Here is a 69,520-nt window from a genome sequence, read left to right as displayed (position 1 = left end):
TAACGCTCCTTTATTGCATCACCGCAGTGTTGTTATGCAGGAAAGAGCATATAGTAATCATTGTACTGGATAATCTGTGCTTTTGGTAAGGTGGTTTTATGGTGCATACTTATTGGCAGAAGGGAAGTAATAAATGAAGATACCAACCGGGCAACACTGTGTTTTCTTGTCAACACTGCCCTATCTCTCTCTCTCTCTCTCTCTCTCTGTGTGTGTGTGTGTGTGTGTGTGTGTGTGTGTGTGTGTGTGCGTGTGTCATCTGACCGCTTTGATACTATTTTTCCAGTCAGGAAATGGAGAAGTATCATCATTGCTATCATCCACTCCTTCAGTGGAGCTGAAATCTTGACTGTAGCTGCTGTTTCTGCAGCACCACTATCCCATTGTTTTTCCCTCTCTGTTTCTGTGCATTCCTCTGATGTCTTTGTGTACATGTCATATGGATTAATGGGTGATCAGTGAGAGACAAGGAAACCCAATATGACAGGGTAAGAAGAAGAAAGGAGTATCACATGGCAAAAGCAGAGGAGGTGATAGCAGAGGGAGGTCAGCATTGGGACCAAAGGGAGCAGAAGACAATGGTGTTGAAATAGGAAAAGAGAAATATAGAAAACATTTGCAAGGAGTGAGAAGTGTGAAGAACACCAAGTAAAGATTTTTGATGAAAACGTTGATCGTAACTGCTCACCTATTTCCTCTACCTCCATATTCTAACATGAATCATTGTGCATCTAATAGTCTTCAAAGGCTGCTCGTGTATTTGTAATTTTATCCTTAACAGTTCTTTTAAATCTACTTCAAGATATCTACGTGTTCTTCTACAGGTTGGATTACAGGTTGCTTGGTAAAATGGCACATTTGTCAAGCAATACCACGGATTGGTATTTTACATTTTTCACTCTCAGTCCTGAAAATGACTTCTCAGGATCTACAGGGTGTTGCAATCTATTACATTTGATCAGATAATCAATCTACAGTCACTTGAACCTCATTTTAAAATTTAACATCTTAACAACTTGCAACTGAAGCAACAAGTGATTAAAAAAAAAGTGAGATAGGAGGAAAACATTGCCAATTTACATGGCCATTAAAGTATTTATATGTATTCAATATCTGTTTTAAAAAAACACAAAACAAACAGACGTTTAATTTTCTTTTCTTTCTTTTAAATGTTTGTTTTAATTTTTCAGAGCAAAAACAAAATTCAAAAACAAAAGCCAATGCTTATGATTGTGGTTTATCATCTTTTTTGGTCCCACGTTAATTTTCATGCACGTTATGGATAAAAACAGGTCCATTTTGTTCTCCTGATGAGGCCTATGTCTCTTTGGGCCCCCTCGTGGATGATTTTTCAATTGCATGGTCTGCATTAGCCAGAAATGGCTTTGCAAAGTTCCCAGTGTCAAAATGACAGAAATAATTAGATTTCTTTTTAACAAGAGGGTGGGGGTGCATGGTGTTTCAAATCTTCTTAGTTAAAACAACAACAACAAACTTAAATTACTTTGAGTGGGGAAAAATCATTGGTGTGGTTTATTTCCCTGTCTGAGCTTAAGTAAATAGTACATACAAAAACGACGTGTTCTGATATTGACTTTATTATTGTAGGGAGTGTCCCATTAAGCAGCACTGTCTGCTCCAGACACAGACTAAAGGGAAACAAGGTTTTTCTTTTTAAACAATGAATAGAAAAAAGGTATGCAAACAACAGACAATGACGTAATCAAATGATAACAAAGGATACTAAACAACTACAAAAACAATGCTGTGAATGTTTTTTTATTTTTTTATTTTTTTTTATTGCAATCAATAATATTTATACAGTCATTTAATGTCTTGTTGCAAAATTGGATGCATGAACACGCAAGATAACTAAGGCCATTATGTAGCTTTCTATTGTTTACAGCAGTCACTACTTGGTCTGTGTATGGTGTACATCATGTACAAGGTCATCAACAAAATGATATTATTTCAATACTAAAAACCTTTGAGATGTGAGCAAACAACAGAAAATTGATTAGACGTGGTTTGACAACAGCATTATCTTAATGGGCTAATGCAAACTGCTATGCTTGACCAAAGGGAATCCAAGAGGACTTACATGTGTGTTGTGACTGAGAAATGTGTGTTTAAGAAGAATCTATGACGCCAGTGAATGCCTGTAGATAAAAGCACATCGTCATTTGATTTGCACTTCATGTAAAATGTGAATTTATAATTTAAAGAGGTGGCATTATGAAAAAAAACACTTTATAATGGTTTTGCTACAATGATATACATCCCTTTAGCCTCATTCAGAGGGCCAAAGTTGAAAAAGTTATTTTTCCTCCGTCCCTCGTTATTCCACAATTTGTAAAAAGTCAGCTCCAAACGGGCGAGGTGAATTTTTCTCGCTAGGTGACGTCACCTAGCAAAAACTCCTCCTCCTGACAATCCTGGCTCCTCCTACTCTGTAACAATGTGAGCTCCTCCTTCTCCAACTACCTCACAGGTAAACAAACATAGAATATACATTATACTTTATTGTTATATATGTAAAGCTACATACACAAAATATGCATTTAACCCCTCCCTGAGGAGTAATGGGCAGCCACGGTGTAGCACCCAGGGAGCAGTTACAATCAGTTCCATTTTTAGTACCCGTTACAGAGCCTTGTATCTCCTTTGACATGATCTGATGTGTTTGTGACCCAATGCGATGCAGCGGTTGGACAAAACGGTGGACTATGACCTTGAATGAACTATTTCTGTAATAAGTAGTGGTGAGGAGGAGAAGAAAACTATGTAGCAGCTCTGGTGAGAGTTTGGAGCAGCCTATTTGAATCCACTGCAGCCGCACGGAGCACACACCCTGAAAGAGTGTTTGTCTGACTCGCAATCACAATAGTCGCTTAAATAGCTATGTGTTTTACTGTAATGTGCAGGGTTTTTTTTTGCCTGAAAACAATAACGAGCTAGTGTGTGGATAGCAAAAGAAAATTGCTAGTGATCAGCTGTTGCGTGGAGTCTGTGTCTACAGACACGCCTACTCATGAATATGCATAAGTAGGCCCCAAAACAGCCTGTTTTTAGAACTGCTCAGAAAGTGACTTTTCAGAGGGCTAAAACTCAAAAAATAAAATAAACCTCAAATACTACGTTGTTGGGGTTCTTAGAACAAATGGAGATGGGTGAAAAACAGCATAATACTGGACCTTTAAGCACTTTTAAATTTTATTGGAAATATTGAAATTCTTAAGAAAAAAACCAAAATTAAATAATGTACAAGTACATCCAAGTTGTTACGCAGTAATTTTGTCAGCGGTGTTGAAGCTGAGGAAGAAACAAAAAGCACAAGCATAGAATGAAAATCAAAAACACCCTCTTTGCTCAGCAAAAACAAAGCCTCATGCTGCCATGTGCTGACTTTGATTCCTCTACTGAGTCAGGGAGTTGAGATTGGAAAAGGAAAGCAGTCGAGTCATTCAGACACACACACACACACACACACGGAGAGGAGGGCGAAGGTAACGTGAACACTGGTAAACACAAGTGACTCTGAGATTCAGGAATAGAAAGAAGTCACAGGGACACACACACACTATAAATGCTTGAACAAAAACAGGGTGAGCAGAACAGAGGAGATATACATGTTTTGTAGATAATGATGCCCCTTGTTATTAAATGTGGTGGTGGTGGTGGTGGTGGTGGGGGTCCTTTTCAAAGATTTTAAAGGGGGAGGTATCTGTGGCATTCACCTCTCCAGACCTGATGGGCGGGTTCCGGGGCCATTAAAATTCCTCCTCTCTTCAGTTCTGCTTTTCAGTGTCTTCTCTAAGCAACAAGTTAGCTCACGTCCACCTGATCACATTTACCTCCTTTCTCCCTGACACACGCGCACACACACACACACACACACACACACACACACACACACACACACACACACACACACACACACACACACACACACACACACACACGCACGCACACACAGTTATCTCCATGCAACAGCCCACACTGCAGTTTGTGTGAGTCACAAGGACAAATTCCTGTATGAGTTTTTCTTTCTCTGACTACCTTGTGTTTTCACTTCTGTCATTCCTGGATGTCTTCTCTGCATACTGATGTGCTTACAGTCAATCCTCCATGACAGCAGCTTTCTCAAAGTCATTCCTCATTTGTGTCTTTTTCCACTAACTTCAAACTCACCTTCATTTGCTTTTCGGTGCCCCCCTTCATTCTCACCCTCTCTCTCTCTCTCTCTCTCCCTCCCCCTCTCTCCCTCTCTCACCCCCCCCCCGCCCTCCAATGAAGCATGTAAGGCGGTTTTCTCTGGTGTGTCACCTCTGCTTAAGTCAGAGTCGATGAAACAAACATAGTAAACGTCAGACCTGCCCAGACTCTTTATCCCTTGAATGAGGATGTCCTGCCAACAACAACAGCCTCCACAACAACAACAGTGATGACCTGGCTAAAATATGTCAGCCAGTCTGAGCTTTCAGACTTCTGGGAAAATCAGCCGCAGCAACAAACAACAACAGAAAAATGTTACCTCGCGAAAACCATTAAATATTCATTGTTAATTACAACTGGGGCAACTTTAGACTGACCATTTAGAACTCTGCAGACCCTTCTTCCACTAACAATTACTGCTATCCTACAGTATACTCTCATGTGGAATTTGACACTTCACTGTAGCTATATTCACTTTTAAAAAAAAACTCAACTACAACATTTTTTCAATCAAAAATGTTATGTTTAATTAACTTCTCATTGTAAATCTTTCTAAACTTATTGTTGAAGAAATACTACTATTTTCTTAATTATTGCGTGAGCAATTATTAAAATTATTATTTGTCCAAATCAGTGCATGCAGCCCCCTCATGGATGGATGGATCACAGCACAACATACCTCACTGCCTGTAGATTGGCAGATTGATATGTGTAGCAGTTAAATTATTTGCCGAGTGTGTTTTTAATGTTTTTAGTACAAACAAGTGTATCTTCCATGAAGATAAACTTGAGGTTGAGTCATCATTTGGCTAAAAGCTAGACTCAACACAGGATTTCCCCTGGATGCGTGACTATTCCGTACCGTCGCCGCTGCGTAACTGCTGCGTAATCCTCTGTCCATCAATCAATTGATCATTCGTTTTTGTGGAGATTATTGTGAGATAAGTGCAATTTTTATGTCTGAAATACAATCCACAGTCGCCCTGTCCAGGGTGTACCCCTTCCAAACGCTGAAAGAAAGCTGGAGATGCCCCAGCAGACCCCCGTGACCCTGAAAAAAAGCAAGGGGGTTGGAAAACGGATAGAAATACGTTCCACCTTGAACATAGATTATTTTGTTTTGAAAATAAACCAGACGTTTTATCATTCTGTGTCTGTGCACTACTTCCTGTCTCACACAAGCTTATCTTTGCTGAAATTCTGTGTCGTTGCTCCAGCGTTTGGCAAAAATAAAAGGGCTGCGTATCTGCTGTGGAGGGCTCCGGACTGACGGAGTAGTTACGCAGCTGTGACGGACCACGTACACATGCAGTGGTAATTATCACATTGACTTTAATGGAAACGTATCAGCTCGGCTGTTGTTACACTGCAGTTAGACAGACAGATTGTTTTTACCCCTAATGTTGATATATTAGGGGCTTCCTCTACCTCACCTTCTCTTGCTATATTGTCAGCAGGTAGAATACTATTTACTGGCCTGCCTTTCTCCACCTCCTGAATCTAATCTAGCAGGATTAGACATCATGTATTGCTGCATTCTGATTAAATTCATATTTTATAATTTGCAGAAGACAACTGATCTTGTCCTAATAGAGTCAAAACAACAGCAAATACTGTATGATTGAGTCCCTTTTAGTAAAAAATTTAAATAAAAATAATAATCCCTAGATATAATAACTCACACGTCTCTATGACAGCTTCATTGTGCACATTCGTTCACCAAACATGATGGATTCTGACGTTACCTAGCACTTTCAGACAAACTGTAGTCCAGACATGTTCTATTCATGCACCATTGGCCCAAAGACAAAAATTCCACTGCTGGAAAATAACCAAGCACATGCACAATAATCATGGTCCACTCCCCTATAATGCATTTTTAAAGGTTTGAATAGTCCACACAATAAGCAGTAATTTAAAAAAACATTTTTTGATGGGAAACATTTACAGCTTTTAAAAATGTATTATGTATGCTTAAAAATGTAACATTTGCTCATCCAAAATGTTAAAAAAAATGGACATTTGCCCATAAACCATATGTATTGTACAATGTAAACCATAAGATTAAACAAAGTAAAACCTGATTTTAGTAATATTTCAGCAGTGGGCGATCGTCCAAATTTTTGGGGTGAGCAACTGTCCTACAATCTGTGAATGCAGCGTTTACCAGTTGTTGCTATTCTGGATCAAAAATTGCAATTAGTTATTTTGTTAAATACTTTCATTTCTTCTTAGTCTTAGAGTTAGGGTAAAACATTATTTGTTCTCAATGGCCGGCCCTCCTGGCAAGTTACAAATAACTTATAAGTGTTCTAAAAGGGGAAACGGTTATGTACAGTTTTACATACTGTATATCCATATACACACATGTGGGTCCGGTTATACAAGTACATACATATTTACATACATGTATAAACGCTTACATATGTCTATATACATACATGTATGGGCAGACTATTTATACATAAATGTAGTGAGACTATAGGGTCTATGGGGGCTGTAGGTCATTAGACGTCCTTTTCTTGTCACAGCAGTCGATAGTTGTGTTTCCATTACAGATTTTTTCAAAATAAAAGCAATATTTCTAAATGTTGACAAAGAATAAATGTGCCTTTAACCTGTTTCCATTGATGGCTGTTTTGGGCAGGAGCCTCGTAACTCCCGCGAAATCTCATCTTGTGAGACTTTGCTGCAGAACCTCTTTATAACACTCATTCCTTTGTTGTTGCTGTCTAATGTGCCAGTAATATTTTTAAAGTATAATGCTGAGAAATGTCTCAGTCTCCTCATCTTCAATATAGAAACGTCTGAAATTCCTCCTCATGAAAGAGAGAGAAATATTTAAGTGTTTTTTGAAATTCAGGTGTTTCCATCCCCAGTTTTTATTGCGTTTATTTAGATTTTGCACATTTCCATGGGTAATGGAAACAAATTATTCTTGCTACTGGGTTTGTATATTACTGGACTTCCCCAAAAAGGTATACAAGGTTGTGGATGTCAGGCAGGTTCTGAAAGTCTTTGTGGCTGTGTGTGATCAGGGGGAAGTAAGTGTCTCTGAGGTTCTGGTACCGGGGTCAGGCAGTGCAGCTTGGTCTCCACCTGGCCCTGGGTGCAGTGGGTGCACAGTCTGTCCTCTCAGGGGAGCCAGGTCTGTCTGTCTCTGCCTTTCTCTTTGGCCAGGCTGTGCTCCATGAGTCTGTACCGGGTCATGGTTTTCCTGGTTCAGGTATTCCGTCATCGTGTAGTTCCTGTTAAGAGCCAAGTACACTTCCAGTTATCTCTGCGTTTGGGTCGATTCTTTCTCATGGTTCAGGTAGTTTCCCTTTTGTTTCCTTATAATGTGGTTCAGTCTGGTCTCTCTCTCGCTCTCTCTCGCTCTGAGCTAATCTTGTTTTTGCTCCCACACCCAAAGGGCTAAAGCTTGCCTTTCATGCACATACATTGTCAAGGTACACAGGCCTGCTGTGTTTGAGAGAGAGAGAGAGAGAGAGAGAGCGAGACTTAGGTTTGATGGGGGTGGTAGGTCCTAACCTGAAGTGCCGGATATTGTTCTGTTACTTCCTGCTCTCTAAGCCCTGACCCGGAGAACTGTTGGCCAAAAGGTCTTTTGTTTGGCTGACCCTCAACCTTTCCTCGGCTCCTCCCCTCCTCCCTTTGCCCCTGGTTCTTTCTTCTTGACCTATGCCTCTTCTCCAACCTCAAACACACACCAATGCCAAAGTGTTGGAAATGATCATCAAAGAGACCACACACACACACACACACACACACACACACACACATTCCTGCCATGTCGCCATAGTAGCAATAATTCCTGATACATGCTTTGAAATTGTGCACAGATAGGTCATTGCCACCTTTAGTGAGTGCACTCCCAGATACATCAATTGTGACCCTGCAACTGTTCCTTCTAACAGTAATGTAAAATTAGAAGAGGATGAGACATCAAGGCTGCAGTTTGTTAATGCTAACTTATCTTCATAGCCTCATGTACGTTGTGTAAAGTTCCTTACATACATTTACATGTACTCATCTATAAGGAGCAACAGCTAGCTACTGTTTGGATAGTAATGCCCAGGTTGCATTTTAGTTCCAGGGTAAAGGCTTAGACATACATACAGTATATAACGTTGGCCTCTGATTGGAGGCTTTTGCCACTTGGTACCAACAACAACTGGTGGTTTTGAGTAGTATTGCACAAGTTCCAAATTTCAAAAAGTTACAGATCGCATTCGCCAAATATGCGATCTGTAGTATGTCCGTTAGATGACACAAGCATACAGATGCCAATTTGACACACAGAACGGATTACGCACAGACTACTTTGTTAACAAATCCTAATTCTACACACACAGATGGAAACACACACACGGATCAAGGTACAAACACACAGATTGTAGTACACACACACACACACACACAAATAGTTTTGTTACAATAATGGCCCCATACGGAAAGTCAGCTTTGTTCAATCTTTGTATAAAAACATAAATCTCGGAGCAGTTGCATGCTGCGTGTGAGCATAGTAAAAAGGAAACCACCATAAAACATTAAAAACAGCTCATATATGTGAAACAGCAAGGAGGGGCAGGCATGTGGGAATGTTAGTGGAAACAGCAAAAGACTGCTTCTAAAATAAATAACAGGCAGAAGATGTAGCTCAGTTCTTGCTGAGTTCTACCATCTGCAAGGAGAACAGACACACCGCTCTGTGAGTTGGAGGAAAAGCTAGTGCGGAAGTAACTGACGTCTTTTACCTTTACTCCGTATTTCCTTCTGTTTTTTACTGCTGAAAATTATATCTACACCATAGGATTTGAGTTAGAGTGCATCTGAAACAAGCAGCACTTTAACCAAAAAAAAGCCTGGTGTATACAATCAAAGTGATAAAATTATCAGCTGATATCTGACCATTGCATTGCATGCAGTGAAAGGAGCCTCAATCGCAGAGCAGTTTTAATGTTCAATGGTATTAAACTACAGTTATGTACATGAACAATTTGAAATGAAATTGTGAAAGAAGGTCGATATAATCAAAAAAGAGAAAAGATGGCCGAGAAAAACCTAATACTATTGTTGTCTCATATACTACTTTATAGACTCCCTTCTCCAAAGAACCCTCGTATGAAATCATAGTGTCTATAATTAGAGTTTGAAATTGTACTGTTCGGATGCAGTCAAGGTACAGGCTGGAGCTATCAAAATAAATGGTAAAAGTCAAACCGAGTGCAACGGCTTACACCATATCATCTATAAATTGTGTCATTAGCTGCCCTGAGCAACATTAGGGGTGTACAAGAAAAATAAAAATCACTTGTTGACTCTCATGTCATACATGTCATGTGACATGTGAGCTCAAAGCATAGCTTTGCAGATCTTTAGCAGGATGTCAGACGCCGGTGCCTTTTTGCCCCATCACCTTGAACCAGCTTAGTTTAGCTCTCCATAGGCTTTCTTGGTTGTTGGGAGTGGGGGATGGGTTTTTTCATGTGGGACCTTCAGCAAGAAAAGATTGGATTGTGAAATGGCCCTCATTGAAGCTCCATTTAAGACTGAAGCGATAGCAATTCATAGTTATTGGTGAACAGCAAACAGAAAGTAGGGCACATTCAGACCTGCCACTTTAGTTTGGGCTAAACAAAATGTGAACAACTTGTTTTCTCTGGTAGTTCTCTCTGTTTGGTCAACTCATACGGTACACATTGGTCTCTGGTCTTCTTTAAGGGTACCTGTTGTGAGTTTTAAGTGCAAGCTCTTTCAAAAGAACATGTATAATACAAGGTTTAGTCACGTTGGATGTCACGTGGGCGTTGGACATCTGGTAGCCATAAAATGTCAACAGGATATCACATGGTTGACACCTTAAATCTCTTTTTGACATAAAGTAGGCCTATCTATTTACTTTTTTATCATCGCATCAATAAAAACATCAATATTGTCCAAAAAATAAATCAAAACAATCCACACAATTTGTATTCCATAGTAATTTTTCTAGCTGACTAGCTAACCAGGAGTTTCTTTATATATCAACCAACACATGATGGCGGATTTACTGATATATGTATTACAGACTAATTGGGATAATTTCATAAATGTAAATCGGAATATATGTATTAAAACACTACTTAGTAATTAGACTAGCAATGAATTCCTTGCTAGCCCTACTAACATTCCACAACTGGTTTGGTGCATACACACACAAGGCATTATTAGATAACCTGAAGCTGTTTATGATTTAAAGACATACCAAACATTGAAAAAGCAGTGTGCACTAGTACACACTGCTTTTTACGTACATATTTTTACATTATGAAGTTGATCACTCACCTTTAACATGTAGGCTACATTTACTGAAAGTAGGCTCATTTCTAATATGGCTTTCATAAATAAATGCTTGCTGTGATAGCCTCCTTGCAATTATAGAAATGTTCAAACTAAGATGATAATAAATGTTGAAAAAAAAAAAAAAAAACAAAGCTCTGAGGATTTCACACATTGCTGCATCACAAGAATGAATTCCACCTCCCCACAGCAAATGAAGCATTTGTTCTCATGCTACTGCATGTGACTGAGCTCTATAAACAAAGGCACGAAAGTTGATGTCGTCAGTCTTAAGCATGTGTGCAGACAACAAGTGATGGAATGTATATGCGAAACAAATTTTGCTATCTCGCGCTGACAGACATACTCACATTAGAACTTGCTGGTATTTTTTTAAAACTCCACAGTCTGCTTTAATTAGCATGCTTGTCATAACTGCACTAGTTATTTTAGGCAACAGAAGCCTGTCATATATATATATATATATATATATATATATTCTGACAGGCTTCTGTTGCCTAAAATAACTAGTGCAGTTATGACAAGCATGCTATATACAGTATATATATATATATATATATTTTTGCAGGTAGCCGGAATTGTTAGATCACAAGGAGAATGTGTGAGTTTTGTGTTTCAGATTGAGTGTAACGTAGTTAGAATGCAGACAGATCCTGAGAACCATTGCTAAAAGTATCAATAGTAAGTGCTCCTAAAGGTGCACAGACCTGGAAATAGGTGATCTTATCACAGCATTCCATTCAGAACTTTGGCCAAAAATTGCTCATTTCACAGGTCGAATTACCTTATTACATCACTTTGGCTATCATGCCAGTCCCTCTGTTCTTTAGTGCACACACTAATGGAACACCACTCCCATTCTCCATAGCATTGCCTGTCTTCTTAGCACCTGTGCAATTTTGACACAAAGGAAACTCAAAACCACTCAGTGTTACTTTGTAAAACATCATCACGTGTTTTCAGTCACAAGAGTAATGACAAACAACAGATGGCTTTTCCTTGGTACATCACACCTACAGGTATGTGGGTAGTTTATCAATGATCATGCCCTCATATCTTACAGGCTGCTTGCATTCAAAAGTCATTCATTTAAAATCATTTGACACATTGTTGACTATGTTACTGCAGATAGTCCAGTGGTGGGCCATCAGGGCCAGCAACTCCTTCTCTGCTGGCCTAAACATAATCAGAATATAAACTTAATTTTGATATATTTTTTCACAAATATGTAGTGAATTATTCCTCATAGTTATACTCTTGTTTTCATAGGTTACCTCTTGGTTGCTCGGCTTCCAGCCTCAGGTTGAGATTTGGAGGGCTGGCCTTTATGTTAGAGCTTTTAACCAATCATATTCAGCCATCATGTGTTGCCAGGCCCTTAGGCCTTCAGAATCAACAGTGCAGACACCTGTAGCTTAACTGTTAACTGTGGCGTTAACCAATCAGCTATTGAGTTGGCTATTGTACGCATGACACTGGAACCAGCTATCTGGTATAGTATGTGTACGTCTTTTGATTGGATAGCGTCAGCCTGTGAAATCAGATTTGTCTTTTTCCCTATTGTGACATCATAGGGTGGACTCTACTGTGGCTGCCTGTTTCTGACATGCAATAACTTCCCATTCAGAGGGGCCATGTTTGTTATCAGTGGATAGGTCTGGTCCTATATAGCTTTAGCGTTAGACAGTAACAAAATAATCTTGCAATAGTCTTTGAATATCTGCTGTATCTTTCAACCCTATCCATCTGTAGTGTAAAGTCAGCCACACGTCCTTAGCCAATTAACACGTGTCCACATTTTTCTAGTATTCAAATGTCTGTTCCACACAGACCACAAACTGCTTTTATTTTGTGTATTAATCAAGAACAGGATTAACTATACAACAGAGTCTTGGCAGAGCACATACATGGTTGGAAACACATACAGAACCAGTTTTGTTCTACAAGAATAGTGCAGGCTGATTTATTGACTTACAAAATAAGGCATCTGCTATGGGCGTTGGATGTGACGCATATCTGAAACTTTATATTAAACAAACAGTCCCAGCAGTTCTTTCTTTTATATCAACTGATCTTTTCTTCTCAGAAAGGAATGAATATGCCGGGACAGATGTTGCCTCAGTTAGAGAGCAACAAAACAGAGTTAACCTGTTGTACATGCTTAATTTTAATTACAACTCAATGGGTTTGGTTCCTTCTAGTAGGGAAATTTTCAAGGCTTGATCCTTCATGGGCCACATAAAAAAAGTACCAGTCATAATGAGATAATTATCTCATAAGACTATCATCGTTTACAGCAACCATTGGCTGCACTGCGAGTCCAAAACCAAATACCTCATTGATATATCAAAAATATGGAAAATTTTAGTGTGTTTGTGGGTCTCTGTCTGTGTACATCAGGTGTTTTCATTCTAAAAACTATTCGCCAGTATAACAGTTTTATCTTCAGATATTGTCCTGTGTGCAGATGGGAGTCCGAGGCTGCAGGCAGAAGCGCAGCATTTGTAACTTTAACCCCATAAGTTTGAAATCAGACCTGAGTGTGTGTTCCTGCACTTGACAGCATCGATCTTACCCACTCTGACCTTTTGCCTCCTTTTCTGGGTGAGGATTGAGTAGTTGTGTCGCAATGGGGAGTGGCTGAGGGAGCGAGGAATCTCAATTTATACTTCAAGATGGAGAACTACTCTATTTGTCTATGTATAAATGTGTAACAAAAACATAGTTCCAAAGTACTATTATTACTAGCCTAGGTAGATCTAAACTTGAATGTTATTTTGCTTTTAGAAAGTTTTTCCTCTCCAAAATTAAAGATTACCTTTGACCCATTATCAGTGAAACTCTTTCCCAGATGCATTAAAGGATCATCACCGAACTGGTTTTTTTGAGATTAATCCGACTTGTGAGACAACAAGTGTGATGCAGTTAACAGGCAGGTATCTCTCATACAGGGCGTCCTCTGAGACAAGTCAGAGCTTGAACAATGGGACTTCGTTATGCACGTCAGCCAACCAGGAATGCTGGAGATCCGTCGGTATGCAACCAAGCAATTACTCTCTTCTACGTCAGCAGTGTCTTCAGCAGCAAGCCTGTAATTTCCCAATTACTAACCCTTGGTGCAACTGCTTTGACAGCATCAGTGTTTATTGGTTGCAAACATTTCTTTTGATCTCTGACCTCTTGAACTGCAGTTTACTCAGGGAACTCCTCGATTAAAAATGAGAAACAATTCAAACTTAACTTCATCTCTCCATCAACAACTTATTAACTAAAAATAATTAAAAGGGTATCTAGTGATTTTTAACTGCAACATCTATCAATATATATATGTATACAAAACTACAGGTACAAGTGGGATTTTTTAATTCTTTGTACAGCAGCAGGCAGTTGAAAAAAACCTAGTCGTCGCATACATTATACTAACCTCAGATGCTTGTAGTGCCATGACCATACCTGTCGAGTTTTGGATTTGAAAATATGGGATATTTTCTGGTGCCTGCTACAAGCCATTCCAACACCCTAACCAAGCTCTAGTATCCCTTATATTTTAACACAGTTGTACAAGAAATCTAATCTAAATCTAAAATACCCACTTGTCAACCACTTACTAAACACAAATAGATGATTAGAATGTGGTAAGCCTACCTTTGTTGACATTGAAATGCTGTGAACATTCCTACATTATAATACAATCTAAATGAAAACATAAAAGGGTATATGAAGCATATTTTTTAAAATGTATTATACTTACAGTTTATATATAAATTAACACATTGTATATTTACTGTTAAATTTTACATGTTACAAACCTTACAGAACATGTAACTGTGCCCCATCTTGCTCCTCTTTAAGAAGGTAAACTCTTTGTCCCGTTTTTCAAGTTATTTACACGAGTTCTTTGTTTTTGTCGCCGGAACATCTCCTTCACGTCCATCCATCTCTCTTCTAATTGTTTCCGGGTTTGTTCGCGCTGTCGGCACTAATCTCGTGAGAACTCCTACCCAGGCCACCTCAGGTGGTAGTTATCGCGAGACTAGTGGCAGTATTCAGTTTGGAGAGGCAGAGGAATGTTGGGGTAAAATACGGTAGTTTCCTGCCCAAAACGGGAGACTTGACAAATATGGCCATGATGTTAAATTAGTGCTGCAGATTGCTCCGTCAACAGGCACTCCTCTAGCAGATTTTCTTTTGCTAATTCGCTTTTATGTCTAGAGACAGTTTATTTAATAAGAGCCTTAAAAGACATGGATATAATGAAAAGAGTGGATGGACGGAGGCATCAACTTGTGGACATTCACACGGACTTATGACACGCGCGGACCTCAGCAAAGAACGGTTTCATCAAGACATGCAGCAACAGACACACACAGCTTCACTAACGATGTGCGGATCATTATAAAGTTGTTTTTTTTACTCCACATCCTGTATAGTAGAGCTAGAGCAGCTGCTGCATTAACCGCTGGCTTTGATTGACCAAAGTTCGCCGCTGCTCTATCTCTCTTTTCCTGCTCCACGGAGCAAAAATAAAACAGTGTGTTATTGTCGAGCTGCTGCTTCAAAACTACAATCAAAATAAAAGTGAAAACAGTTCTCATGTGGTCTTATATGTTGGAGTTGAAAAGAAAAGGTTTGTTGTGTGTTTTTTTTGAGACAGACGTGATACGTCGCTTTCGCCCCCTGTCCAATCAGAAGCCTTCCCAACCCCCAGACAAAAAGGGGAATTGATTAAAGCTGAATAAAACAATTTTCCATGTAAACACAAAGCAGAACACTTTAATTCTGATTAATTTAATTTGAAATAACTAATTCAGAATTAAAAAAACATCATGTTACCGTGGCCATTGTCATGCCTGCTCCCCATGAATTGTATTTTGAGAATTAAATCAATCCAAAAAAGTGTTTTTTAATATAAATGTGCAGATATTTTGTTTATTGGCAAACACATTTTATATTATATGCATGATTAGTATAGCATAATGAAAAAAAAAATGTGCAAGAGCCAGACTTTGGTGCTGCCCATTAAACTACAAGGTCTGATGTAAGTTGTGCATAAAACATTGTTGCTTTGGTCAAATAAAATTCTGAGTTGAGATTAGATAACTAATCCCTCTGAGAAGTGGAACTTTGTCAAACTGTTTGCAAAAGGTGAAACCAATCTTGAAAGACAGCACAGTGCAGCAGGTTTCTAAAAACAACTTCTGGTAAAACAGGCAGGAGGGGGAAGCTGACTCAGTGCACAGTCAGTAAACATTACACTCCCTTATGGAAATGTGATTGAAGGTCTGCAGCAGGACAGAGTATGGTTTCCTAAGTACTTCATGTAACCATAGTTACGCTTGAAGTAACTGACTCATGTCTCCTTATCTGGCTTTATTTGAGTTGTCTCAATAGGTTTAAGGTTCGTGTGTATTTGGAAACTTCTTCTGAACAATAAAAAAAAATGTCATTGTTGCCTCATCTTTTCTCAAATATCACAAAGTGAGAACTGAAACTCATCTTCAGTGCAATGACCAGCTGATTACAACTGTTAAAATACAAGTAGTGTTTTCAGATATTTGCTTTAATGGCTGTTTTTTCTTCTTTGTTACAATTCATATACAAAAATGCTTTTACTCTATGTAAAGCTACAACTCTGCCGTCAGCATTACCATCAAGACAAAGTAGGCATCCTCTTACGGTAGTTGTTCATGCTGACCTTTTATTACGCTTTCAGCGAGGGGGTTGTGAATAGGCATTATGTCCCCATAGAGACTGGTTGAAGATGGGGGAAAACATATATACTATAGATGCTTTTTATATTACTCATTAATTCTATTTTATTTTGAAAGAATAAGATTTATCCTGTTTGTGTACTTGCAAACTGAAGGACAATAGGACAAAGTAGGCCCCTACTTGGCTCCAAATTGCAGAAAAACACCTTTCTTGAATAGATCTGTGTCTATTATAAAGCTGTCTGCATTTTTTCCACTATGCCAGTTCATTCATGTTTTAAAAAGTTCAATCTGAAATGCGTGGGGTGGATGGCCAATGTTCCTACCACCTCCGCAGTCTTGAAGAATTAGCTATTGATGCTAATTGCTCATGTGAACAAGGCAGCGTGGTGGGTGCTCATTGGGACATTTATCTTCTTACATTTAAGGATTTGTAAACCCACACACTAAGCTCCTTTATGTCACCTCTGCTTGTGGAAACTAGCCTAACTGTATTCTTCACCTACTTTATATGGATTATTGCTGCAGGACGCCACAGCCTGTCCCAGCCTAAAGGCATCAGAAAAGGTACAACCAGGACAATCTCTTTGGGGAATCCACCCAATCTGGCACACAGGTTTGGTCTGTTAAAAGAAAACTAGATTATCCAAAGAACGCAAGACAACCGCACACAGAAAGGAAGAGGTTTTACATAAAGCAACATGTTGGTTTGGAAAAAAGTGGAAACTTTTTTTGAAAAATTTAATTTGAGAGTTTGATAAACATGCTACTTGTTTTTTTTTTTATATTGGTGCTTGAATTACAGTCAGTTACTATTTATTTGTTTTCGCAAATGTTATAAAATAAAATAAATTGCATTTCATATCATTTTGAACATTTAAAGGTGAAATTCGGAATTATTACTATTGCAATGTATAGTGTATTGTTTAGTATTGGGATATATTGTATTTCTTTTTTTATCCCTATATAGTTAATGATCTTGCAATTTTTTTTTTTAGAATAGAATAAAATAGAATCATCTTTATTGTCATTGTACAAGTACATTGAAATTTCACATCCCCCTCAAAACATTCTAACTGTACAAACTGTAATGTTTGTATTATTTTAACATGTTCTGCACTGTGAAAAGGAGAAGCTCCCAAATATCGTTATACTTTGTATAATGACAATAAAGACTTTGAATTGTGACATGCAAATTGTGAATCGTATCGTCAGAATCATGGCAATGCACACCCCTAATAAAAAGGCAAGAAAATATATCAAACTATATCTTCTAAATAAGAAACGAAAATAAACAAATTGTTTGCTTTCGTTTTTTGTTTAAAACAATATTTGTGAGAGATACAGTATCTATGGACTGTACCGCCACCAGTAGACTCTCTCCCGGTGTTTAGAGAGAAGCCCCGCCCCTAGCAGGTTTCCTGGGCGGAGCCTGTGTGTGATGCCGGGAGGCAGGCGGAGCGTTTCCGCACAGCTGTGCTCCGCTCTTTGTCGGCCTGATCTCATCTAACCGGCACAGCGGACACAAAGGGGACAGACGGGGACGGCAGCATGAAAGTGGCGGGGCCAGCGGAAGGACACGAGCTGCGTAGCCGCGCTGTAGTTTAGTCCCCACACGGACCGTGTTGTCTGGATACGAAGCTTGCCCGATGTCCTCGTTAGATTTCACGCACCACCGAGTGTCTAGACCTGGCGTAGAGCGGAGGACTTATCGGAGCAGCAGGTAGGTTTTTTTTCTTCCTTCTATCCATTGGGGACGTCTCTTTGTTTCATTTGTCGGGTGGAAGACTACGCTTTGTATCGCTGTGTGATACTGCGGCAGCGCGTCTGTCTAACGAAAGTGTGAGTGAAGAGAAGCTGCTGTAGCGACGTGTTCTTTCCCCGTTTGTCTTTTGTCGTAGCTGCGCTGCAGTAGTGTGTGTGTGTGTGTGTGTGTGTGTGTGTGTGTGTGTGTGTGTGTGTGTGTGTGTGTGTGTGTGTGTGTGTGTGTGTGTGTGTGTGTGTGTGTGTGTGTGTGTGTGTGTGTGTGTGTGTGTGTGTGTGTGTGTGCGTGCGTGCGTGCGTGCGTGTGTGTGTGTGTCAGTCATGTGAGCCTACGTGCAAACTTGCTCGGGCAGTGAGTGTGAGCTGCACGTAGACTGCAGGGGCCGCGTATCGGACTCCCGTGATCAAAATATAGAGTCCCCGGAGAGGGAGCCAGGTTTTGTTACACTCTTGATTTTATCGCTGCGGCTCGGTTACGCAGCTGTAATTGCAGGCATGACGCTACCTAGAGACCAATGACAAAAGAGTTAAAGAAAAGGACACACGGTGGGGCACTTCTGATGTGTGTGTGTTTATTGTGGTGATCTCTACGGGTTCCTGTAACAGGATTAGGTAATGTGTTCACGCTCCAGTCGGTTGACTGAGAGCCCTCGTGCTTTCCAAATGAGGATCAGTGTGTTGCTGTGTGATGTTTCTATCATGTGTCTGTGCCACAGTGGCTCATGCGCACACAGGGTCATCCTGGGATCAGTCTATGTTTCACTGAAGGGCTTTCGTTTCAGTGCGCAGGGAGGGAAGCGTTTTCCTTTTCCAGGAAAGGAAAGATGAGTTCATTTCACAGCACAGTCACTCACTAATTCCCCCTCATGTGAATTGATGACTACACCTGACAAGGCTGAGATGATTTCATGATGCGTGTTATCTTTCTTAACTACCTATATCTTTCCTTTCTGGCAGGACTGTCAGGGTTTAGCAAGAGAACATGGATCAACCTTTGCACATTCTCCAGAAGTCAGGTGACGATGTTCCGGCTGGGATCTCCCTGGATGTGAGTTTGAACATGAATGAAGGGGATGATTTCTCGGAGCAGCAGATCATGGGGCTGCCGGACAAGATACCCCTTGTTAAACCTTATTTCAAGAAGAAACCGAGAAAGTTAGATGCCAAATGCCTCCACAGAGCCTTGGAGGATCCCATCCTGACCACGCTGCTGAGTACAGATGCGTTGGTTTCTGGGGATGGATTATTCGTTCCTCAGAACCAACCCGGCCGGACTCCGGGTAATTTGTGCACTGCAGTCGTGGCAAAGCAGGCCTGCATTAGCCAAGTGTGTCTCAAAGATCCAGGGGCAGCTGAAGGTGCCTCATCTGGGGCTGGAGTACCGGGGTTAATCACCCAGGACGTGGATGTGGAGATAGCCGATACTACTGCAGAACTGGAGGAGACTAGGCCCAAGATGATCGAGTCAAACCCTGACTGCTTTCAGCTGAAACCTGGCCTCAGACCCACAGGGAGCGTGGTGGCAATAACTCAGCCAGGCAGGGACATGCCTCCCATTGTTTCACCCCCTCAGGCTCCCCACCATGAGGGACCCATCAAAAGCAATGACCTCTTAACCTCTGGGCCCAAAAATCTTCCAACCAAAGACTGCACTGGAATCCCTGACCCCGACCATCTCCTGCTGCACTCTGACAAAGGTGGACTATTTCGGGATAAGAGCGAGGAAGTCTCCCTGGACTTGGTTTTTGAGCTGCTGACTCAGCTCCAGTATCACACGCACCAGACGGACTCCATAGACATTTGTGTGAATTTTTTGAAAGGACAGTGTTTTTACGGCCACGACTGCGCGTACCACCACACTGTCCTGCCTTACCACTGGCAGATCCGTAGGAGGATCGGTCAGAAGTGGCAGAGCTTAGCAGACGACTCCCAGGAACAGCTGGAGAGATTGTACTGTAACCCAGACAATGAACAAGTCACACTCAAGTTTCAGTAAGTGTCTTTTTTTATTGTAATCTGCAACCTGTTGAAGCTACAATCAATTTAATTCAACAGCATAATACTCAAATTAAATTTTCGAACATTTATTTTTCAAAATACACGACAGATGCTTAATCACAGCATCAAAGTAAGTTGATAGGCTGCTTGGGAATTATCTACCACTTCTTGTTTGGTTGGTTTTAAACAGTAGTGTGAGGCTGAGTTTCTTCTTTAGTTACTAACTCAGCGTTCTGTCTCTACAGCTGTGTAGAGCATGTGTGACTGATAAGCAAGTTATTGAACCCTGTGAGCAAATTATGGACATTTTAGTCTTTACCATCTGCCTGATCTACCTTTATTTGATCAGTTGTGTTTTACTCTGGTGTAGTGAAACTCCCATTTAGTATTGGTTATTGATTTTTCAAGCTCGGTTCGTATCTGACTTTACAGCACTCAAGGCATAAAACATTGAACTTCCGTGACCCTCTGTTGCCTTGTGCGGTCAGTGACACAGACGCAATTGGCAGCTTCTCCTCTTCCCTCTTTCATACACACACGCACATGTAGACACACACACACACACACACACAGGACTTGGCATGCGAACGCTCTCACGAATTGGCTGCACAGTGAAGCTAAGTGGCTTGCCGAGCTCACACGCACGCCTTTTAGCAGACAGAGATAAATACCTCTTTCACTCTCTCACACACCCAGTAAAGATGCATGCACACACACTAACGCTAACACTTGCCAAGCGCTGCTCTTGCAGGTTTGACATCAAAGTGCATGTACACAATCCTGTGAAGCTCATTTTGAAAGTACATTTAATGGAACAACAATAACAAAAACAAATTGGTGGACATATATTTCTATAAAGGAAAAGTATTCACTATATCGTAGTATTCCCCTGATCTTAATTAAATAATGACTTCATAGCTCCACACCTTACATTTTTAGCCTTTTAACCCTCTGGCACAATCAAAGGTAAATTGAAATCTAAAACTATTTTTACTTTGGCTTTGTTTAAGTGTGCTATCCATTCGAGCATAAACACACGCACACACTCAGGAGTTTGTATGCATCTTTTGTGTTAGTCTTCTTGACTAATAACTTCAACTGAAACTCTATGTGAAGCGCATATTGGTTCTTAAACTGGAAATGCACCTGGTGGTATCTACCCAGATTCTTCAGAGGCCTTTGAGGGTGTTACAGTCAGACAGGATCAGCTGGCTCTCTGAACTGAAACACCACGAGGACAGAAGAATTGATGGATTCTGCACTAATTCATGTCTCCGCTCAAGGGTTGATTCGATATACATCTCGATACACAGGTTACGATTCGATGAAAAAACAATATCCTTTTATTACTGGCCAATACGAATCGATTTGATACAAATCGATTTGATGTGTAGGAACTATACGATTTGTTTCTATGGTAAATATTTGTTGTAGATTTTTTATCAAATAAAGAAGCCAATTCTAAAGTGACAGTACAATATTTTCTTTTCAAATATGTAAAAGACCACATATCATATCTTTGTGAATAGCATAAGCAGTTGCGTCTTGAAGCAAAGCCGAGACGCCATTACATTTTTCCGTTCAGTTTTTTTGTCTTTTTTGAGCTACTTGTACTAGTACTAACCTATGATCTGATCATCTGAACAATTTAAAACAACACAAAATCATAATGAACTGTACTCTATACTTTCACTTTAATCTGTGGGGTTGCCAGAAATAAGTACTATCAAAATGGGGTCACGGTCCCAAAAAGGTTGGAAATAAAAACACTAAAACTCTCTCAAAATGATCAGTGTATCACCAAAGGGTGGATTTACAGATACAATGTTATAGTGTATATAGGACAGTGGTTTTTCAGCTAAAGATGAGTCCTCCACTCAAATCATCACTGCTCTGGGCAGGTTCAACAGCTCCTATAATGTGTCTTATCAGACAAGCTTTCTTAGTTGTCTTTCAAACTGATGCAAAGGTCAGCAACAAACATGAGGTTTCTGTTGGTGTGGCAATGGTAGACGTGTGGAGTGTGTGAGTGTGGATGTGTTTGGATCCGAGCCGTTCCCATGTGTGTATGATCCACACACAGGTTAATCCCATCCGTGTGATAAGGAAGAATGGAAATTTTGTTAATCCTGAACTCAACAGGAAGAGGGGAATGTCAGTCATGATTTTACACCGTCATAATCACATGCCTTATATTTATTTAACAGGTTCCTTTCATTTTCTCCCCAAAAATGTTTATATCTGCTACTTAATTAAAAGATGATGTGAGATGTGCTTACAGTAAACCAATATCTACTTAGGGTTGATTTTTCTTTGTAAAAAAAAAAAAAACATCCTTCCACTCTACATGACCAGGAGGAAGCACATACAGTATTTATTGTGTGTGAAACAGAGTCCTTTGTCAGCCGGGTGATAAAAGCTTGCTTGTCATTAACTGACATAAAGAGTCACTGAGCACCAAGGGCAGAGCGACCTGACACCACAACACGCCTGTGTGTGTGTGTGTGTGTGTGTGTGTGTGTAAGTGAGTGAGAGTTTGTGTGTGTCAGTGTTTATATCGCTGATGATTCTGTGGCACCTTGTTGTGTCACGAAGCAAAGAAAATGAAGGTTAGCTATGGCTGAGTAAGGCTTTTTTTGTGCGTGTGAAAAGAGGAAAGCTAATCAGACTCTTTGTCCACTGTTTATGAAGTACATGTGTGTGTGTGTGTCACGTGTCAGACGGATCATACCATGAAGCAGAAGGGTCTAGGTCGTTCTGCCTCTTACTACTCAGGTCTGGCTCCCTGTTTCTGTCATTTTTTCCTTTTTTTTCTGCAGTTGTCATGTTTTTTCCATTCTGTACCTGTCCCCCGAGGGCCAGAAGAAGTGGAAAATATGTGAAAAGGTGTGTGTGTTCTCATCATGAGGCTCTCCTGTCAGTGTTTTTAACTCTTTAAAATAAAATCCTCCCCCACCTCTAAGATTGGAATTGACATGAGGTGATATTTGAACTCATTTGTTATTCTCGTCTTATTTTTTTGTCATGTAGCCAGCTTAACTGTGTTGTAAGTGTATCATAACACAGAAAGAGGACACAAATTTTTGATTGTTCTGGTAACGGGAACAGTTTAGGACACGTGGACAGTTTTTTTTTTTTTTTCTTTGTGTTTTGGGCGTTGTGGTAAACGTGTATGGTCTTTAAAAGCACACAACACAAAATGAAGAATCCCAAAATGCAACACAAAACGAAAGCGCGTACAAATAAAACTCCACAACACAACACAGAATGACGGACGCCGCAATGCAGCACAAAAAGTGCACACAAATACAAATATTAGTTTTTATCTCCTGTGAGGAAACAAAATAAATACTAATTAAAAAATAAAACAATAATTAAACAAAAATGTATGTCAAAAATAAAACAATTTAAAATAATGAGTAATATACAATTAAAAGGTAGATATAAGTTCTACTGACGGATTATTCTGACTGCTCCTTTTTAATTATTTACGTCATATAACGATGTATGAGAGTAGCATTAATGTCACCCAGTTTCCATTCAGGGATCAATGGTTTACTGAATCTGATCAGGTTTATTGATTAAGTTTTGATCAACTTAAATTAAACTGACGACATAATTCCAAACCATAATGATTAAACAAAAATAGATGGATGCAAGGATGTATCAGTATTTTCACCATTAGGGGCCAGAATATTTTACACTATTCGAAACTATTAAGTTCAGAGTTGTCACAATACCAAAATGAGTAACCACAATATTATACCAGACAAAGTATCACGGGTAATATCGCGATACTGAAGCCTTTTTATTATCATGATTATTTTTATGAACTGCAACTGAGGTTCTGGGTGACGTCACTGGTGTTTTATGAGATTGGATGTGATCCCTCCTTTGTATATATATTGTTTGAACATTGTAGGTATCTCTGTAAATATATATATATATATTTACACACACTGAGTCCGTGTGGAAAACAACAAGTGTCTCCTTTGGCTCCTATAGCTGGTGACAGCGCCTGCACAGTAAATCTCCTATTGCTTTACGATCTCTGCCTTGTTTAAAGCCAAAATAGTTCCAGTGGGACTTTTAGAGTTTGTTTGTTTTTTGAGCAAAATTAGTGATGCCACTGACGACGTCGACGCCGCGGCAGACTTGCCGCTTGGGCCCGGTGCTTCTGCCATGTGTTGTTTCGGGTTTGTGACTGTAAGTTGTGCACGCGTCCAGGCGAGACAGAACTTTAGCTTGTTTGTTTTGAAGCGAGTTTTTCTCGAAGCAGAGCTGTCTTCAGTTCCTTCATGTCGTCAGAAACACACAAACAGCCAATCAGCTAACAGATGGGTGGACCCAGCGTGTGGAAACAGCCTATCATATATCCGTACGACACCAGTAACAGGCAAACAGCCAATCATTCAGCAGCTGTGGAGTCCGGTTGCCATGTTGGTATGTTTTCACGTAAGTAGCGTGCAGTGAGTTTAGACTGTGCAGTGAGAAGCTGGGAGGAGAGTAGAGGCAGTTGCTATGTAGCGGAAACTGGTACTGGTAGTATCGTAATCCACGGTAGTACCGTCGTGTAGAATTTCTGGTATAGTATTAACCTTTTTGTGTTGCAGCGTTCGTCATTCTCTGTTTTGTTTTGAGCGTTTACGGCCATCGTACTTTATAGCTGATAACCAAAGAGTGAATTACTTGTGGTAATAACAAACGACATTCTGTGTGTCTGCCTTCGTCAGCAGATTTGGTTGACTGACTTATTTAGGTATTACTGGATGAAGTCTGCCTGTGTGTACACGAATCTGTTGAAAGAATGCGTGTGCCATCAAGAGTGTGCGAGCACTCCTTTTTTTTCACCCCCTTCTCCCCTGTCTGTGACGTTCACAATGGCATGACAGATGTCGGTATGCTGGTTCTTGTGCATGTAGCCATGAGAAAGTTGGAAGGCGTAAATGCTGCAGGCGTCATACGAGCGAGATTAAAAAGTCACACTGACACTGCATTGAGTTCAACCATCATTAATAAGGAGAGGTTGTGCTGAATTCTCTTTTTCTGTTCATAACATCTACTTTAAAATAAACGCACTTCATTTAACCAGTGGAGTCATATTTTTAGACGGATAGGGGAAGATAATTCAGTGAAAGATCTTTAACAATGATTTCCTGACTTTTTCTCTAAAGTGTCTTTAAGACTTCTTGTTTTGTGATAAGAGTGCGTGAGGAGAGTTCGTTACAGGCCAAGATCACTTCCTCATATTACACATCGACTGTTTGTTTATGCATCAGAAGTCACTCATGAGTTCACACACTCATAGTGGTTCCCTTTGTGATCACAGTGTACTGTCACAGGCAGAAACTGTTCTGTACTAATACCGTAAGAGAGCAAGGACGACGCAGCTGGCCAAAAAAATTAAAAAAAACAACAACCCGGAACAGTGAGGTGCAGAGAAGCTGAAATAAGCAGTAAAACAAGGAACAGTGTGGAGATGTGACAGAACAAAGTGAGTGCTAAAATAAAACAAAATGAGCATAAGAGAACAGGCTGACCGAAGGTGAAATATAAGTTATGTTTCTGCAGTTTTTAAAAAAAAATCCCTGAGCATATTTTGGCTGTGTGATCTTACTGCATTCTTTTTCCCCCATATTATTGTAATTTATTACAATTTTGTCACATTAAACTAAAATTCCTTTTAGTTAATTTCACCCAGGAAATGATTTTGGACATAAGTAACCTTGCTCTATAACAGGTTACTTCCTCCACAGTTACTGTTTTGTTTCTGCATGTGCTTGAGTTTCCATTTCCTCCAGTAGAGATGTATTTACTCTGACTTGGCAGAAAAGTATGCTTGAAATTAGGGCCGAAATTATTCCTCATTTTTCTTTTTCTTTTTTCTCTCTCTCTTTCTCTTTCTCTGTCTGCTCATGCTGTCAAAGGTCAACACTACAAGAAATGCAATCTTTCTCGGACAGCAATGCATGTTTTGTTATTGCAATTCAATAAATGAATTTATTTTGTTGCATAATTGTTACCATCACCAGCCCTCCCTAGGGAAGGGTAAGAAACACTTTATTATAGGAAGGATGTAAAAAGAGAGGACAGTGATACACCTAGGTGAGGGGAAGGGAAGAGGGAGTCAGGGTAGGAAATGGACAGGGTGGGGAAGAGTTGATTATTTTAAAGTGAGAGTGAGATGTGATGATATAGTTGTGCTTATTGTGTTGACAAGTTTGAAGCTTAGGTAGGATGGTGGTGGCTGTGGACAGAGGGAAGGAGTGAGTGGTAAAACCTAAAACAGGTATTTGGGATCAACGTGTCTAAGATTAAGCCCAGTACGAGTTTTATCCCACAGCCCAAGGCATGCCAGTGCTTCGTAGACCAATGTATGTGCAAGAACCGCTACTGTAAACTAGGGATGTAACGATTAATCGTAAGGCAGTTAAAAATCGATTAATGGGTATCACAATTGACATCGATACTTTGAAAATTGATTCGCAGTACTTTTTTTAAACAGCATTTTTCCCTTCTCTTGTCCAGCAGTGTACCCGGCGGGCGGAATCTGCTACTACTTTCTTTCTGGCCGCCTTATACTCTTAAACATGTTCATAGATGATTCCTTACCGCTTTAGCACAGAAAGAATTTCTGTATTATTACGTGAGTCAAGTTTTCTGCTAGCATAGCATCTCTTCTTCACTGCAAGAATATCTGCATGCCAACTGACCACTGGGTTACCAGCGCCCTCTGCTGGCCCAAACAAATATCTGACGTAAATCAGTGCAAGGACTGTTTTTTTTTTTTTTTAAGTCCAATTGTTAAGGCACAAAATACATTTTCATTTGCACTTTTAAAAAGAAAAATGACTATTATGCAGTTTTGCGATGTTTACTATAGAACCAGAATTTAAATTAATAGGCTTCTTCTTCTTTTGTATTATTCCTTTATTTATTTCATTCAAGATTTATTTTTAGTTAAATTGCATTGTTTTGAATAGTTTATCAAGGGATTCTTTTGACAATGAAAAATAAAAGGAAAATAATACAGTATTTTCTAGTTGTTTTTTTTTCCCAAAAAAAAAAATAAAGGAATATTTTTTCAGTCATCATTTGACTACAGTCCCATTTTGTAGAATAAATCGTGAGAGAATCGTATCGTGAATCGAATCGTATCGGGAGTTGAGTGAATCGTTACATCCCTACTGCAAACCCAAGAGCCGCCCAGGGCCCAAAGATGCAGCCAGGCCAGCATAATAAGCGGGGGCCAAGATTCGTCACTTTAACTGAACAAACTGATTAAGAAAACGAGTGAAAGTAAATTATCTAATATGGTTTAATTGGTGTCACTGTATCCACTTGGTCTGATTTTTGTACACAGTGCACAACTACTTTTGAAGTACTACTTTTCTTAAAGCACTAAAAAGAGCTCAAGAAGACTTTTGTGTCACAAATCATGAAGCCTTAAAAGTGCCAAATGTGATTTCTCTTTATATGGTTAATCAATTAATTGTTTAAATATTGGATTATTAGAAGTATAGTTTAGTGCTGCCATACTTTAAATACAGAAGGAAGGATTCCCACTTGTTTCACTGTGTGAGTTTTTAGGTAAACCCCTTAGAGTTTTTCATTATCACCTTTTTAGAACAAAAGTGTGTGTGTGTGTGTGTGTGTGTGTGTGTGTGTGTGTGTGTGTGTGTGTGTGTGTGTGTGTGTGTGTGTGTGTGTGTGTGTGTGTGTGTGTGTGTGTGTGTGTGTGTGTGTGTGTGTGTGTTTGCCGTCTGCCCTGTGAGTAGCAACTTTACACTCAGTCAATTAAACTGAATCCTTCTTTACTGCGTGCTTATTTTTATTACAAGGTTTCGTTGCGTTTTGAACCCTGAAGGAAGTCCCATGGTCATCTAATCTCTTAATTAATGGAAAATCTAAAAGAACAGGATTATTGCTTAATTTAGAACGATCAGGCCCACGTCACATATCAGATGTCTGCCCTTTAACTAGCATAACATCCACTTTGTTTCCCGGCTAAAATCAATGAGCCCATTAACACGATTAGGCTAATCATTTGTTCCTTTGTGTCCTTTTAGTGTGAACGTTTGGCGAAGTTTGCATATAGTTTGTTAATGTAGGTGTGTGTGTGTGTGTCTGCTTTCCCTTCCTTAGCATGCCAGTGTGTGATGCCCACATTTATGTAAGTGGTATGTCTGACCCAGAAAGGATTTGCCAGGGGCTCTGTGAGAGTTAATGTAGAGAGACTGGTGCATGCGCACATAATGGGGTTTCGACCCAAGCATGTCGAGACAGAGAGGGGTGAACAGAGGTTGTTTGCATATGATCAGACGGTCCCTCTATATGCCATTTGTTTTGGGATTAGGCTTTTTGAACTGCTTTGTACTAAACTGTAAAGAAATGACATTATTTATAGGAGTGTGTTTTGGTTTAACAAGTTGTTAAATAAATAGTCATAAACTGTTTTAGGAACAAACTAAGTTAACCATAGCAAAAAGAGATGGCACAACATGGTTATTCAGGAATATTAATCACATCGATAATTATTTCACAACTTCATGATTTTTTAGATTACTATGTCAAGCCAATTGGGTCCATGGTCTGAGCAGACAAAAACATAGAATTTTGTGTTTATTAAATAATAGTTTTAAAAAAAGACAGTCCTTAAAAATAATTTTGATACAGTATTGAGCTCTGTACTTTTAATTACCCTCTAATTCAAAATAAAAATTAAATTCTCTGTAAAAACAATAAAAAATGGTTTTGTAAACAAACAAATGAAAATGAATGGAATATGGAATAATTCCTCAATCTTGTAGATGCGCATGCTTGTCAAAATTGAATAAAGGTGAATAAATGCATTTTCCATGTAAACCTCACATCATGAATACTATTTCCATGTAAACATGAAGCAGAATACTGTAATTCAGAATAATTAATTCAGAATTAAAAAACATCATGTCACCTTGGCCAGTGTTTTTTAAATCTACCCAAAATGTTAGAAATGTGAAAACAAAGCTTTAAAGGCTACCTGTAGGGAACTTTAATGGCAAGCTTTAATTAACGATTGTGTATAATTGAGATTTGTCATACAGTAAGTCTTTATTAAGCAGCCCTCCTTCACAGGCTTGTTGTGATCCAGATCCACTGTCCATGTTTTCATTTGCTGCTGTGCACTTCTCTGGCAGAATTGTTCTCTTTGGAATGAGTAGAATATCCGCTCTATCTCACTTGCTCCTGTTGCATGGAGCGATCCGCAGCTGTTCCTGAGTGTAAACAATGTGGCTGCTCCAATGCACATAGTCATAAATAAAAGCATTATTAAAGAAAATGTGAAGAAAGGTATTACAATAATCTAAATAAAGATGAAAATGAAAGAGAGAATTTACAGGATGATGCAACACTGTCCCAGAATCATCGTAGCTACGTCGCATCCGGCAAAAAAAGATTATTATACGAGATGTTGCATTTCAAGGTGCTTTCCACGTATTAATTTCAAATTTATTCCGTGTCAGTTGTCTCAAAGAATGTCTCAACTTTTATTTTAGATAAATTGTGCATTTTTTTTTAGTTAATTGGAAATACATAAAATGCATTTGATGTTGTCAACATGACTACTTGTGACTACTAATTTGTAAATTTTTCCCAGGTCTTTAATCGGCATGCTTTAATACAGTATATATTATAATATTTTCTTTAAACAAACTTTTTTATTTTTCAAATAGTGACTGAATAGCTGAGGTTGAAGTTTGTGTAGGTATTTTTTTGATACAGATGTTATTGTTTTTCTCTGCTTTACTGTCATTGTTGTAAAACAACACCTGCTTCAGGAAAACATACATACAAACATTTTGCAGAAAGACGGGTCTGTCAAAACACTTTCCTCAAACAGTCCAACAAGGGGTTTGCTCAGATACTGTATGGTTCCACATCGGTCTATAAATACTACAACTGTAATGATTTTATGTGCTCGCTAAATGTGCGGGCACATATTTTAACAACCTATTTTTTTGTACTTTAGGGGCAGAGGGTTCACTCTGGACTTGGGGACCATGCGAATGTGTGACATTGAGTTTGACTGCGTTCGACGACTGTGCACTCCACCTAGCCCCGTTCCCGTACCGACCAATACGCCGATCCTTATAACCCACTGTCACACCGTGTGGAAGTACTACTGTAGAGACAACTTTGGCTGGCGAGAATACTCTGAGGTGAGTTGTAGAGTTTTTCTATTGTTGCTCACACATTAATCTTTTGAATTGAATATGTGCGCTCATTCTATTCTCTTTGGAACAAAGTCATTCACCACTAGCTCAGGACATGTTTTTTTTATTTATTTTATCCTGATCCATATCCTTAGTTTTATTTTCCTCTGTTTTCTTCCCACCTTTCTCTGCGCTATAGCCAGTGGTGAAGCTTATCGAGGAGGCAATTTCGAGGGGTCTTAAGGAGGTGCGATTCTTCACGCTCCAAAACCAGTATATCCTCAACATCCGGGAGGGCTTCCAGCAGAATGCCGTCTTTGGCTTTAGACGTCAGATCAAGAAGCGGCCCATGTTCATGTCCTCTGTGATGCTTACTCCTCTACTGAAGTAAGAAAACACACTTAATCAGTGACTCACTATGCTGCTGTGTGTGGGATGTTTAGGGTGAGCACCATCAAGCGTCCTGTACACTTGACTAATAATTGCTAATTAATGACTACAAAGTTATCAGATTTCTGCCATTTGTTATTTCACTTTTTCACTACGCTATAATATCATCCCTGGTATAATTGAAAGCAGTGGTTCTCGACTGGTCTCACCCTGGAACCCACATTTGGCCACGGTCATTAAATCGTGACACTTTTTTTTTTTTTAAGAATTCAAATAAGCAAATGTAGTTTTTAATGTAATTTGAGGAAATTTTGTAGAAAAAATTGAAGAAAATTGCAGGTTTGTGGTAAAATTGAGAGTTCTTATAATAATTTGAGATTAAAAATGACTGCCATCATGTGATATAAGCGCAGGGAAAAATGCTAATTTTGTGGAGTTTCATTGAATTTGTGTATTCATTTGGAGATATCTACAACTGAATTAGTTCATAATTTCTACGTTTCATGGTTTCTATTTTTTGTTTAAAGGACCGGATTTGGCCCCTGGGCCTCGAGTCTGGCACTTGTGCTATATATTTTTCTGTGCAACATGTATTTCAAAGAATGCCTGTCAAAAGAAAAGTTTCTTTGAAAATAATAGACAAGTCAAACAGGAGAGACATAGTGGAGTATTTATTTATTTTTGACCAGCTGCCTGCGACCCACCCAGTACAGATTCGCGACTCATGAGTTGAGAATCGCTGATCTAGAGATTTACTCATAAAATAGTTATTTGTGATACAGTTGAATTTGATAAAGTTTTAGTCAGAGACGGTAAATAGTTGTCTTGGACAGTAGAGTTCCCACTTCAAAACCTGTTCTCAGAACATGCTTGAAAAAGCTGTATCCGTGTGTGTGTGTGTGCGAGGTCAAAATAATAAACGAATCAAGCAGAGTCTTGGATTGGGGAGAAAAAGTCTGACAACCTCTGCCAAGTAATTCACTCTGGCCGCACACTGTGTAATGGCCGGTGTCCTTGTGGCCCTGTGCGTTCTCTGGTTGGGCTGAGCTGCTCTTTGAGGAAAAAGCAGGCACACAAAGGTGGGCACATGATACTAATGTCGTATTCAGGATTAACTATGACAAAGCCACATTCACCTTCAAATCCAGTCCACTTCCTATTGTTAGAGTGCAGTATTGGCAGGGCGGACTAAACCTGAAGCCCATATTTACTCTTGCTCGAGTTCAGATTTTTGGCAGGTCACAGAGTGTCACGGGGACACAGGGATTGTCCTGTAGGGAGACAAATGGGCCTAAATTAGACACTTGGAAAATGATATAATAAGAGCTGATGAGACGGAAGACTAAAGTGTTGTAGTGCCAAAAAGATATTAAACGATGAAGGGGAACAAAAAAACCTGAATCTATCCATAGCTCAGGGACCTACTGAAGTCATTTAATTGGCTCTTTAATCTTCTTTATTCTCAATCCTAGTCAGCTGTCTTCTTAACAGTGAAGTGACGTGTCCAGCACTACATGCCTTCTTTTTGTGAAACAAATGATTCCAGATTGGAAACAAGTGGAGTCATTTCACCCCATTTGCTGAATGTTTCACTTCCTTTGCTGAACAAACTGCCACAGCGATGTCCTGCCAGTTCCCCACACACAGTGATTGCTAGAACTAGCTGTTCCTATCAGGACCTGACAGTCCTTGAAGGACCAAATAGAGAATAGGGAGGAAAAAGAGAAAATTGCACATACAGAAGAAGAAAGATTGTGTATGTGTGTGCATGAGAGGGGTGGGGGGGGGGTATTCAATGTTTCTCAGACTGGGTAAACAACAGAGACAAACTGGCACGGGAAGGACTATAAAGTGTTAGAGCAGAAAGATGGAAATTTGATTCTGGAGATTTGTTTATGCGACTCATCATCCAATTTTGGTGTCTTTGTGCGTTAGTTTATCCAACCACAGTTGCATATTGTGGAAAGCAAGAAGCACACAAAGCAGAGCATTCATCCTGTTGTCTGACTTTATCAGGATTAGGGGCTGCTTGATTTAATAAAAGCTAACGGGAGGTTAAAACAAGGGATCAAAGTGGACCAAGCAGTCTGATACACAACCAAACATACAGCGGACACACAAACCTTTAAACTTATGGTATAAATTAACCTTGTTCGCATTAAGTTGTGGATTACCATAAGAAAGCCTAAAAACCTTCAATAAGTGGTAAACATCTAAGCAGAAACCTTTAGTTTTAAGGCTGTTCAAGTCATCCAGGGTCTGGTATTTCTGTTGGTGTCAGTAAAAGGCAACTAGACCTTCTTAGAGGTTTCTTGATTATGTTTCACCTGTGGGCGACTTCTCATCTTTAGTTCTTCTGGTTAAGAAGCCACTTTTGGGTGCCACTACATTAATCAAAGGGCATAGACCGAGTGTGAAGTTATGCAAAGCTGCTGATAGGAGAGAGTGGGGAAACAGTTACAGGTCGCAAGCTTGGCTTGATCACCCTGTAGCTGGCCACCTTTGATGAGGGTGTCTCGTGTTAAAAAGCCCAAAACATGTCCTGATTCAAAGGAACACGACTAATGATGCGATGCGTCCCAAATTTACATCTTTCCCATGTCTGAGACACAGCTCCTCTCTTAAATGGTAAACCTCATGAGACTACCATTTTTTTTGGCACAAAGGGTCATGTCCCACGTTTAATGATACCTTCAGACTATTTGAGGTGGAGGATTTGTTCTGTTGTCTTTTCCCTGTTCTTGGTATGCGGGTATATTTGCCTAACACCCATAACCTCATAAATTTTTTCTTTTCTTCACTCCCGGCCTTCCTGACTCCATTATCTCCCTTTGTGTGTCCCTTTTCATTTCACACTTGTTTTCTGCCGCAGAGCGTCTGTGATCTTTTCAAAGCTCACAGGGAATAGGCATCGATTGAGAATGTTAGGGGAAGCAAGACAAGACTGACGAGATAAGAAACACACACAGAGATGAGATGAGATGAGATGAAAAATAGCCGTCAATCTAACGTGAACCCACACTGATCATAGTCACGTCACAGCACCCACTTTCACTGGCAGATGGAGCTAAAAGCATTTATACTTAATAGACAGTTGTTCATGTTATTGCTCTTTGAATCAAAAGCTTGACTTGATGATTTTTTTTTATGTCAATTCCGTGGCTGTTTGACAATTGGCCTGTTACCACCCACTTATCTTCCTTGTTCTCACTTTCTCCCTGTCTTACCATTACATTGCCTCCCTGTTGTGTTTGTGGGGGTCTGGGTTTCATTTTTCAACAGTCCTGCTGTTTTGTTTCGCTCTGTGATGGCCGCCGGCTGCTGCTGAGCTGTTCCATCAGGCAGTGATGTCATTGTTGATAGTTGGCACAGTATGATTTTTGAACATGCAGACGTGTCAATGTCGATCTCGCCAGAGTCATTTTTGTTTTACGTTGGATTGAGAACACATGGCCCGAAGGTGCAGGAACGTTTAGCCTGCTGTGTTGAACAGCTTGCAGTCGACCTTTTTGATGCTGTAATGAAAACGGGCCTGCAACCACGACCCTCACCAGGTTCTGATAAAAACCAAGTCGGGGAAAAAGAGAAGCCTTTGATGAAAGAGCAGCCATTAGTCCGCAGGATCAGGATAATTTAATCCAGTCTCAGTTGGTCCGTCTAATCATGCCTTTATTCAAATAAATTCATGGTTGCTTTGCAAAGCATGTAGACAGGAAAATCAGTTTTTGGTCTTTTTGCATTAAACATTAACTGTGAATGTAGTGTCAGATTATATTTCATGGTGCAAGTTCATTACTTATTAATTGGGAATTTAAAAAAAAATGATGTCAAACATCTTCTTGTTTGTAAATATCTTGAATTTGAGACATTTGGAAAACTAAAATCAGTCAATATTTACAGTTTGGGGACAGAAACTGGAAAAAAGTCCTTATGTAGTGGTTCCAACCTTTTTTGGATCGTGACCTCATTTTGATAAGAATTTCTGGTGACCCCAAAGATATTTTTTTTTCTAGAATTTGTTTTTGATCAAGTTTGTTATTCTGTATTAAAAATACAGAGGCGCCAGTATTAGTAACACGATATTTTTACTCTGCATTTGCTATTATTATTATTATTATTAACTATATTTGTATTTGACAAAGTGAAAGTATACTGTAGTATACAGTTGTTTAAGATTGTGTTTTAATTTGAAAAAAAAAAAAATGTAATCAGTAATTGTTTTTTATCAATTAGACGTTTCATGTGACCCCATTTAAACTCTATGGGATCCACATGGGGGTCCCGACCCCACAGTTAAGAACACTATGCTGATGTATGTGTATTGTTCCCATGCCGATAGACTAACAACATTTGTCTTTATTTTCAGGACCTTGGGTGGCCTTACTCGGTCTTCTCTTCCCTGTTCTTCATCATCGTCCTCCTCCTCTTCTTCTTCATCGTCCACGGATCTCTCTGTATCTCATCCTCTCTCGCCAACTAACACCAATGCACCCGGTGGTTTCCCTGGGACATGGTTACCCATGACGATGAGCCAGGACTTCCTGCGTGTGCCTGTGCCCTGTGAAGAACGTACATATCGGACTGTGTACAGCCTGTTCCACAAGACCGTGTGCGAATCAAAGTTCAGGATTATCAAGATTCTCCGTGTGCAGAACCCATTTCTGTGGGAAAAGTATAAAAGGTAAGAGCAGAGACATGAAGACTACCTGTGGGAAAAATGGGCATCAAATTTCTTATTTGCGTTTTTTTTTCTGTTGTATGAATAAGGCGTGGCCTTTGTTAGTGTTTGCCGTGTTGAAAAGATCTCTTCAGAGTTTGTTTTAGGAAGTTGATCTCAGTTTGAATCAAACGAATCAGTTCTCTATATGATACATTTTTCATATTAACGTTTAGCTTATATCAGTCATTTGTAACTATCATCTCTCAAATCTGTGGCGTTAAGAAGCAGAGAATGATGTGCATATGATGGTATTTATTATGCTAACGAGTGTACCAAACCTAGCGGTGTGTGTTTTGGCACAGCTGGCTACAAAAATCCCAGTTCTTACCTAACATAAATTAGACTAAATGACAGTGGAAGTAGAAAGAAAATAAATTGAAATAGGCCAAATGAGACCAGCTGTGTGTGACTTCGTGAGAACGAGTTGGCAGTGCTGTGTGAACAGAGCAGATGGAGAGGTGTTTGGTGACGATGATGTTCCTGTTGTGATGGTGGTGGGCTAACCGCTGTGGTTAGCACAGGGCTCGTCCTATCGGCTGTGACAGTTTAACTCCTTCACGCTGACTGATAGTACACACTTTCACAATGACTGACAATCTCCCACTGGCCCGTTGTCATGCTTTTGTGCATGCCTGCCTGTCCGTTTTTATGAGTTTGTGCAAATAGAAGCTAAGCACCTGCATCCTAAATTAGAATAGTAAAGAATAAAGAGTTTGCGTGTGTGTGTGTGTGAGAGAGAGGGATGGGAGGGGGGGTGTTTATGAGCCTGTGTGTGCAGGAGTAGGATGCGTGCAGCTCCAGTCTGTCAGGTCACAAGCCGAGGGATCATGCGAGGTCATGCCTGGGTCACGGCCTCGCTGGCTCCAAACGCTTTCCCCGCCGCGCTGCATGCCTGATTGATCCGCTCACGTCAGACGAGTTGTGCGTTCGCACATGAATATTCGCTGTTCAAACAGTGGATCAGGCATTTCACACAAGGTTCAGAGCACGACTTGTTGGCAAAAGGAACATCAGGGCTTCACTTGACTAAAAAAACCAACTGGGAATATCTGTCTGACGAGCTCCAAAGTGCTACATTTATTTAATGTAGCACGTTTCTTTAACATGTTTTACATTTACAGTAGGGTGGTTCAAAATATAATGGTATTAAAAAAAAGTTTTCCATGTTTTGCCAGATCACATTTTGCCTTGTTCCAGTTGATATTTTGAACATCTGTAGCAAAAATTGAGCCAACATAACATCCATAAACCAGTGTTAATATTGAAAAGAAATTTTAATTTAGTTTGTCTTTTGACTAAATTTCTTTTTTAGTTTTAGTCTAGATTTAGTCATCCGATTTGTTTTAGTCGACTAAATCAATAACATATTTACTAGACAATTTTTTACCGCTTGTATAGGAAACAAACTAAACCTACTATAACTTGTGTGTACCGTATTTTTCCGACTATAAGGCACACTTAAAATCCTTTAATTTTCTCAAAAATCGACAGTGCGCCTTGTAATCAGGTGCGCCTTATGTATGAAATTAACTACCGTATTTTTTGGACTATAAGGCGCACTGGATTATAAGGCGCACTATCAATGAATGGGTCTGACTGGGTCTATTTTCATACATAACGTGCACCGGACTATAAGGCGCACCGGTTTGTTATTATCATTATTATTATTATTATTATTAAGACGCATTAAGCAAAATAAAATAGTCAGATAAGTCAAACTTTATTCAACTCATTAACAATAACTCAACATTGTTCAGGTTTAACACATAAAATACAGAACAATACACTCACTTTTTCAGTTCAGTATGTTGAAGCACAGTAGTTAATTTCATACATAAGGCGCACCTGATTATAAGGCGCACTGTCGATTTTTGAGAAAATGAAAGGATTTTAAGTGCGCCTTATAGTCCGAAAAATACAGTACTGTGCTTCAACATACTGAACTGAAAAAGTGAGTGTATTGTTCTGTATTTTATGTGTTAAACCTGAACAATGTTGAGAATTATTGTTAGAGTTGAATAAAGTTTGACTTATCTTAATAATAATAATAACAAACCGGTGCGCCTTATAGTCCGAAAAATGCGGTATATGTAACATATAAAACACAAATTGAACTTTATTTCAATACAAAAGCAGTACTGACTAACACAAACAGACTGTCAAGTTTGAAATAGTATCTTTCTCCCATAACAACGCAAACAAAAATGTGCAATACTTGGTCAAGATACCTAGTCGCGCGAAACGCGTCTACATCCAGTCTGCCTATTTTTACGGCAGTTTGTGCACTATTTAAAAGGTTGAAACCCTACTATTTGAGAACACTTAGAAATGTATGTTTTCAGTGAATTCCAGTTTATTTAGTTTTTAATTTAGTTTGCTGTTTGGTTTTTGATTGTCATTGTTGTGTATTGCACACAAAACAGTGTACTATTAAAATGATTAACAAACGTCGTATGGTTGGTTTACATTCAATTATCACGTCCCAGTAGCTCTGTCGTAAAGATTGCGAGTGAAGGAAGTGACGTAGTTTAAGCGTGAAACGATTAGGTGGTGACAGAGCCATTGAGAGCAGAACAGGAAAAAACGCGCAAAGCAGTATCAAAACCGTATCAGTCTATTTTTGTTTCGTCCTTTATTCGTTGATGATAATGTCAATTAGCAGTGTGACGATATCTCGATACGGCGATATATCGCAATATTTTTTTCCGCACGATCGATTATCGATATGCTCAATCGTTTTTTTTTGTTTTCTTTGGTTTTTTTTTTCAAAACCTTTTCTGTTTTCTCACTAAAATGTGCAGGTACGTCTTCACAGAAATTTTGTATTTGTTGAAAGAACCACTATATTGTTTACTGGAATATTGCATTATAATGGTGTCACTGGTAAGAAAGACCCTATTTTTTGTTTACAGAAAGCACTATTGGAGATACTTATTTGTTAACATTGGTATGTTGACACTTATTTACAGAAATGTTACACTAAAATAGTGTCACTGTTCATAGGACACTTTTTAAATTTAGTCTTTCAGAGATATCAAATAAACTTTCTATTTTTTCACTTTAATCTTTTTTTTCTTTTTACGTCATAGATTCTCGTAGATTGATTCCTGACCAGTATATTGATAATTGCAGTATCGTCATATCATGAGACAATTGTTATCGTGAGCTTTGTATCGCGTATCGTATCGTGAGGTACCCAGAGATTCCCACCCCTAATGTCAATCAATTTAGTCATAGTTTTAGTCTCAATCAAGCTTACGTTTCATTTTCGTCCTCAAAAATATATTCATGACGAAAATAATGACGAAAATATTTAGTCATTGAATTTAACACTGCCGTAAACGCTGACACACATTTTCACTATGTTTATTGCTGAACTAAAGAATGTGTAACTTTCACAGCTATCAGAAACTAAGTATGGTCATTGATAGTTTCTCCCTGTATTTATACTAATTGATTAAGAACATTACAACAGTTCAAACACTATTCCTAAAACTAGGAAAAAAATCAACATTGTGAAAAAGTGTGCCACCTCTAAATGTGCTGCGATTGACTCCATTTTTGGTACAGATGATTACAATGCCAATGTGAAAAAGGGAAAAAGCAGGGTTGGGGTTAATTACATTTTTCAATTACAATTGCATCTTGAATTATCCATGTTCAATTACAACTCAGTTATGATTACAGTGACCAGCATTGTAAAATTACAATCACAATTATTATTTTTCCACTAAAAGCCAATTACAATTGTGTTCTCAATTACTAATGTTCAAATTCAATTAATCCCAATTACTGAGCCTTTAATGAATACACCCATCAAACTTAACAATCTTCTTGTGTTAGCTTTCTGTTAGCATCTCTGTTAGCATGTCGTAAATCAGCTGTAACATACACCAAAAAATATTATCTATCCAATTTGTTTCTCATCTCTAGTTTTCCTTGATGATACTTAAGGGAACTGAAATGTTGTCGGAAAACTTGATATGACCTCAATTACAATTCAAATATGACAGCAACAGATGTTTTTAATTACAGTTACAATTATGACTATGGCATAATTGGAATTAATTGTCAATTACAATTATAATTGACCCAAGCCCTGATCTGTCAAAATTTGTTCAAAATAAATATTGTGAACCACTCTAATGTACATATGTTAAATATGTAAATTACTATTGACCCTTAAACATTTTCAAGCGTGTAATTGTGGTTGTTCACCCCGACAGGAAGAAAGATTACATGTCGCGGCGTCTGTCAGAAATGGACCGGCAGCTGAGCGAGCGCCACCTCTTCCATGGCACCTCGGCCGACGTGGTGGAGGGCATCTGCAAGCACAACTTCGACCCGAGAGTGTGCGGCAAACACGCCACCATGTTCGGCCAGGGTTCCTACTTCGCCCGCAAAGCTGTCTACTCCCACAACTTCTCCAAGCGCTCATCCAAAGGAGTTCACTGCATGTTCCTGGCCAAAGTCCTAACTGGCAGGTGTGTGTGGGCGCCATTGCTGCCTTTTCTGATTCTAACTAAGGAAATGAAAAATCTGCCCTATTGCTTCATCAGTACTGTATCCAGGATTTCTTCTTTTAAACAAAGAAACAAAGATAGACAGACCGTAGTGGAGTTAGTCAGAGCCAGGCCTCATCCGTCCCGCTTTAATTGTGTTCCTCATAAACAGTGTATTGTGTTTGACATTTATGCTATTTCAGGCAATATTTCCTCATAAACTTCTTTGCTTTGGGATCCTTTCCCACCCTCTAAAAATTTGTGTGTCAGATTAAATCGACTGCGCACATCAACAATGATTTAAATCATGGAAATCCCAAAGTTCTTTTCCATAAACCATCTTTCAGCCATTGTTCTGTGTTATGCTACTCCGATTGCTTGAAGTGCGAGTCAAATTCACAGCCGCACATGTAAAAGAGCTGATTTGGCTGTGCCTATCACACATCACTTTGTTTTCATGCTGCTGCTGCTGCTGCTGCTGCTGGCAGCTCTTCATACACACATGCAATCACAATCTGCTCCACTGCAAAGGCGGACGCATTACTTTCCAGACTTAATCACATTTCTAACCTCTGTCTTTGTCTTTTTCTTTTGTAATGATGCACAAATAAGTTCCTTAGTGAACCTAGTGAAAATGAGCTGTCTAAGTTAGGAAATTCTATTAGTGCACTGCCTTGATTTATCCACTTTTAAGTGATGCAATCTTCAACACTAACTGGGATTTAGTAGACACAGAAAGCCCATTTTTTAAAGGGATCCTCCACTATTTTTACAAATGTGGCCTAAAACCTAAAAATATTGTTATTAGAGGTCTATTTCTAACAAAAAAAAACTACTTTACTGTTTTAAAGCCTGTGTTTCGCCTTCATGAAATCACATAATTGTTTTATATTTCAGTGATGCATTCAGCCTGCTGTTTAGATCATTTAGGAGCTTTTTTGATCAAAATGCCAATTTGTGCTGCTTTTGGTTGCTCTAAATAATTAGGAAAAATTAATGATGCTGATGTAAATCTCTTTAGTTTACCGAAAGAGAATAAAAACATTAATAATATAAAGGATAAAAATAGTTGTGACCCAAAAAAGAATCTATGACCACAGTTCCCACTCTGCGGTTTCGTAGTAGACAATGAAGCAAAGAAGAAGAGCTCTCCTAAGGGACTGTTGAAGACACACAAACCTTGAGTATAGAAGTTCTTTTGTTGGAGTCCTTCAGCAGTCTGGGATTTACTCGATAACAGCAGCAACCGGAACGTCAGCTGCGCATAGTTTAAGGGAAAGTAAAGGTCCCTTAGGAGAGCTCTTTCTCTCTGCTTCATTGTCTACTACAAAACCACAGAGTGGGAACTGTTGCCCCCTGTGGTCACAAATAATTTTTCGGGTCACAACTATTTTTATTCTCTTTTGGTAAACCAAAGAGGTTTATCGGCATCTTTAAATTTTCCTGTTTTTTTAGAGCAACCAAAAGCAGCACAAATTGACATTTTGACCAAAAAAGCTGCTAAATGATCTAAAGAGCAGGCTGAATGCTTCACTCCAATAGTAAACAATGGGATGTTTACAGGCAAACGGGGCTGTGTGACGTAAGCAATCATTGGATTTCAAGATGGCGGAACACAGGTTTTCAAACAGTAAAGTAGTCCCACTTTTAAAAGTTAATAAAACAAATATGGTGCAAAATGGTTTGTTAGGCATAGCTATAATAAGCAGGACATTTCAAAGGTTTTGGGCCACATTTATAAAAACAGCGGTGGATCCCTTTAAGACGTTGCTCTGACTCGGGACGTGCAATTAAAGTGTTTTTGTGCTTTTGTGTGTTTGCTCAGGTTTACTGTAGGAAGTCCCTCCATGCGACGACCCCCAACCATCAACCCTCGGGACCCCTCCAGTGACCTTTATGACTCTTGTGTGGACAACTGGGTGGACCCTCACATTTTTGTCATCTTCAACGATGACCAGAGCTATCCTTACTTTATCATTTACTACGAGGAAGTACCAAGTACAGTCGCTGTCTAAGCCCTACATCAGACATCAGTGTGTTTTCACTGGCGGTATCGGCTTTGCTCTACTCTCTTGTTTTTCGTTTCCACTGGGAAAAAGTACCTTATCCGCGATACCTGGTGCTGCCTTTTTTTTAGTACCTCCTTTGTTGAGGTTCCAAAAAAAGCAGCCCTGGTCTGAAAATATGACGTAGGCACAAAGCAGACTCTGATTGGTTCAGAGAATCATCACAGCATAGAGTCATTAACTCACGCACAGAGAGGAAGTGTTTAGCCACCATTGATTTTTGTTGGCGATCTTGTGACGATGGCAGCAAAAGAAATGCAATCTGTGGAGTCTGGCAGTTTCACCTGTCAGGTTGGTGCTCAATGGAAACACTCTGGAAAAACAGTATCGAGTCCCGAAAGAGAGAAGTGCGGAGCCGTGTAGAGCCGATATCACCAATGGAAACGCGTAATTAGTCAGGTGCAGTTTTACCTATTTTAAGAATGATCAGAACCAATCGTCACACTTTTAGGAAAAATCTGAAATTAGCTCTTGAAGCCTTAGGTTTGCAAATCTATTAGAACCACATTGTTAGCCTAAAATCATACACATCTGGTGCTTAAAACAGGCGAAATAAAGCTGAGGAATGTTTGCGAATATGCTGCGATTCAGTTCTGTTGTGAACTGAATGCAACGAAGCAGATTCAACTGGACAGAACTGGACCAGCAAAGAAAAACTGTTGTTTCATCCACTGCTGCAACAGATTGAAATGGACCCACAGGCCACGCTTTATTCGTTAGTGTCAACAGAGGCCCTGTTATTATTATCAATAAGCAAAAAAGAGCATTATTGATTCAAAACATGTGGGGAAAACCAAACCATACTGACGTAATAGCACAGCTTTACCCCAACCTTTTCAACATCTGGACCATTTACTCAACCAATGTTCTGCCAGTGCTGTGAATGACCAACTTATTAAAGTAACCAATCACAGGCTTCCCTGGAGAGACCATGGCTGCGCTGATCTTCTCTATCACTCCCCCTACACAGATTAGGAGTGTTTACCCACACTCCAGGCAACAAGTTTTGTTTTTCTTCCTCAAATCATTGTGTAACGTGTGTGAATCTTTTTTTTTTTTTTTTTTTTTTAGTGGACATTATTCTTGTGGCCTCTTTAACCAGACTATGTACATGAGTCTCAGAAGAACCTTTACAAAAATGTACACCATCATACTGTAAAACCTCTAGGTAGAGGACTTCGCACAAAGCCAGTGCTGCTCCAGGTTGCATTTTTTCATTTGAATTGCATCCATGGTTTTGGTTCCTGCAGAGGAGCTTTGAGGAGTGTGCAGATTTATGCTGAGACTTGATGCTGTTGGAAACAATTTGTCGTCAACTCCCTCTGAATCTCATCTCTTTTAGACGATTCAACAGTAGACCTGTTCTGTTTTTTTTTTTTTTTTTAAGACAAACTGTACAGATGTTCTTTGTTTATATTTGCGCTGTGTGCCTTTTGTTCATAAAATGTTTATTTATGTTCATTTAATGTAACATTGACTAAATAAAGAATTGTAAAGAAAAAAAAAAATGCTGTCTGTGAGTCACATGTAAACTGCTGAGTCAGGATTTGTACACGGCTATGGCTACATACACTGGGTTTAATGTGGTTCTTTCTGTAGCCTGAGGCTAAGAAGGTTATTGATCCAAGCAAATTGATCTAATTTACTGTTCTATCCTAATCAGGGTTGATATTAAAGATAATCCAAGTTTTCCATTGTTTTGACTGAACTCTTCAGAAAAAAAAAAATCATAAAAACAATATGATCGTCAGGAAATTAAACAGTGTATTTCACCTTAAAAGCACAATCACTGTTGGGACAAAAATAAATAAGGTGAAACAAGCTTTCAAAGTGAAGAAAAAATAATAGTTATATACAACCTAATTAAAGTGATTCACTTCTTAAACCTGAAATAGGGAAGTAATAAAGAGCTGCGAACACCAGCTGCAGAATATTGAATTTAAAACTATATACAGTATCTGTAGGATTATTACATATGTGACAGCCATCATTTATCAGCTGATCCAAAGGTAAACAGCTGGTTGGAAGACGGAGACAAACTATCGCTGAGGCAGAAAACTACCAGCTATAGGTGAGGTCTGGCCACACGTTATGGTGTTATGTTTTCAGTGTCTAGGTTAGCTCATTACTAAACTTTAGCTTACATAGGACAGTAGGCTTAGTACGGAAGAGGGGAGAAAAAGAGAAAAATAGCCAGTAGATGAAAAAAAAAACCACAGAGCCAGTAGTGAGAAGAAAGAAAAACAGATTAAGTAGTGGAAGTAATCTTTTTTTTTTTTTGTCTTTTTTTAATTTTTATTACTTTCCCCTGTTTTTTTTTTGTTTTTTTTTCTTCTTCTTCTTTTGGGGAGCCTGCAAGCTCCTCCCACACAAACCACAGGTGGAGACAGGCAGTGTGTTTCTGAATGACTGGAGAAAGAAAACAAGTGAAAATGACCAAATTTTGGGATTTTCTCCGCGACTGAGGGGTTCCAGAGATATGTACGAATTCCTCGCTCACGGAGAAAATCCAAAAATTTGTTTTCTTTCTCCAGCCACTCAGAAACACGCTGCCTGTCTCCACCTGTGTTTTGTGTGGGAGGAGCTTGCAGGCATCCCAAAAAAAAAAAAAAAAACAGGACTAGGAAAAAAAAAATCAAGACTAAAAAAAAAAAAAATTAAGGGAAGATACAGTATATATATATATATAATAGTTAAAAAAAAATTATTTTTTTCTTCCACTACTGGCTCTGTTTTTTTTTTAATTTTATTTTATTTAATGTTTTTTAGTGGCCCTCATCCTCTTCTGTAGCTTAGTTATAATTTATATTCTATTAAAAAAAATCATACTCTTGAAAAAAAAAAAAAAATCAGTTTTGATATTTTTTGTCAACACTACCAGACCTAATAGACTAGTACAAAATTAAAACAATTGCATGTTCACAAAAACTAACCCTTTTTTTTATAGGTAGGGGCTTATTAATGAAATAAATTAGATTTATTAATGTATTTGTCAGGGACAATAGAAACATTGCCTCACAGGAAAACGTGTCGTATATGGGGCTAATAAAGCTAACGTGTAATCATGAGCTGTAAGTTTGTTTCACTATCTTTTAAGGAGAAGTTACTAATTTTACTTGGAGAAAAATCAGACTTGTTTCAGTTCTTTAACACTGTGTTATGGTGTGAATGTTGCCAAAACCCCATAAACTGAAACACCCCACAGCACTTATTTATTTATTTATTTTCATCATTTAATCAAATAAACATGATGACAAATTTAAGAGCATTTCTAAGTATTATGAAATACACACAAAGTAAGAATAACTGATGGCAACAAGATGAATGGTTTTATGAATGTAGACACAGATTTCATATTTTGTCACAGATCTTGTTAGGTTGTTACCTTTTATCAAAATTGTATCCTATGATTGTACATATGCATATTAAATAATTTACATTTTCAGCGTAATACAAATAAGAAAATATCATTTACCAAACAGTTGTAAGACAAAGTTGGATAACAATTTTTCCTCTTACATCTCTGTCTTTTTAGCTCAAAGGTGAAATACTTGAATAGAGTAAATGTCTGTTGTCACGATGTGCAGAGTTCATGTCTGTTTCATTCTTTTTACAGCCGTGCCAAACCCAATATGTCAACGCTAGAACTCCTTAGTCATAGTTTTTCCATTAAACACAACGCTTTATCAAACCCATTCCATTTCATGCTCTTTCAGTGTCGGAATACGTTTTTCTCTCCACAGTGTTTTGTCGTTTCTCCAGGGAATCGTCCTGCTTGCTCAGCCCAATTTGTGCCCACCAGTTCCTCCCTGGACTTTCCTCTCCCAACATCCCCAGCGTTGTATAAAACACCATGTCTAATGTGATCCAGACGGAGGCCACAGCAGATCTTACCCTGGCAGAGGTGAAGCTCAGCCGTGCTCCACCCTTCCTCCACCCATGTCTCTGTTCTCAGACGATACCTTTGCATGTCGGTGTATCTTTCTTCTCATCTGTTGTCACTAATCCCCGTATCCATCCATCCTTTCTTTCTTTCCCAGTCGGCTTCTTGTTCTTGTTTGGTGGAGTCATGGCAACCCTCTAGGACAGCAAGGTTATAGTTTTGGAAGAAAGACAGAGTTATCTGTCAGAAATACACAAATTTCATTTATTACATTTGTCTTTTGATTTAAAAGTGAAATTTAGAACCAATAAATACCTTTTTTTGTTATTCTTGTTGCCTAGCAGTGGATGGCAACAACACACACTAGTTAAATGATATTTACTTTGTATAACGTAAAGTGAAGTCATGCGGTGTGTCGGTTTGAAAACTAGTAATACAAATGTGGGCCTCTGGACTTACTGTAGGTGTGCTGTTTGTTGACAAAGTTACTGTGTTTAAATGTGGTAATCCTCTTTGGTTTATTCTTTGAATTATTTGATATGTTGAATCTTTATTTATGTTTTCTTTTACTGTTTGTATTACTGTTTTTATGCTCATTTTTATAATTTATGATTTCTTCTCTTCCCTTCCCCGCTTTGTTTGTTTTTTTTCTTCTTATCTGTCATCTTTTTGATTATTTTATTAAATAATTTGTGCTACAGTCTCTAAACCTTTTTTTGTTTTTTTAATTTTTTAAAATTTTTTGATTGATAAAGTTACTTTTGTTCTGTTGCAAGTACAGCTAGTCGATGGTTTTTATTTTGTTTTATGAGCAACAATGATTTTCATAGTTTTTGAAAGACTTTTTCGACACATGTATCAAACTCGATGCACATGACCCACCAGCAGCTGAACTTTGTTTGCGTTTTTATTCGTGATGAATGGGGGGAAAATCACTTTCATTGCAACACAATACGTTTTTTAAAATGTGCAAACAAAACCCAAAAGCATATGTGCTGGAATATGCTAACATGCACACGCGAGAGGCAGCGTACATACAGTACAGTATGTGAGACAGTCTGTGTTTGCATGTCAGCTATGTGTGTATACATATACTGATGACATCAACATGTATTCACATGTGTGTCTTTCAATGTGTTTATTCACCTGCCTGTGCGTGTGTGTCTGTGTATGTGTGTGTGTTGTTTTTTGACACACAGTGGACCTTTAAACACGTCCTTTCAAACATTGTTAGTAGTCATTGCACGTGTTATTAATACCACATGTGCTGTGCTGCGTTATCAAAGCACAGTTGTATTGATACTCAGGTAAAAAAAGGTTTTATCAGCAAAATAATTGTTTTCACAACTGCTACTTCCTCTTCTCCATTTAAATGTGAGACAGTATATCATGTGACAACATATCGTGATATTAAAACATCACAAGATGTTTCATTTTGAGTATAATTGCTATCGTGATATTTCTTCTTCTTCTTCTTCTTTCGAGGAAATCCTACGTCCCATGTGTGAATAATTAGAATTAATTTTGCACATCATACCATAATGCCTCAACAGCAAAAACAGGCCAATTGTCCTAAAGGTGGCACTACAGCAAGCATCTAGAGTTTAACATTTTCAAAATTCACAACAAATCAACCATACATGCTATATTTGCAACTTTCACCATAATGTAGGCTCAATACTGAAAAAAAAAACAGCATTACTGTTTTATTTTCCAAAAACTGTAAAACTGTAAAAACCTCCCCTCCCTCAATATTTCCTCAATTGACACCAAACTAGCTCCAGCTCATCTTCAGACTGTCCTACACAAATGATTTTTAAAGCATTTTAATTTCTGCTTTCAGAACAATTGCAGTCAATGCCAAAATGGCTTTTAAACATCATTTTTTTTTATTTTTTAAATTATGGAGCCAATAAATAATTGTTAAAACTAATGATCAAATCCTCCTGCTGTCTAGAGGCAATTTAAATGCCATATTTGACAGCTGTTTGAAACATGCCTTTACACGCTTTAAAGGCTTTACAGCTGTTGTCTTATTTAGCTTAAAATTGCCTGGCCCTGACCATTGCTGCGCAGCAGATATGATTTGTTTAAAATGTACACCCTAAAACCACTTTTTTTCTGCTGAATATGACTAGGTATGAAGTAATGCAGGTGATTGCTCCTAGTCCCACTTTTCACATTTTTGTCAAAATATTTAAATCTAGCATTTTTAGTTGTAAAATGTCAGTGTGACTGCTCTCTATGGGTGGAACACTGGCTTTTTTTATATTGGCTGAAATTAGATCAGTGATGTTTTTTTGGATCAGTGATGTCACGAAGCGTTATTGTTTGCCCCGCCCCTCCTTTAAAAGATCAGAGGAGGGACTGGTTTCCTCCTCTCACAGCTCTAAATAAAGCTCCATGCAGAACTGTGCAGCGTTGTGAGGGCGGGGCTGCTGTGACTGGGCGCGTCTTAACTACTCTACGAACAACGCTCACAATCAAGGTGTTTTTTGAATTTCCCCCTAGTGGCAGGTCAGAACAAATCTGGGGGTGGGGTGTACTTATACTTTAATATTCCTGATGAGTTGAAAAGGTACCATACCAAGAGTAAAGGCTCAAACATACTCGGGCGGACCCCGCGCACAACGGACTCAGCGCGGATTGTCCGCTTTCCTCAGAGTTTACATACTTGGGCGCACCACCGCGTGGTAGTTTCCATTAAAATCCTACATGTCCCATGATACTTAGCGCTTCTCTGTAGTCCTTGTACTCCTGGAACGTGTTACATTTAATGCGGGTTGATACGATGCCGAGCAGTGTTTTGTGTGACACCAACTCTGCGGAGTAGTCCGCGCGGTAGAAAAATTTGAGCTCTGCAATTAATTGGCCCTGGCGGACTCCATTTTGCGGATGTCCGCCAGAGTATGTTTGAGCCTTACATACTGTATGTCCAGAGTTAAAGTCAAGTAAAAGCATGTTTGATTTTCAAACTGCTTTTTTTAATATTCCAACAATATGGTATTGAATCGTAATCGTGAGTCCATTATGGTTTATCTATCTTATGGTATCGTGAACTCTGTGACTCTGCATGTCTGCCTCTAGTGGCTCTGAATCTGCTCGGCCTGTCTGTGACTGTCGGGCTGTGCTTTGCTTTAGGACAGAAGGGTGCTTTGGTTTTTGGAAAGAGATGTGGGGGGTGGGAGTTATTTTGCTCTCTTCGTGACACTGCTGAGCTGCGTGCTTGTCTGCTCTTCTCGTGTGCATGTAAGATCGAGCAGGTTGCCCTCTGTTTGCCCCCATCTCTCTCTCTCTCTCTCTCTCTCTCTCTCTCTCCATGGGTGTCTCTCTCCCCTCTTAATCTCTCTTACAGCATTTTGTCTTTTTCTTTTTTCAATCTCTTTTCAATCTGCCCTCTCTCATCAGCTCTTAACGGCTTAAAATCCTTTTGCCCTCCAATCTTAATGATTTTACCCCCTTCTCTCTCTCTCTCTCTCTCTTTGAGTCATGCAGAGGGCACTGGCTGTGTTTGTTTGCCTGACTACCCTCCAGGAATTGGTGCTGGCACACAGAAAGTAGTACTTTGTAGAGCTGCAGGCGGAGGTTAGGAGAGAGATGGAAGGGCAGCGTGAAGCCACAGGACACAGAGTGGATAGAAAAGATAGAAACCATGAGGAGGGAGAAGATGAGGTGGCTGACAGTCAGAAAGAACGAAGAATGTAAGGGTGGTTTTAAAAAGTTGTTTTCAAAGACACAACTTTGAAAACTTTGAATTATGCATGTTGACGGCTGCTCTCGGGCATCTGGAACAGATTAAAAAAAACAATATGGACCAATGTATGATTCATTATTCAGATTCAAATAAATGATTTTATTATTTTTCATATTTTTTTCCAGATTTAAACTCAGAATATTCACCTAACTATCAAGATCTAACACACTCTTTATCCCAGTTGTTCAAAAACTGTTTCCTGTTGATGAACGAACGTTAAGCTCCCTCTCCCTTAATTGAAAAATTATGACCGTTTTTGCTCAAAACTCAGAAAAATAATGTGTACGTGTGTACACATAATTTAGAACGGCATAATGAAGTTCTTTAAATGTGAAGAAAAAATAATTATTTTACACTCAATGTTCAGTAAGGCCATTTTCACCTTACTGAAGTTGGGAAACACCGATTTAGCTTTTGTCCACGTTGTTCTTATTTCTAACCTAAATAACTGAAGGTTTGATAATATTGTTTTTTTGCTCAGAAGTTGGAAAAAATATTTACTTTCGGTTATTTGTATAAACAAAACATGGGAGTGATCGTTGTACTGGTGAGAACCATCCTTACTGCACAAAACAATAAAATACAACATGTCTTCTTTGACCTTTTCTCCTGTTACTTTCTACAGCAGGGGTGTCAAACTCATTTTAGTTCAGGGGCCAAATACGGAGCACTTTAATCTCAGGAGGGCCACAGATTTGGGTGCCCTAATTTGCACTTGTATACATAAAATACTAAATCTTACCAACAGGTCAGTTTATATTTTTATATTGCATGCTATGGTAATGTATATAGTCTGCTGAGTAGTATTATAATATTATGTATTTATATTTCTTTCTTTTTCCAATATTTTACATTTTATCTAAGTGTGTGTTTGATGTCATTCATCATTCTTGGAGAGCACCTTATTTTTGTTGTATATGTTGTACAATGACAATAAAAGCTTCTAATCTATTCTATTCTTGTCTATTCTATTCTAAAATATGAAGGAAACCAACAATAAAAGCAATATGACGGATATCAGTACCAACAGGGTCTTTACTTTAAATTAGTTTTTGTGACCAATTTCTGTGTAATTAAAGAAAATGTTGTGTCGCAATTTCAGGAAAATTAAGATTGTTTTTTTTAAGAATTTTGAGCTTTTTTCCCCCAACAGTTTAACTTTAAAAATGACTGTGTGAGTCCCTGCAAATACTGTGGAGTTCCATTTACACACAATGATTCATGTTTTTTTACTTTCTCCTGTGAACCAAACTGGATGGTTCAAAGGTTCTACAGGGTTATGGGTCTGAAAAGGTTAAAACAAGCTTACAACTTGTTTTTAGTTTCTTCACTTTTATTGGGGCTTAGTCTAGTTTATTCCCTGCCTTAGGTTTTAGGCCTCTTGTTATGTTTCCTCCGTCACGTCTTGGTGTGTCTGCATTCAGGTGTGTGTGATGAGTAATTAGTTCACCCTCTGCACAGGTGCTACCGTGCCCTTTCGCCTCCAGGCTAATAGGTGTGTCTATTCACTCAGTTTTAGCTGCTCTGTTATTCACGCTCCTGCTATTTCATCCATCTCTTCCTGTCTTTGTTTAGCTTAGTAAGTATTTCTGTGTTCTATTAAAAAAAAAAAAAAAGTGGTTTTCCAGATGTTACTTTTTTTTTTCTTGAAGATTTCTCCTTCTGCTAAGTTTCTGTTAGTTTTTTTGGATGGAATCCTGAGTCTGCTGTTTGTTCTAACATCCCTGGACTGACCAACTCTGAATGTAAGCCCAACAGTTTACTACATCAAATAACATATCTGATACACAATGGTTACATCTACACCTACTGACTATTGACATACAATGACCTAATATATGTTTTTGAAACATAATATTTGGAGTAAAGCCCAGAGAACATGCAAACCCAGCAGGTTGTATATTCAGTGGCTATTATTGCAATCATCTCTCTATAAAAGCAAAGGTGTGTGTGTGTGTTCCTCAAATACTCAGACTGCTACAAGACTTTCAACATGGCTGCTACTTGGTTCAAGGGTGTGTGTTTTTTTTTCTTCTCTTCAATCTGCGTTTGATTGGTGAATATGGGTGTGTTGTCTTTGTCTGTGCTGAGTAAAGGGAGGAGGGGCGGAGTTACACACACACACACACACATAACAAGCAGACTGTTATGGCGGTTTTGAATGGAATAAGATGGAGTGAAGTTGTAGGGTTGCTGGTCAGATGCGGACACAGGTTTTATTCAGAGGTTTCCATGTGTGTGTGTGTCGCAATGAATCTGTAGTTGTCCTGTGCTCTCCAGGGTTTTGTTTGCTGCTGATAGCGCTAAACAAAACAATGACGGAGCCTCCGAAAAGACGCCTTGGTCAGTGTTAACAGTACGATAGTATGTGGCCTGCTTAGGGCAGTTTGACCAGAACTGACCAGGAGAGATTCTGTAATCACATGTCAAAGCTAATCTTCACTGAAGGAGAAAACTTATCTGGATGTTGATTCTTTTCCTTTTTTGTTTTACACATTTCAATTACATTTTGTTGTGTGATTCTGTAAGCTTCTGTGTGTTGTTTCACTTTAAGTCTACCCAATGGCTAAAAAAGCAAAAGGTAGTGGTACTTTCACATTAGCAGATGGGGTTCAACTCCCTACAGTGTCCTTGCTAAAAGTCAAAATATATGAAAACAGAATAGTTATCACTCTATACATTGAACAACAAACCTAAATGTCCCTGTATGTCCCACCTTCAAACACAACCTCTCATGTCCATTCATGAAAAAGCTACTGAACCTCCCACTTTTCTATAGCAATACATACAGTACTTCCTACAGGCACTGCACTAGTTCCATTAATCTATGAAACTTTATAACATGCTTTTTGTACGTTGTTGAAAGCATGACTGCATTACTACATGTGTTAAGAAATGCTGTGTCAAAGAGTAACTAAAAACCAAAATGACTTTTCCAGCTGAAAACAAATGTATTTGGATTTGAATGGGGTATTTTATTGATTGCTGTCTAACTATTGATATTTTAGTCAAAGTATTTTAATTTGGCATTATTTGTTGTAAAAAAGATAAGTGTAAACTGCCCATTATGGGTTGAAAGCCAGCTATTACTTAACAAATTTTGATATTGGCTGAGAATGGTGGTTTGTGACTTTTGGTAACTTCTTACATCATGAACCACCACTATTGGCTCCGCCCCTTCTATAAAAACTAGTACCTGTAAACTCTGCAATCTGGTAAGTAGGTTCAATTGAGAGAACTGTGAATAGGGAGTATTGAGTTGCTAGTTAGCATAGCAAAGAGTGTTCTTTGGAGCTTTTATTGTGGGTGTGTCTTAGCTGCTCCAGTAGCCCCGCCCATAATGAAGACACATTTTATTTCTAACCTAGACGCAAGTGAACTAACACCTCTGGGCTTAGTTACTCTTTAAGAGGGTTTAAGGTTGTGCTGAGATCATCAGGACAAAGATCTTGTGAGTCCAAACTGCACCTGAGATCACTGACATTGATTCGTTCATTGATCTTGAAGCTTCTCTCACCACATGACTTTTTAAAAATTTACCTATATGTCATCCAGAATTTAACATGAATCTTGATACTCATAAACAAATGTCAAAGGTAAAAATTGCCCGAAAGTTAGTTTTTGTCTCCACCATAAACAATTAAAGGGTCATGTGACTTGAACTGTGGTAAAGTTTTATACATTGCATTGTGGGATTTGGAGTCCCATAGAAGAATGCAAAGATGGTGCTGAAGTGGAAAGGTTTCTTTAAGAAGTGTTTTTCTTCATTGTCAGTTAATTTTATTAAATTTTTTTTGTGCATTTCTTCACCAGACAGTGGTTCACTTCATGTTCTTTTTGTCCTGCTTTGTTTATAACATGTTCTCTCGATATGCGGTCACTCTGATTTTGGTCGTAATTGGGTTTTTCAGTGGAGGCCACAATATCATCATCCCCCGTTGCTTTGTTTACATCTTTCAATCTGTGAAGACACCACAAATGTCACTTTGGCAGTGTTTTTGCAGTCACACTGGCATCAGTAGGATGACGTGATGTGATTTGTGTGGTTAAGCAACTTTATTCAAAGCTGTCTTTATACTGTGGTTTTGTCCTGACACCAGATTGAAATTTCTCAACAAAAAAAAAATCATGAATCTAAATAAAACAGATTTGTCTTCTGCTTAGAAATGGAAATTTGGATACTGGTTAAAGTGCATAATATCTCAAAGATATTAATGGTGTTTTGAAAGGGATGTAGAGATGAGGTCAAAAAGGCAAATGGTTTTGTTTTCTTGGGGGAAAAACCTCTGGACTTTTGGCATCAACCAGAACAAACCGTCAAGTGTTTGCTTGGTTAAAAACAAATCTCCACAGTTTAGAGTTTTCTCTGGTCAGATAAAAATGCGTGACCTTGTTTGTCTGATAATGTACCAGTCTCATTTTGAAAAGAACAAATGGATTCACTGCGTATTCTGACAGCTTTTAACCAGAAACAGCATTAACGTCCTGTCTGACTTATATCAATGGTCTTTGCCTGTACGTGATCCAACTACATTTGATCCCATTTACTGTTGACAACAAACACCTGACAAGGTCTTCAACTTTGAAAGTGTACTCGTCCAGTAATCTAATCATAAATATTTTTGGCTTTTAGAACTTACTCAAACCCTTAGTTCTGACTAGTGATGCTTTATTTTTTGAGAACAACCTGCTGATTTGATGCATATGTTACACTGGGGAGAAAAGACAAAGATCAGTAGTTTTTATTTTGTTTTTGTTTTTGTTTTTTAAAAGAAAATTGTTGGTGGTTGTAATATTAAGGCTGTCACAGATTGTTTAAAAAAACATATATTATTTACCATAGATATGTATTTAAATTTTCATGATTTTTTTTAATTTTTTTTAATGATTTGGCGAAAAAAAGCTTTTTCCTAAAGGTAGATCTAGTCAGTCGACCTGTGTAAAAGTTCTGAAAATTGATCCTAAACCAATTTTATTAATTAAATACATGTATTTATGAGGAAAAGCTTTATTGTTACGATTCAAAGTTGTTGGTAGAACATCAAACTATTGTTCCTGTTATATGCATCTTGTTACATATCAATGTTTTATGAATATGGATTCAAACAAATATGATACTTTAATCCAATGTACATTAATTTATCATTCAAACAATTGCTTTTGAGGATGTCAGGGGTCTGCTGGTGCCCATCTGCTATCTCTCTTTCTTTATATAACCCCGGTCTTATTTTGGTTAGTTTTTTTTTAATGAGCTGGGGAATTATCCAGGGGATTTTGGATATTCAATATTTAATATGATGTCTAAATGTAATCATTGAGCACATTTTTCCAATCCATTCTTGTTTTTCAATTTTGTGAAGATTTTGCTATAGTTTGAAAGCTCTGGAAAGTAGCTCGAGCTCTAAAATGAAGCTGAGAAAAGATTTACAACAAATATCTAAGACCATTTTGACGAGCCAGTTCCAACTGTTATTAGTGCGTTAAGGTTGAAAGAAAAGGATTTTAAAAATGATTAAATTTCCGTTGCTGTCGTTTCACTCTCTCTCCTTTTCCTCAGTCAAAACTTTCCACACAGGCCCAGATTGTAGCTCCAAACTTCCTGTTTGAGCCGTTTCATATTGTTTTAATGTCTTTGTCTTTCACACATGTTGGACTGCATGCAGACACACACACAAGCAGAAGCTGATGCTTATATTCTGCACACACGCACACATGCACATGGTCCCTAAGACGCATGTATCTGGAAATGTCTTAGCTTTGGTCTGTATTAACCACATATCTCAGAACTTTTCCCTCACACGCATGAAGACAAGCACAGTGCTTATGTGTGCATAACCACACACGCATGCACGTCTACATACAGATTCACAGAAACACACACTTCCTGCATTAAGCCCAGGTTCATGTTGCTCCAATCATGCCCAGCTGCAACCAATGAACATTCCAGTTACAGTTTTCACTTTTTTCTTTTGCCTCTCATTTCAAATTTCAGCTCAAAGCCTTTAGACGAGCGAGTGGCCAAATATGGTCAGGCGTGTGTCATGAACTTTGCGCGACCTTCTAAAGCGGCACAGAGATCGTGACCTTTAAGACCCTGCCTGCGGCAGAGCTTTAGGCACCGGTTTGCATGACCACAAAAATAAGTCAGATATGCATGTGCATATGCACGCTGACGCGGGCAAGGCTGAGACACAGCTTAGGACCTGCGTCTCACTAAATATTTCTGACTCGTTGATGATTAATTTTATTGTGTCTGCTTCCTTGTTTTACAGAGGTGTAAATAGTACTGCTGTATCCTACACAACGAAAAGTACTGTAACTTGATTGAAATTATACCCAAGTATGTCAGTCATACATAAATGACAAAAATGGGCCAAAAGCAGTCGAGTGCCCAGAAAATGGAGGGTCGGGCCAGCTGTGGGGGCGTTTCAGATGTGCTACAAAACTGCCTTAGTGGGGGTTGCGGTACCTTTCAACCACCAATCAGAAAGGGTTTGAAAAAACGTCATTTCCAATACTTGACTTCTGGCTTGGTTACTGCTTCAGCATATAGGTCATGGGAAATATGACCCTAACCTTATTACAATATCTTTTGAAACACCGGACGTTTAGTTACAATTCAGAAGGGGGTGTTTCTGCCTGTGACAGGGGGGTTTACCTGCTTACAAACCAAAACGCCCCTTTTTGCTGCTGGTTGGATGCTATTGAGAAAATGGGCAAATAAAGAGGAACCAGGTGGTATGTAATGGTTAAAGGTAGCTTAAATGGGCAAAATGTGGCAAACAATAGTGAAAAATGGCAAAAATGTGGAGCAAAAAAAGCCAAATGTAGGGCAAAAAGGAAACAAGTACTATTTATTGGGTAAAATTTAGCTTAGTTGGATGAAAAGAGACCACAAAAATGAAAGAGGACAAAAATTGGAAAAAAAAACGATACAGCATTTGTTCAAATGAGTTAAAATCTGAAAAAAGTATCAGAACTGTTTGAAAAAGGGGAAAACAGCATTACGACACATCAGCCAAGTACTAAACACTAACAGGTGTGGCTAAAACATAAAGTGCCACCTGTTTATCAATCCTAAGCATTTTATCTTCTACTGATGTCTTTGAATCTCTTTAAATGAAGATGGTACCATACCGATACAATTTTTATTGAATATAAAGCGAGCGTTAAAATCCATCTAGTAAAACTATCAAATCAGTTTAGTATGTTTAGTTACAAGTACATATAGCCACATGGCCATTAAAAACACATTTAAGTCATTCTTGAGAGCTCATTTTTCAGCTTGACGAGAGGAGCCAGCATTATTCCAGTCATAAAAGGTTCCCAGTCTTACTCGTGGGGCATCGTAAAATGTATTGCTTTTGAACAATAATTATTAACAAGGACATTAAAATGTAGTTTTTTTTTGTTTTATCATGATTTATCTTGCTTTTTTCAAAAAACTCCACTTGATTTCCATCAACTGAACTTGCCGTTTCACCTTTCACTTTGTAACCTAAGACGTTTTGTGTTACATTGCATTACATAATTTATTTCAGCTTGTGAGACAGTGGAACCTTTTTTTTGGAAGAATAACTTTTTTCTTCTTCAATCATTTGGAGATTTGTATTTCATATACAGTACTGATGTGTGCAGAGGAGCCCATGTTTTTATTTGGACTTAAATGGTACAATTATGTTTAGATTAATGGAAAGAAATAACCCACGAACAGAGGCTACTTTTACTAAATGACATCCCATTTGAAATTAGGGATTGATGAATGTCGACAAATTGTTTCTGGTCTCACAGCTGCTAAAAAGATGATAGAGGTTGTCTCACTTGTCAGCGAAATGTCAAATTGACAAATCTGTTGAGCAAAATTGAACGTTTGATACATACTGTATGTAGATGCATTATTTGCTAATAATTACTGACTATAAATATTGCATTCTTAATGTAACTCTTTATCTTGTGCTTACATAAATACTGTATATGTATTAATCTCTATTTCTGTGGATGCCATTGACAGGGTAAATGATCACGTTCTGTTTTTGCGGTGTTCTTTGTATAATGTACTGTGTTGTTTCCTGTTTTCCTATTTTGTATCTCGTGTCATTTTTTTTGTAAATGTGCCTGGACAGCAGGGAAGGGATGGGGTGGGTGTATGTATTTATGTTTTCTTTTTTATATGTGTTTTGTATAAATTTAATTTGCAATATACAAAAATAGTAATTATACTTTAGACCCATTGAGGGGAACGATGTAAAATGGGGGAGAAATGTGTGCAGCTTGCGTATTGTATTCAAATGTTACCAAAAATGCTCAAAATGTCTCACACACCTCAATAAATACTTGATCACACAAAAAACAAACTATCTTCAGATTTCTGTTATTGCTTAGGTTTCATGGTTGTTTAAATGTTGAATGGTGTATGTTTATTTTAAATGTTGGTGCGCTAATAGTTATGTCGTGGTTTTTATCAGCTGTGGTGCATGAATTTGAGCTTTTGCACAGTGTTTTGAAGTGAAACTTGCTGTGTTTTTCTAATGGTAAACATATGTATATATAGAATAACACTCGGCATGAACAACAATTTGTGCCCCCCCCCCCGCAATTTTCTAATGCCCCCCCCCCCCCTATTGAATTTTGTCTGGAGCTAACTCTGCATGTAATGATGATGGGACTTTATAATAACAATGTAAAAATAATAACAACCATATTAGGAGAATCAGTTTTGTTATCAACATAAATACATGGATAAAGTAGCAAACAAAACAAAACACAAATATGGAGACACAAATACATTATTTTAGTAGACTAGAAGTAGAATCTCATTAATTTTCAATGATGTTATGGATAAGCAGAGGGACTGACCGACGGGATAATTCTCTACAAAGTGTATGAGTGTGGTTTGGATTTGATGGGTGTCTATTATCACAAATTTGTTGGATATGGAAATGTAGTCCGATAATACGTTTTTTTACATTGTTGAATATGAATATTAGCTTTTGATTTCCAGTTTACGAGTATATCAATGTGCTTTCTGTGAGCGTTTTGCCTGCTTGTGTCTGAAGTTCAAAAGGTTAATTGTGCCATATGGGGTGTGCGTGCATGCATGCAGGCGAATGTATGCCAGTGTGCATGCAAACCAAGCTTGTCTTTGCTGAGTTCAAAAGGTTAGACATGCCACAGTCCCGAGGATCCTGTCTTTAACATTTAAATTAACAAGAACCTGTTAAAAACATCATGATCCTTTCTCTCTTCGGATGATTTCCTTTCATGACTTATTCATAGTCAGGGTCATGCTGAAGTTGAACTGTCTCTCGGTAATTATATATACATAGGCAATGAAATGAGAGGCAGGGTTTTTATCAACATCATCTTTACTTTAATTCTACACCTTATTGTTTTAAAAGGTTGTGATGCACTATAACACACTTGTTGCCAAACACTAAATCTCATTACATCTCTCTTCGGTGTGTGAAAGTTCTTTGGATTTTAGTCATAAAACACAATATTATTCACATTATTTGTTGCTGTTACAATCCCAATAAAATGAGTCATTGTTCCTGTGAAGTCTAATTAACAGTGAGTCATAAATCAGCCAAATAACTTAGATTTTATCATCAGGACTAAAATTGTTAAGCCATGTAACATGTTGAATCTTGGTCTTTCTTTTCTGATTCATTACCTTGTACATCTGAAATGTACTGAATCATCATTCCTCTAAAGGGGTAGAAATATGTTGCTATGTTGCCCCAGTTGCTATGGATAGAGCGAAGCCCTGAAGCCTATTCATACATCCACAGCAACAAGGTCAACTGTGTTTAACTAGAGTATTTAAGATACAGATCAATGTATTGGATAGTAAACAAAAAATGATTTTATGATTTGTAAATTGTTTATTGAGCTACAAAGTTAACATTTAGGGCCTGTACTACAAATCTGGATTTCCTCTTATCGCACTAACATCTGCGATTTCTTCTGCGTGTCCTGTTCTACTAACCTTGCCTGCCAGATGGATTCTCCTGAATCAATCTTGTGCTGTTCCCGCCTTTGCCTTTCGAAACTGAACCGATTAGGACCAGTAATGAGGCAGTGCTGTGGTTTAGGGCGGGATAGTCGGAAGCGCTGAAGAAAACTGGAGCATGCGCAGTTGCGGGGAGAAGAACTAGCTGGGCTACCGCTATTAGCATAGCTCAGAATCAAAATAGACCCAGATCGATGTGGAGAACTCGAGTTAGAGGGAGGCTACACATCAATCTGGCTTTTGCCAGGTTACTGTTCTACGACGCTGGTTAAAACCTAAGAGGTAAATCACCATGGTAACTTAGGCTGAACGGCTAACCTGGTCTGAGGCAGTTTTTGGTCTGGAGAAGATATCAGCAAGTATAGATTAAAGCACTGCCTTCTGACCAATCAGTTCTCTAGGAAAATGAGCTCCCCAAGAATGGGTGTGTCGTTCTCTGCACACATTGCTGCATAGATTGGATCTGACAGGACAGAGAGAATATTAATGAATAGATGCAATCCTTTCATTTATCTGCTAACATCCTATAAGAAAGATGTATAGATTTTCATCTGATGGACTGACTGGCTTTTATCAACTGATGGAGGCTTCGTAGGGTGTTTGCCGTAACGCGGACCTATGAGTTCTTTTATTCATTAATTAATTCACTTATATACTGAATACTCATAGTTACTAATGCTAAATTTGATTGCACCCGAAACTCGGAAAGATCGGGGTTGTCAATGTCGACCTCTGTAGTAAATGTGTTTCATTCAGTGAGCTTGGAAAACATGACCGACCACAGTAAGCTGATGTTTGTTTTGATCTTTTTTGAGGAGAAAAAATACCTGCTGGAGAAATATATGTTGAGGGTAAGAGAGAGAGAAAAGTCATACACCAAGTATGACTTTAACGCAACAACGAGGGGAATCCTGTACGTGTCATTGAACATAGACTGTAGAAAGAATACATTAAACTATACGAGCATCATTACTTATGCAGAGTGGCAGACAGAGAGGGAATGGAAATGCCACTACAAAGTCATTCTACACTTAGTAACACAAATGCCAAATTAGATGTCACATCAAAATAAGAGTTGAGGAGAAAGAGACCATTTACATTTAACGGTGTGCGCTGCAATTTTGATAAAACGTATTTCTGAGTCCCGAGCTTAAGGGCCGTTTTATTGCAGTTTTCTGAGTGCAATCAAATGCAACATTATACTGTACACACGCTGTTGGCAACGCTGATCATCTCAGCAAGAACGCACGCTACGTTGCCTGTTTATTATCATTGTACATTCTCACTAATTTACGCATTAACAGTCTGTAATTTCCTGTCAGCGTTCCTTAGCTCCTGCGTTTGCTGCATCAACAGTGTTGTTTTTGGCTTGAATTATGGAGACAAATTTGTGTAAAACAGCATGTTCTATATCATTGTTAAAAATGTGTAAACATGAGAAATCGAAATGTAAAAGGTAAAACTAAATGTTAAATCTAAATGTTAAATCGGTCACCAATTGTAAAGCTAATTGTTTAGAAATGACACAAAGTGGGCAGGTCAGCGCTTGTCAATCACGCGATTTTGATTTCACATTTAGATTTAACATTTAGATTGTCATTTGTACACATTTTTAACAGTGACATAGAACATGTTTTACATGAATTTCTGTCTCAAATGAAAGAATAATGAGCTACATGTTTTTACATCCTGCACCCCATAATTATGTGTTAACGGTAGCAAACATTACTGCATGCCTAGTTGCTCAAGTATAGTCATAAAAACTCGAGGCTTAGTTACATAAGTAGTCATTGTCAATGGGTAATTTACAATTTACAGCAGGCTTAATGCAATCAAAGCACTTCGGTTTGTTTGTGTCGCCCACGCATTAAAACATTGTATCCATAGCATGACAAAGACATCTTACGCGTGTGTGTGTGTGTCCAGCTACACACTCAATTCAAACCTTCACAGCTGGTACAACCTCTGTTCTCATAGCACTGTGAGCCAAAAGCAGCAAGCCAGTGCTTATTCCCATGGCAACGTAATCTAAAGTTCAGCTGCCATATGGTTGCTATCCAGTGTGTTCCAACTAAAATAATTACAATTTTAAATGTTGATTTGAATAAAAAAAAGCTCACCCTATCCATTTAAAGTGAGATCTGTGACGCTGTAGCAGGAACAGCATGTGCGGTGAGGAACAGCATGCAACGGAGGAGGCGGGTGTTTGGTAATCCTACATCTGGGGATTTAGAGTCTGGGAGGAGGCAGGAAGGGTGAGAGCCAGCATGGGCTCTTTCCTAGTGTATACAGGTGGAATTAATGGGAAGCAAAAAAAAAAAAAACCTCAGTGTGTACACCTTCCTAAGGCCTCGAGGATTAAACATTGTGCGATCACACCCACACACAGAAGATGAAGTCCACTAATACTATGTCTTGACATTTTTGCTTGAATATTTCCCAGCTGCTCATACATGAAAACTTCAGCTATAATTTGCTCTCACATGTATCATCCCTAATCCTCTCCACTCTTCATTTACGCAAACAGTGCCTAAGTGTTGAAGGTTGTGTCTGATTAGAAACAGCATATCCACCCTTCTTAACGTGTGTATACACTTTGTTAGGAGTAGGGGTGGGAACCTCTGGGTACCTCACGATACGATGCGATACAAAGCTCACGGTAATGGTTATCTCATGATATGACAATACTGCGATTATCGGTATATTGGTCGGAAATCAATCTACGATAATCTGACAAAGCAAAAAATGATTAGATAAAATTTGTATTTTTATATCTCTGAAAGACAATTAATTGAAAAAGTGTCCTATGAACAGTGACACTATTTTAGTGCAACATTTCTGTAAATAAGTGTCAACATGCCAATGTAAACAAATAAGTATCTTCAATAGTGCTTTCTGTAAACAATAAATGACATCATCATAGTGCAATATTCCTGTGACCAATATATTGGTTCCTTCAACAAACAGTGACCAAATTTCTGTGAAGACGTACCAAAGCAGAAAAGGTTTTGAAAATAATGAAATAAATCTTAAATCCCCCAAAAAAAATAAAATAAATAAAAATCGATACTTAGCGTGAGCATATCAATAATCCGTCGTGTGAAAATATACTGCGATATTTTGCCGTATCGAGATATTGTCACTCCTAGTTAGGAGTCCAACAGTGTTTGGCACCAGGTTATGAATTAATATCTTCATCTGAAACGTAAAAGGTTTTGGTCAATTAATCTGTTTGTGTGTGATGTGCTTTGATTCGTGTTATATATACAGTCTGGTTTAAAAAATAGAGCTCGGACTTTAACACGTTAATTGTGATTAATTAATTACAGAAAAATAAGTCACGCAGAAAAAAAAAATAACTCAGTTAATCGCTTTTTTTTTTTTAACTCCAAACAGTGCGAAACCTCTCATTTCACGAGATGAAAAACCATGAATATACAGGTAGCTTACTTGAATAAGTGTGTGCTTTGTGAACAATGCAATCATGTTGGACATTATGTTAGCACAAATATACACAAGTTTGTTGTTTACGCTGATTGTTTCATTGATTCAGTCATATACCAAAATCCTTTTAAGTTGGAAAAAACTTTGCTTCCCATTTCAGTTATTGTTATTCGATTCATTATTAGATAAATCGAGATTCATTAATTACATAGTCTCTAGTTACATTTTTTTTTTTTTTAATCGAGTGCCACCACTATTAAAAAGTGGATTCATAAGGCCGGAGAATGATAGACACAGAGCGTTCTTTCCTGCTTTCTTTCTCGTTCCAGCTGATGACAATAGTTTCTTTAAATAATAATTTAGAACAATCTTGTAACATAAAATGGTTCTACTCCAAGCAATAAAAAAAGGCACAACACTATTTTGCCTAAAGGTTCAACTGTTTCATTTCTATAACATTTGAGCATTTTGCAAACCGACTCCAAACTAAAATAAAATAAAAGTAATTTATTTATTGTTGATTATTTCCACATCTACTTGAGGCATCCCATTGTTGGTCCTTTTCCGTGTCCCACTATGCTACTGCATGATATAAATCTGGAGAATATATTGTTTTATCTGCAGAACATTGTCTTGGTGATCATTGTATACAGGTGAAAGAAAAACTGCTGAATCATTCAAACAGTGAAGTGTGATAGTGGAATTTAATAAGCATATCTGAGGGAGAGAATGAACTTCTTCCTCTCCCAGTGCGTTTGCTGGATGCTGAGTGAGCTCCACTGTGGGAGGAGGAATGGGAGGAGGGATATGTGGATTGATGGCAGCTTGGGTTTGAGAAGTGTGCGTATGTGCGGCACAAAGAGTGATTCGTGGGTAAAGGTGGGGGACCAAAGAACAGGATGCACAGCCCTTGAGGAATGTGTTTAGCTTTGTCGCATGTTTCTGAAATTCTTCCCTCGCTCTGCTCCTTCCTCTGAAGCACATTTTTACTCCCCTTTTTTTCCATTTTCTCCACCCCCCTCCACTCGGTGTCCTCCATTCTGTCCCTTTGTTTGGATCCTCGGTTACAAAGGGAGGTGTGGGAACTGAGATAGTGGCCAAGAGGATGTACAGGGAAGTGTCTGGTGACAAGCAGACACCCTTTGGGATGTAGAATACTCCAGAAAAGGTCAAAGTGATTGGCTTTGAAGGGAGACTAATGTCTACAGAAAGAGATAAATGGAGACAGTCACATTAAACAGAACAGGATACACTCTCTATATCACCGCGTATCCCTGAACCTGATCCAAAGCTTAGAGATGTGGGCATACCTGTCAAGTATCCCGCTTTGGCCGGGAAACTCCCGTATTTTACCCCTCTTTACCGCCATCTTCACGTATTATTATTTTCCCGTAAATATCCCGTATTTGAATGTAATAAGAATAGCCTCACGAGAACTGCCACCTGAAATGGACTGAGTGACAGTTCTCACGAGATTAGTGCAAACAGGGGCAACAAACCCGGAAACAACTCAGAATAGAGATGAATGAATGAAGACATTCCGGCAAAAAAAAAACAAAGAACTGGTGTAAATACGTTGTGAAATGTGACAGAGTTTATCTTCATGAAGAGCAGCAGGATGTGACACAGTTACACGTTCTGTTAGATTAATAACTGATTTTTCAGCGTCTACCACGGGGGAAGGAATGACGTACGTCACCATGAAAAATCAGCCAATCACAAGCTCCACAAATATACACTGCTGTAAAAAAGTGTTACAGGATGTAAAGTCTGTAATAAATGTGTCTAATAAGTTGTTAGTGAATACCAGAGAACCACATGAGTGAGCATGAGAAACTAAATGAAAATATGTAATGAAAATAAAATGTTAATGTCTAACTTAAGGACAAGCAACGTGAATTTAACAGTAAATATACAATGTGTTGACTTGTATATAAACTGTAAGTATATTGAATAAACACATGTGCTTCATATACCCAATTATGTTGCTATTTAGGCTGTTTTATAATTTAGGAATTAGGGCTGGGCGATATATCGAGATTCAAGATGTATCAAGTTTTCTATTTTGGCGATATAGAAAACTATAATATTTCAGATATCAATATATTTATATATCAAAATACTAGTTTTAGGAGTCACTGCTGTTACTTCTCAGAACAACATGTAAAGCTCAGCTAGATGGATTTCAGAGTGCTCATATTGTGCAGCTGTTTGTTAATAAATGTCGACCAACCAGATTCTAATCACATAATTGTATTTAGTAAGTGGTTGACAAGTGGCTATTTTAGATTTCTTGTACACCTATCTTATAATATAAGGAATACTGGAGCTTGGTTGGGCGGGTGGGACGGCTAATAGTGGACGCCAGAAAAATTCCCTTATTTTCAAATCCAAAACTTGACAGGTATGGATGTGGGTAATAAGTTGCTACTATTGCATGAGTTAACTAAAAATTGTATTTGTATCTGTACTGAGGGCCACATTATCAACATTCATGTCAGCATTTAGAATAATGACCGATCTGAGCAATAAAGTGGGGGGGGGGGGGGGGGGGGGGGGGGCGTTGTCTTTTTTTGTCTTTGTGGTTTTGTCAGTTTTTAATCATTTTGTGTGTTATTGGAGTCAGTAGTGTTTTTGTTATTTTGTTGTGTTCTTGTTGTGATCATGTGCATTTTTCTGTCATTTTCTGGATTTTTGTTGACAGTTTGTGTCTTTTTTGGAGCTATTCTGTAATATTCCAGTGAGATTATTTTTGTTTTCTTTTTGAATAATATATTAAGTTGAGGTTTCAATTATTCAGACATGGTTTTTCAGGAAATTCGTTTTTCGCGTTATGTCATGACAGTCGAAACATGTCAGGAGAAGAGCATTTCCTGAAAAACCTTGTCTGAATAAATGAAACCTCAACTTAACATACTATATTGTGGTGTGTTTTTGTGTTTTTATAGTCATTTTGTTTGTTTAAGCAGTTGTTGTCTGTCTTTGTTGCCATTTTGTGTATTTTCCAACTGTTTTGTGTGTTTTTGTGTACTTAGTGCATTTAGCTGTCAATTTTTGTGTTTTGTGAGTTGTTTTGTGTATTATGTCGGGCTTTATATTCCGTCCAACTTCTTGAAATAAAATTTTTGAAGAATTGTTTTAAGGGCCGCACAAAATTGGACCACATGTGAGAAAGCCTGTCAATAGTTTGGCTTGGATGTCACTTATGTTCCACCTGTGCTCCTGTGTCACTGTAGCTTCAGTCTACCAGTCAAAGTTCTTTTTATTTTCCCTGCCTCAGGCATGTTCTCTTCCCATTGGATTCCACATTCTTTTCCCATGTAAAAAAGATTTGCCCTCCGCGTTTCCCACACCCCTTCCTCTTTTTTGCTGTGTCTCTTGCTTTCCAGCATCCCAAGAAAAAACAGCTGCTCTCCATTCATCCTGATTATCCTACAGACAAGAACAGAATGCAAGGCGTAATAGAACGGAGCACTCTGCACTTTGTTGTTTTTTGTTTTTTTTCTACATGCTGCTTTGCACTGTCTGGCTAACTAGCTGCAGCAGGCCAGCATTCCTGCCCTCTGCAGTCAGCCTGCAGACTCTGTAATCCTCTGCAATTAGCAAATAATGTGAGTTACCTGTCATTTATCCACAGCACTCATTGACCAAAGGAGTTAATGAGTAGATTTTCAACAAAAAGTTTCTACTGGGTAAGCCACATTTCATTCAAATTATCCAGAAATGGCTACTGGTACCTGTCTGAGGAGAGAAACCAGTCATTAAGAACTTCTTCAACTTTTGACCATTAATTAAAACTGTTCATAATACACATTACATTACTATAATGGGGCTGCAATTTGCGCATGCTAAAATAGGCTTTTTTGCTACATTTAGCAACAAACCACATTCACGTATGTGAATTTTTGTTATGTTACTTTTGACAGACTTGCAGCAATATTTGTGATTTTTTTTTTTTTTTACATTTTTTTCACATAAAAATATGTCAATGTTAAATCTAAATGTTAAATCTGAATCTAAGTGTTACATTTAAATCTAAATCTGAATCTAAATGTTACATTTAAATCTAAATGTAACATTTAAATCTAAATGCTAAATGATAGATCTAAATGTTCAATGTAAATGTTATATCTAAATGTTAAATGCCAAATCTAAATGGTGAATTTGCATATTAGCTAAATATTTAGTTTTATCCATGGCATTTAGATTTAATATTTAACCTTTTAGAATTAAATTTAACCTTTAACATTTAGATTTAACATTTACGATTTAGATTTAACATTATCATTTAGATTTAAGATTTATATTTAATTGTAACCTTTAGATTTACCATTGACATGTTTTTGAGAAAAAAAACATCAGAAGTTTCACAAATATTGCTGTAAACATGGTCAAAGTAACAAAAACATGTTGCAAAAAACTTGCTGTTTATTTTAACATGCACAACTTTACAATTGGCACCCCATATACCAACTTTAACTTTTAGACTGACCTTGGTTTGTCCAAAAGGGGGATTTCAAGCATCAGAACACAGAAAACATTCAGATCTTTCTGTCATTTATTCATTTTTTTAAAAAATCAACTTAAACCAAATTCTACAGAGGTGATTGACTTAGAAAAAAGTAATAAAGTCTCATCATTGTTGCTGACAGCTGATTTTATGTGAGTACCTTCAGGGAAACACTGGTTAGACTTAGTCATAGAAGTAAACAGCTTGTAGGATGCACACCATTAATCACACTTAAGCCGGGAAACACATGTAAACAAACTTTCCATGGCTCTGTTTTCTCTGTGACTCACACTTCCCGAAAAAACCCCTCAACAAATCTTTTGACTGACTTTAACAGTGTTGCCGTGAACCATGCTAGCAGGTAATTTTTGTTTGTAATAGTATTGTGTAAAGTCAGACATGGGTGGCTAAATGGTACCTGTTTTTGATCAATATCCATGCCGAATTCAAAAGAATTCAAACTGTCTAAACGGTTTTTGGATGAATTAACCTGTCATAAATGAGTACAGGGTAATAAAAAAAATGACAAATGTATTTTGAATAACAGTAGTTCTCATCATTTCTTTCATCCTATTTTCAATTATGTCCCTTCATTAAAACTTTTTTTCAGTCATGCACGTCACAGTGCAAAGCATTGGTATGAAAAATTATTAATAAACTATTGTCAAATGTGAAAATTTAAGACAAATTATGAAAATTAATTGTCATGATGTACACGTCTATTATTTTGTCATGCACATATCAATTCAATTGAAGAGGATTTATTCCAAAATGCATTAAAAACAAGTCCATAACATACAAAGGATAGGCGTAATCCATTTCAGGACCACTCTTCAGATGATGTCATGAGTATCAATATAAATATTTTGCTTTATTCAGCACTAGAGCTAAAAAGGTGATTATTTACCTTTACATAAAGATATTACCCTAATAGGATGAATTAATCTTCAACTGCCATCTTTAGACATGGGGTGAGTAATAAATAGCACAGAATGCTTCGTCTGTTGAGTGTTTACTAAATGTTTGTTTTCTTCTTCTACGTATCCTTGACAACAAGCCTGTGGGGGGGGGGCATATGGTTTCCAATCATCTGATACAGTTTTGGTAATCATACCGTCACGTCTGGTTTAATGGCACATTCAAGCACACACACACACACACACGGCACACACCGTGATGAGGGGTGGGTGTTGGGGAAAACAGGATATTGGTAAGCTCAAAGGAACAGCGTCTGGTTCTCTGCTAAATATCCCACACACACACTCGAGCAGAGAAGCAGAAGCACAGAACCTTCCATTCACTGAGACTGACTTTACCTGTTCTGCTCTGTTTCTAGTCCAAACTAGATTTTACATTTGTATTATGAAGGATGTTGGTTGTTTCAGGTCATTTCCACTGAGTCACTTCTAAGCTGTTTATATCCAGCCACCCAATGTTTACTGCCAAACACAGCTGGTGTGTGTGGTGAGCCTGTTTAGTAGGATTCAGCAAAAGACAGAAAGAATGGCAGGAAAGACATGCCTGTATACGGGTCGCGTTTATGTACCTGCATATTTTTCACTAATATTCCTATTGTTATTGCCACACACCTTAGTGCTGCTTTTGATGAGGTGTGTAAAGTGATTTAATATACTATACCTACCTAAATTGGGTTCCTTTAAAGCAGAACTAAGTAACTTGTGCTTAGGGCTCCCCCTAGGTTCTTTTGGTTAAGTCACTGTCGTAAACACTCCACACCCCCCGCCGCCTGCCCCACCCCACAGCTACATGCGCACCTTTGCTCTACCAAGACGGTAGCAACCGATCACTGACCAATCCTAATACATCAATGACACTAAGGGTGCTTTCACACATATAGTCCCATGTGACCATGTAAACATTATGAGGAAGAGAGACAAGTAAAACTAGAACTGCAAGCAGTTATGAAATGGGGCCAAGCCTTCTCGTGCGACTCAGCCCCCAGGTTTTGCGTAGCCCGTGGAAGTACGTCACAAAGGATGACGGGCTTGGGGC

General features: G+C 38.4%; 1 protein-coding gene across 2 annotated transcripts; it reads left to right on the top strand.

Moving 5' to 3' along the window:
* The first annotated feature begins 17,726 nt into the window (after nt 1–17,726).
* On the top strand, nt 17,727–43,081 carry tiparp (TCDD-inducible poly(ADP-ribose) polymerase). Of its 2 annotated transcripts, XM_028464548.1 has the most exons (7): nt 17,727–17,991; nt 18,990–20,024; nt 30,043–30,232; nt 30,426–30,613; nt 34,983–35,297; nt 39,563–39,820; nt 41,664–43,081. In XM_028464548.1, the coding sequence occupies exons 2-7, from the start codon at nt 19,015–19,017 to the stop codon at nt 41,851–41,853; spliced, it is 2,151 nt and encodes a 716-aa protein (XP_028320349.1). In that variant the 5' UTR covers nt 17,727–17,991; nt 18,990–19,014; the 3' UTR covers nt 41,854–43,081. The 2 variants fall into 2 exon arrangements, with proteins under 2 accessions (XP_028320349.1, XP_028320350.1); XM_028464549.1 differs by lacking the exon at nt 39,563–39,820.
* Nucleotides 43,082–69,520: the final 26,439 nt, after the last annotated feature.

The sequence above is a fragment of the Gouania willdenowi genome, chromosome 13, assembly GCF_900634775.1.
Source record: "Gouania willdenowi chromosome 13, fGouWil2.1, whole genome shotgun sequence".
NCBI classification, from domain to species: Eukaryota; Metazoa; Chordata; class Actinopteri; order Blenniiformes; family Gobiesocidae; genus Gouania; species Gouania willdenowi.
Note: the sequence above shows the minus strand (reverse complement) of the source record. Positions and strands in the feature narration are given on the sequence as shown.

What these genes read in the sequence shown, in the direction of transcription:
- tiparp (XM_028464548.1), top strand. Translation starts at nt 19,015, where the DNA reads ATGGATCAACCTTTGCACATTCTCCAGAAGTCAGGTGACGATGTTCCG. An exon ending in CAAGTCACACTCAAGTTTCA is followed by an intron (nt 20,025 to 30,042) that starts GTAAGTGTCTTT and finishes TTTGTACTTTAG; the next exon opens with GGGCAGAGGGTTCACTCTGG. An exon ending in GCCAAAGTCCTAACTGGCAG is followed by an intron (nt 39,821 to 41,663) that starts GTGTGTGTGGGC and finishes GTGTTTGCTCAG; the next exon opens with GTTTACTGTAGGAAGTCCCT.